The 72089-nt window shown below is 36.3% G+C and overlaps 1 protein-coding gene and 2 long non-coding RNA genes across 42 annotated transcripts; 2 read left to right on the top strand and 1 right to left on the bottom strand.

Moving 5' to 3' along the window:
* Positions 1–7856: 7856 nt before the first annotated feature.
* On the top strand, positions 7857–9050 carry LOC126600703 (uncharacterized). The gene is made up of 2 exons (XR_007615548.1): positions 7857–8457; positions 8537–9050. It is a non-coding gene; the product is annotated as an uncharacterized LOC126600703 (long non-coding RNA).
* Positions 9051–44977: 35927 nt separating this feature from the next.
* LOC126600189 (kinesin-like protein KIN-14J) lies at positions 44978–55388 on the top strand. The gene is made up of 23 exons (XM_050266755.1): positions 44978–45243; positions 45329–45366; positions 46172–46364; positions 46527–46684; positions 46852–46950; positions 47394–47628; positions 48331–48440; positions 48560–48643; positions 48779–48856; positions 48947–49039; positions 49181–49210; positions 50223–50564; positions 50650–50731; positions 50826–50921; positions 51012–51191; positions 51281–51387; positions 51478–51657; positions 51833–51996; positions 52087–52340; positions 52477–52640; positions 53497–54395; positions 54642–54739; positions 54936–55388. Exons 3-23 carry the CDS (start codon positions 46223–46225, stop codon positions 54995–54997), a joined length of 3657 nt encoding a protein of 1218 aa, XP_050122712.1. The 5' UTR covers positions 44978–45243; positions 45329–45366; positions 46172–46222; the 3' UTR covers positions 54998–55388.
* Positions 55389–56647: 1259 nt separating this feature from the next.
* Positions 56648–71813, bottom strand: LOC126599900 (uncharacterized). 40 transcript variants are annotated; one of them, XR_007615281.1, is made up of 21 exons: positions 71676–71813; positions 70794–70883; positions 70545–70689; positions 70217–70339; positions 70078–70105; positions 69525–69564; positions 68920–69025; positions 68457–68583; positions 68121–68169; positions 66421–67595; positions 65292–65378; positions 63812–64098; positions 63320–63383; positions 62524–63162; positions 62370–62414; positions 61658–61772; positions 61264–61335; positions 60058–60116; positions 59192–59272; positions 57087–58982; positions 56648–56984 (listed from the first exon to the last, which is right to left on the bottom strand). It is a non-coding gene; the product is annotated as an uncharacterized LOC126599900 (long non-coding RNA). The 40 variants fall into 40 exon arrangements; XR_007615285.1 differs by having other exon boundaries at positions 62524–62688; XR_007615278.1 differs by having other exon boundaries at positions 62524–63383; positions 63812–63922; positions 64028–64098.
* Positions 71814–72089: the final 276 nt, after the last annotated feature.

The following is a 72089-nucleotide window of genomic DNA, read 5'->3' as shown; positions in this document are numbered from 1 at the left end:
ACAACTGTTCATCCCAAGATCAAGCCCCGACAGCCCTTTGGATCAACAACATCAAATCCACCCATTACAAAGATAGAATCAGAGGCTAAATTTGTAGAAGAGATTGTAACCCCTAAATCATCAATACAAATATTATTTTGTACACGTGTTCTTGTCTCGTTCATCGCAGGAATTTCCGTGTTTACAGACATCCCTCCTCGTAGGAAAAGTTAAATATATTTATGAGAGAATAATCCTTTATTCTTATCATAAATGCATTCATAATCAGAGAAAACATCTTTCGAGTAAGTAGTCCTAATCCCATTTATTTAGGATATTTACCTAATTACTCCAAGATAGTTATTTACACAAATATCTTGGAATATTCCCACTTAAAGATAAGCCTAGGGCTGGCCACCCCCTAAACCTTAGAGGGCCGACCCATCCCCTTCATTTCTCCTATAAATACACCTTTTATCTCCAAAATTCAGTAGGCTTTAGTTACCCATAAAAAGGCTTTTTGTTACATCCCACATCGCTTAGGGGAGTGGATCTTCTAAGCCTTATATGTATATTCCCGTCTCTACCTAGCATGAGGCCTTTTAGGGACTCACTGGCTTTGGGTTCCATCAGAACTCCAAAGTTAAGCGAGTTTGTGCGAGAGCAATCCCAAGATGGGTGACCCACTGGGAAGTTCTCGTATGAGTTCCCAGAAACAAAACCATGAGAGCATGGTAGGGGCCCAAAGCCGACAATATCGTGCTACGGTGGAGTTGAGCCAGGGATGTGGTAGGGGCTCGGGCCGAGATGTGACAATTTGGTATCAGAGTCAATCCCTAGCTGAAAGTGTGCTGACGAAGACATCGAGCCCCTAAAAGGGGTGAATTGTTACATCCCACATCGCCTAAGGGAGTGGATCCTCTAAGCCTTATATGTATATTCCCATCTTTACCTAACACGAGGCCTTTTGGGGACTCATTGTCTTCGGGTTCCATCGGAACTCCGAAGTTAAGCGAGTTCGTGCGAGAGCAATCCCAGGATTGGTGACCCACCGGGAAGTTTTCATGTGAGTTCCCAAAAACAAAACCGTGAGGGTATGGTGGGGGCCCAAAGCGAACAATATCGTGCTACGGTGGAGTCGAGCCTGGGATGTGGTGGGGGTCCGGATGTGACACTTTTTGCTACCCACAAAACACTTAAACACGTTCTTTTCTCAAAATTCTAACTTTGGTATCGGAGATTCTTCAGCCAAAGCCCCCTATTCATCGTGGGCGCATGAGGCTTTTGGCCTTAATCTTAGGTGTTATTATCTTGGTTGACAAACTGAGTTTTATTAATATGTGGTTTAGATAACCCAATAATAGCATGCTTCCATGGCAAATACCCACACACACTGCCCACCATGGATACGAAGATATTACAACAAGCCAACACACACATGAGCACAATATAACAAGCCATATATGTAGAGCAAAAAATAATCCCAAAAATTATGGAGCTGACACGTGAATTATTTCTTAAGAAAGACAGGACTACCCTTATTAAATGAGCAGGGACCATAATCATTTACCACGCACAGCTGAGGTAGAGCAGTCAAAGATCAACGACTGCTCAAGGCATCCTTGCTCGTAGGAAATGTCAAAGGTATTTATAATAGAATAATCCCTTATTCTTATCATAAATACATTCCTAATCAAAGAAAACCTCTTTCAAGTAAGTAATCCTAATTCCATTTATTTATGATATTTACCTAATTATTTCAAAATATTTATTTGCACAAATATCTTGGAATCTTCCCACTTAAACACAAGCCTAGGGCCGGCCATCCCTAAACCCTAAAGGGCCGGACCATCTCCTCCATTTCTCTTAGAAATTCACCCTTTATCTCCAAAATTCGGTAGGCTTTAGCTACCCCTAAAGAGGTTTTTTGCTACCCACAAACACTCAAACACATTCTTCTCAGAATTCTAACTTTGACATTAGAGATTCTTCGGCCAAAGCCCCCCATTCATCATGGGCGCATGAGGCTTTTGGCTTTAATTTTAGGTGTTATTATTTTATAGGTGCAGATTCATCAATCAAAGGAAGGCGGAAATTTGCATCCACAATATCTAGTAATTTCTATATTTTCTTTTTCAAATTTAAAATTTCATCCATAAATTAACATTTGCCTTAAAATGTAAAAAAAACATTGGCACCAACAACAAAAAATGCAGAAGTATAATAGAGAAGAAATCGTAGGAAATAATCGACGTAATTTGTATTCAACCTAAATTATACAGTCAATTAAACAATTTAAAGACAGAAAAATACTAATGACAGAAAATTAATTTGTAGAAAAGAAAAAGGAATTGAGATACTAATGAAAGAGAGGCTGGGTAGGGGAACAGAGAGAATGAGAGAGACGGAGGAGAAAAAAGTTGTTTGATAAATTCGCACTCTACAATTCGAATGGAAATTGCGTGATTTTTTTTAAAAAGAATCGAAAGAACTCTTGCTTGATCAATTTGCTGGAGTGGGTTTCTCACTTGCTTTTGACGACGAAGGTGATCGTTGGTTTGCAGAGTGGCTGAGAAGTCGAGAAAGGGCAACCTTGTGAATATGGATAGAATTCGCCAAGGAGCTTATGTGTGAAACCAAAAAGGGAAGCAAGGTGTTTTAGGTTAGCACCCCACTAATTATATCGAGCTTTTGGGTTGTTCAAATTGTCCGATGTCAGCTGTATAAAACTTGGTGGACCCATTTAATTAAGGGGGTGCTTATTTATATGAGCAAGCACCAAATAACTACTTTGTAATATTAAATCCTATCTGGTGCTTTATTCGGTATGTCAAACAAGAGCTTAGTGTAGGTTCCACCTCAATTTTTTTTTTTCAAATCATTTTTAAATAATTTTTCACACACTTTATTTCTCCTTATGCACACTCTGTTTAAATCCACCCCTTAACTCTTCTTTGATTTAGCTAATCCAACGGCCAAAAAAAATAAGGGGGTGTTAGGAGAGAAAAATGGTGTGTTAGAATCACCTTAAATCGTTTAACCACAAGGTCCCGTCCTGCTACTAAGCAAATCATGAATATAATTGTAAGGAAGACTAGTCAAAAGGTTTGCAAAACTTTAAATCTAATAAAAAACAACCTAATAACTTTATTTAATGGTTAGAGCAAAAGAAAAAAAAGAAAAAATGAACTAAAGGCTTGTGCAAGATTGGATCCACTTTTCTCTTTCTTACATACTCCTCTCTTTTTTTTTGTCAAACTTCTTTTTGCTTATACAATTTTTGTTTAATCTTGTGAAAAGGTCTCGGGCCCTACATGTCCCTCTCTCTTACAGAGAAAGATTTTCTCCCCTTCTAATCTTTCTCCCATTTCCTTCCCTTCTATTTGAATAGTTACGATTAAGTCACGTCAACATCATATATATTGATTTTTTTATAGAGACAAAAAACAAAGTGTGAGAGAAGGAAAAGGAAGGGGATGAGAAAGGGAGAGAATCTTACTTCCTCCTTCACATGTATTTTTTTTTTTCGAATTGTTTGTCTTTTCTTACAAAAAATAAAAAATAAAAACCCACACTGCTCTCTCTCTCTCTTTACCCTCTCTTTCGGCTCTTTTTCTCTTCTACAAAAAAGTTTCTATCTTATTACAAAAAGCAAAACCTCCATAATAAACCTTGAGTCTATACTCTCTAAAACAATGATTGCAATATAATTAAATATGTCATTAATAGTTTTAAAATAGTAAACTTTTGTAAAATATTTTTCCTAAAATCTTAGTCATTAAAAAAGGCTTAATTGTTTGTTAATGTTTTTAAAATAGTACAATTTTGTACGTTAATTTTCTAAAAAAATATTGTCACTATTTGTAAAAATAGTGTTACTATCTAGAAATTGTGTCCATCGCTTATAGGAATAGTGATCATTCTAGAAATAATGTCAATATTCTTAGAAATAGTGTCACTGTCCAAAAATGGTGATCACTGTTTCTAAAGATAGTGACACTGCTTTCATAAATATTGAAACAATTTCTCAAAATAGTGCCATTGCTTTTAGAACAAGTGTCATTATCTAGATAGGGGTGACCACTGTTTCTATAAATAGCGTCACCGTTTCTATAAATAGTGTCACTGTTTCTAGAAATAATGTCTTTGTTCTTAAAAATAGTATGATTGTAACAACCCGTCCCTAATTTTACAACTTTATTAATTTTAAATGAATGAATTGACCAAAATACCCCTAGAGGAGAGGATATTGACTTTCGTTAACCAGCTTATAGTGAGACGTACGAAACATTCTTTTAGTATATCTTTGTCGTACTCGATGTCTAGAACGCGTGGGTACAAGCAGAATTGAATTCGGAACTACGACAAAGATTTTACGAAACACAGAATACCTAGGGTATTTTAGTAAATTCAAGTTACGGGAGATATTTTTTGTTTTGTCTTTTTGTGATCTTGTTTTGTGTGCTAGAGGGGCCCACACCCCATTCTCCCCCATCTCCCCCTTGTCTCCCAATCTCTCAGGATCTCTATCTAACTCTCTCACCTCTCTCTTCTCTTTAACTCTCTCTCTAACACTTTCTCCTTTCTCATTTTTCTCACCTCTCTCTCTCATTAACATTCCCTATCTGGGAAGGCATAAACAAACAAACAATGATAACAACAACGCCACCACCACTCACCTTCTCTAGTGAGCACCATCTAAACCACCCTCGTAACTCAGAACCAGAAGCATGAAGGGAAAAACCCTCAAATCGTGAAGCTTCGTCAAGGAGGAAAACTCCGACGAGTTCTCGGTTTTCCGACCAAAGGTGATCCTTGAGATCCCTCAACTTCAAATCTTTATTATTTTTGAACTCATTATAATGTGTTTAACCTTCAAAATGTGACTTTGTAGAGTTTGATGCAAAAAAACACCTCGGGGAAAATATCCCCAGATTTTTTTTAGGAAGGAAACCGTGGCCATTGAGCCACTTTCAAATCATTTTTCCAGCCAACACCGACCATAACCCGGTCACCCTTTGGTATAGATATATTCCTTGCATTTCTAACTTTATTTAGATTTTTGAATCATAGATTTTGGTTGAGAAATGAGCTCGATTGTTGCTTTGAAAGATAACTTTGCAACCTGCAAAAACACAAGCCTTCGCAAGGAAGGCGAGTACATTGGTACTTGCAGCGCTTGGACGCGTGTGGGTGGCACCCTTTCCTTGGCCCGTGCAGTGCGTGGCTGCCACCTTGTAGCGGCGCGTGCGGCGACACATGGAGGAACCCGAGGTCCCTCCTTAGGTTTCTCGATGTGCCGAACCCAAATCCATCGTCTGTTTTTCAAAATTCGAACGTTTTTAAATTAGTTCCTTTATTAGCCATACTTTATATGAAAACGTATATATACGTTAGTACGTTATGTATTTATGTGAATGGTTTCGTTTCTAGGTGAAATGCATCGCAAAGACTTTCGATGCCTGCAAGGTAGGTTGGACTCAATGACATGATTTGTGAGTGGATCTTTGCTTTTAAATATTATATATTTATTTAGTTTCCATCTATATAGTTAATAAAGAATTGTCTACGTATGCCTAGATTAGACTAACATTTATAAGAATTAGCGAAATGACAGAATTTTTGAAATTAGCCTAAATTTTACGGGATGCACATGTATGTGTACTATTATGGGATTTTATTTATGACCATGATTAATATTTTATTGAATATTATTATGTCGGCATGAATTATCGATTTACCGTTGCATGATTATATTTTACGCTATTTGCTCATCGTGTGCTACACTGGTGTTAGTACTCGCCCGGGCTAGGGCCAAGCTTCACGTGTATGTTCACATCGCACCATACGCTCACTTTGGATCCATTGTAGGTGCCAATCTAGTCCTAGATTGCTATAGGCAATTAGGACTCGTATGTGATGTGCATAATGCCAGTCTTCGAGTTAGTGTAGTACTAGAGCGTAAATCGGTATTACACCCAATCCTGTTCATGTTAGAATCCCCCTACATGAACTCATGTGTCAGCATATGTCGATGAGCACGTAATATTATATGTTCGTTTATGCGAGATATTACGATTACTTGCTATTATATGTTTTATAGGTGAAATATTGTGATTTATTGTACTTTTGAAATATTGCTGTTTTGCGGTAAGTGTTTTCATACTATACGTAGTATGTTATATTTGGAAACTATACTTGTTTTATGGCAAGGGGTTATTAGGTTTTCGAAAATGTTTTACAAAGCTTTATTTTTAGGCCCACTCACCTTTGTTTTTCGCCCCTCCAAGTTTTAGTGGTAAAGCTTTCGTGTTGACGAGTATTCTTGGCAAATCTTGGTATAGGAGATATAATTATCATTCTACTTTTACTGTACTTTACTGATGCTCTGACATCACGTGTGAAATAGGTTCATTCCCACTCAAATTCGCACTCTTGCATTAGGTAAACTCGACAGTTTCTGACATGACACGAAAATAACGGGTTTTGAGTCAACACGATAACTAATCGGGTTATTATCGGATGACCTATTAAGAACCCGTTAATAACATATTCTTAATGGATATACAAGCAGGTAACATGTGGGTAACCTATTTCGACCCGTTAAGAAAAAAATTATTTTCATAATTTTAAAGTTTAATTAGTAAAGGATTTATTATAAAATACAATAGCCATATTACTATATACAATATATTCTATATTAAATATATGGTTTTGTATTATTATTCTATATATGTTAAGAAAAAAAAAGTTTTAGTCATCATTTATTTTTATTATGAGAGTTCCTTATTATCATTACTAGGATAAATTTTACTTAACATGTTGTTGTCCAAAATTAAAATAAACTAGTATAGTATTTGTATAGGCAATAACAAAGAAGACATACATACAAGTATGAAAAATGTGAAAGAATATATAAACACTCGTGATTCCTCATTATTCCTCCACGAGTAGATAATGGTTACACTTACATTATCGTTTATATTTTTAAAATCCTCCAAACCCTCATGAATAATGTTTTTTATTTGAACGCAAAATTAATAAAATCAATAATAATTATTGTAGAAGTGTAAAAAATATAAAAAAAAATATACAATCACTCATAGTGGCAAGCTTTACAACTTTCATGAAGGCGTCAACTTCGAAATCCAACACTATAATCCATAAACCTTAAATTTATATTTAACCGTCGATTGTCATTTACGCTTTATTCTTCTTACTAAATTTCATTTTTTAAATTTTCTTTTTTGAAAACATGATCATTTGGCGGATGTAAGAAGATAAATAGTTCAGATCTTTGATATCACGTTTCAATATTTATGGTTAACTGAAATATAAGTCGATGTCATATAGTTTGTAGAAACTTTATAAACATCAAGCAATATTTTCACTAACCGTAAAACTTTTAACATAATATCAACGATCCAAACTGTTCATCTTCTTGCATCCTCTAATAGATCATATTTTCAAAAAAGAAAATCCGAAAAAACAAAATTTGATGAGAAAAATGAAACGTAAATGTAAACAACAATCAACGGTTAAATTTTGATCTATGATTTACATGATTATAGTGGTGAATTTCGAAGTTAAGTTCTTCACAAAAGTTGTAAAGCTTGTCATTACGAGCATTTATATATTTTTCTATATTTTTTTACACTTCTACATTAATTAAAAAACTATTAAAGACTTTACTTAAATAATAGCCGTAAGATAAATTAGAATAAATTTGTACCGTTGGATTCTATTTCACTTATATCATTAGAACTTTTTTGGACGAAAAAATCCCTTCTTTATTCCATTATTTTCCAATTTTACCATTTGATCAAAACAAAAGCCCTAATCCCTTTCTCTCTCCCCACTCCCGTAAGGCCGTAACCCTCTCTCCCGATCCTGTCGTCTGTTTTTCCTAGCCCTTCTCTCCCCCCGTATGTTCAGTTCTTCCGGTAGCCTTTCTTAGTCTCTCTTTTCTCCTCCCTCGTGCAATGGACGGAATCATCCCTGTCATCTCTGGTCTTCTCTACATCTCTACATCTCCATTCTCCATATTCCACTCCAGGTTCGATTTTGTCTCTACATCTCTGCATCTCCTTTCTCCATAATTGTTCCATATCTGTTCTTGATTAGATTGTTCAAGCCGATTAGAGATTGGCAACTCAAAATGGGGGTGCCTCAGGGTTGGACACGTGAACCTGCTTGCGATATTCCCATTCTCTTGAACCAGATGCTGAGCTTCCTGCATCCTATGGTATTGCTCCTCTTCCATGTTGCTCCAACTAATTTGATTCTGGTTTAGCTGTTGAGAATGTAGGTAAGGAATACAAAATTGTGCATCAAGAAAGAATTGATGTTGATGATTAGATCCCACATATTATACAGACAGCCCAAAAACTCGAATTCCTGAAACCCAACATTGCCTCCCAAATTTATTGGATCGTTTTCACATTGTCGCCGACCGCTTGCTACAAGCTTCTTTGAAAGGTTTCTCTCTCATTTCTCTCTCTCGTTGCTGTCTCCTGTAGTTTCTTAGATTTTGATTTTTGTTGATTTTTTGGTTTAGAATTTGGGTTGCAGAGAGTGGTTTTGAATTTGGGGTCGGTGAGAGAATCAATCAATTCATGGCTACTTTGCAACCGACGATGGCTCGGGCGGATTACGATTATCTCATCAAGCTTCTCCTATGCGCACTGGACTGTCTTGTAGGGGTTGAAGAGCATTCAACCTCTTTGTAATATCTGATGTTAATTATTGGATAAAGGTCAAATACGAGCTTTGGTGGGGCTCGATGTTTTGGCATCAATTGAGATTATTGCTTTGGAGGATACGTTTTGAAATTGCTTTGAGATGGATAAGAAGTTTTAGGATTTTTTTGGTTTGGATGTGGTATCTTGGATCTTGTGCATTAAAAATGGTCTAATTGTGAGGATTGCTTTGAAGACAATATATCAAGCCAAAGTTCTAATATTGTTTCTCATGGTGATTGAGGAAAATTGAAGGGTTTGATTGGAAAAAAATGTGCAAGGTTCCAATGTTCTAATGTTCCAATGTCCTTAATTTTGCAATTCTTTTGGACATTTGATATTTTGTAATGTCCTAATGTTTTTTTAATTATGCTTTTATTTTGGATATGTAAATATATACTTAAAAGAAAATTATGTTTTTATGTTTTGGATGTGACAAACTAAGGACATGTTTAAACAGAATAGTTCAAAAGAAAGCCCTTCCTCAGAATTTTGATAAGAAAAAAAATGAGACACAGAAACAGTAATATGAACGAATAGCAATAAAACCTGAACAATATAATGTATTAAAAATCCCTTAATGGCATTGTCAAATACATAAGAGATCAAATTGAAAAGCACCTAAGCATATCATTTCTGCTGAACAATATATATTTTGCCCAGTGTAGTAAATAGAGACCAACAAAAGCCTTTCAAAACGAGTATAAATGGTGGAATGACCAATCTCCGAAAAATATAGGTTTTTTCATCCACCAATCTGGATAGAACAGAAGAGCAACAGTGAGAAATCCAAGCTCCACTACAGTCATTATTATTATTTAAGTAAAACATGGCATTACGTACGTTCAATCATAATTTACAAAAGAAAACTAAACAATATAATTTGAAAGTAAAGACCTACTCACAATTACATTGTGGGGTCGTAGTTGCTTTTCTTAGCTTGTCCTCGAGGTAAGTTTCTCCTAAATGAGAAATTGTCACACTAATCATTACACTAATCAGCATTATGTAAAGAACCTAAATATTTCCCTTTGTTTGCTCATTTTGGAACTAAGGTGTTTGAAAAGTGACTCACATGCCACTAATTGCCGCCACACACTACCACGCGCCGTAATGTACCTGTACGTGCCGTCATGTGTTGTCAAGGCTCGACACGTGTACACAGGTCGAAGAAGGAATATGTCACCAGACGAAATATTACATTATTGGAAATAGAATTATTTTGTTGTCGAACATAATATTTCGTCACAGTTAACAGTAATGTTAACGTTGACGATGAGGGTTATAGTTGACATAATATATTTGATTTTGACAGATATGCTGACGTCATAAGGAAGATTCTGTCAAACTTGACAGAATATTTCGTCATCTTCTCCAATGGTATAGGTCGTTAGCATCGTCGTGCGCACCGGAATTTTGCCAAAATCTTGAAATTTCGCCCGAATTTTTGTAGAGTTATATCTCAGTCAATACTCAATCATTTTTTATGAGTAATATGTCAAAAGGAAACTAGGACTGAGAGGAAGATGTTTGTACATAGTTCGAGGCCAAGCAGTGGCCAAAGATGGTTAAATAATGGTCCAAAGGCCACGACCCTATATGGTTTCTTTGAAACAGTGACATATTCAAGTATGCAAAGCTCAAATATGGTGCCTGGGATTGTGGGGAGTTCGTTGGTGGTGCCAATCTTGTCCAAGAAAATGAGATTAAGCTAGTATCCCATCAGAAAGTCTTATAGCTTTCCGGGAAAACGAAAACGACAATGACTCGTTCGAAACTTCCAAATGTGGAGCCAAACCTCACATGCAAGGGCAGAATCTTGCATTGAACAACATTTCGAGACAATCAAGGGTGGTTTCGAGGTTTACCTTGGTCATAGTTATCGAGAACTTGGCCAAGGGAAATCAAGTCTGGACATGGCTCTTTGAATTGAAGGCTTGGGGGTTCGAAATTCACCAAACGAGAGCTTAGGTTGGTTCGATGTGGTAAGATGGTTTCTGTGATGATGGTCTCATCATCAGTGAATGAGGTTTAGGGTGGTGATTGTAAAACCATTTTGTGAATGACAATGAATTATGCCTAGAATAATTGAAGGAATATTGACTTGGCAATCAAGTTAATGAAATCTCTAGGACTCTCGGTGCCTTAAGGAAATAAACATATTGGAGTCCTAATTACATGCAATCAATTAAGGGCCTTTATTAAGTAAATTCAAGGAATAAGAGTCATGATGGGACTATAATTGATGAGATATGATTTGGGTTGATATCCTTTCCGATAATAGGGAGGAATTGATTGAAACCCTAGCTATATAACCTAAGAGCCGTCCCTGCTTCCATACTGACAGAAACTCACGAAAACTATAAGCCTATTTTGATAGTAGAGTTCATTTAGAGGTACTGGAAGTAAAAGACTATTTCTACTTTGTTCGCAAGGATCAATGGTTTCACCTTCATAACCATGTCTTCCGAATTCTACAGATAGTTCAATATAATTAATCGATCTCTATTTCATATTGATTTGATTTATTCATGACCCTAATGTCTTGTTGTTATGATTTCAGAATATGTCTTACATGTGGTATCAGAGCCACACAACAAGCTTAGGGTTCGGATTAAAGGTAAGGTGTTTGATTATAATTTCATAGATGATCAAACACGTCCGCTGCTTTATCATGCTGGGGTTTTACCTAATGAGTCTTAGTGTTGTGAAAACATATATGCGACGAAGGATACATATACACTTCTCCATTGGGTTCCTTCTTGGTTAATTTCATGATTCCTTTCAACCTTATTATGAATAAAGAGATGTAATATAATTTGCATCCATTGGTATGACTGTATTAACTACAATATCAGTACTGGTCTGGGTAGCGATGCATATTGCTACTGCCAATTAGTATTGATGAATTCTTATTTGGGACTCTCATGTAATTATCAGAGGTGGTTTGTTTTGTTTTGATGGAGAAGACGTAAATATGAGTTTTCTTAGCCATGCCGTGATATTAAGAAGCAAATCTGATTGCTTTGTTTATAGCTATACTTATTTGATGAAAGCTATATATATACAATTTTACATTGAATTTTGATCTTCGCCAGGTTAATTCGATAATTTCTTCTTAAATTGTTGTGACCTTAATTAATGTGTGTGTATATTATCAATTTCTGGAGTTTGGAGGCTTGTCACAATGTGCATCTAAATAGTTTGATTTAATTATTTTAACATGATTAATATCAAGATTGACTTGGATGGCATTGCTGTAGCTGCAGGGCAGTGTTTAGGGTTCCTTGTTTTAAAATCCTATTTACAATAATAATTACCATGTCTTCTCATCGTGTTTCAAAATTTTCTCTCACACACTAGTCACCAGCAAGCCGTTCCTCAATCACTACTCACGCTGTCAATGGTCAAGTTTAAAATTTTGGCCATTTTCGGAGTCTTTCGGCAAGAATCACTCGCCATTAGGAAACATGGGTATGATTTAATTGAATTATGCTTTTGAAGAAATTACATGATATCGATTATTTTCAAACTCTTATATATAAATCCTTCTACGGATTAATATGGAATTTTGTTATGAGTTTGTGAGGTTTGTCTTCTTGTTTTCCCTCATTTTGTGTATACATGGATCCTCTCAAATTTTCTTATCGTTATAAAATAATCCTATCGTTATGTGTTTCTGGGATTTTCATGCTTCCGCTCACTCTTATTCTATTATTTTTCATGAATCTATTACCCTTGTATTAAAGAGAAGAATTGAAGTGGTAGTGTTGAGATTTTCTGCCTATAGTAACTTATATTTTAACTACATCGGGTTATTGATTGCATGATTAAATATTGTAGTTTGGTCCAAAATTTTGGAATAATGAATTAAAAGGACTAGTGTGGCTTTTGCATTGAAATTTGATATGGTTACCAAATTTGGATATTTTGCTGATGTAGACTTTAAGCGAAGTGACTAAATCCTTTTTTATTTATGGTGAAAAGGGATGCCTTGTTTGTCGTAATCACCAAAAGAATGAATTTTTGTTACCTATTTTCATTTTTTGTAGCAAGTATATAGTGAATTGTCATTGTTCAACCAAATATTCATCAACGCATATGTATCTCATTTTATTGTGATCTGATTAGAAGATTTTGCAAATTTCATTCACCACTCCGGAACAATAATTTGATAAATTTTCCTATCTCCAATTTTGATAAAATTTTGTCATGTTATGTTATATAATGAATTCTATACATGCAAAAATTTTCATGTCTTTTGGACAAGAAATGGATTTGTGGTAAAATTTTAAGTGTGATACCATGTTGCTGGAATTTTGCAGACTTCTGCAGAATAGCGTGTTAGTAATATTATTTTGATATATTTATATAATTGATAAATTCATGAAATTTTAGTATGATATACATTGAGATATTTATTTCAAATCTGGAAATTTTGACTGAGAATTGGTTTGAAAAAAGAATTATTGGTGAATTTTTTAATCTTGGGATTGTCCTGTAGAATTTATGCGGTTTCTGCAGCAAATTCCATTTCGATTTTATTTTTAGCCCACTTTTAAAATCGACAAAATCATGGAATTTTGGGTAACAATAAATTTACATGTCTACTTTATTTCTGCAAATTTTCATACAGCACAACTTGTTTCGAATTTGTTTTTAGTATACTTGTTTCGAATTTGTTTTTAGTATACTTGTTTCAAATTTGTTTTTAGTATACCTATTTCGAATTTGTTTTTAGTATACTTGTTTCGATTTTATTTTTAGTATACTTATTTCGAATTTGTTTTTAGTATACTTGTAAAATCTTTTAAAAAAAATTATGAAATTTTGGGAAATAACAGATTTTTATGTTTACTTTATGTATGAAAATTCTGATGTATATCAGATGAACAATGAATATTTGGTGAATTTGTAATCTCAGGTATGTTGGAAGTTCAAATAAAAACATTATTTCAATGTTAGTGGGCTGCTAGCTGTTTCTTTTTACTCATACTTCCTGCACTTACCCAAATTAATGCTTCTCTTCTGTGCTAGCCGAAATGTGGTTATAAACCACTAGAATAAAGTAGTGTGTGTGTGTTCAAAAGTCTAAAACTGATGCAAGTAAAGACTTTGAACCCCTTTATTTTATTTTGCATGGATAGTTTTCCACTAGCTAAGTCTAGAAAGTCTTTGTTTGCATTTGTTTATTAAAACCACTTGTGTGGTTCTTTTGTTTTTGCAAGTATAAGAAAGCCTTCCCGTAAGGCTCTTTGTAATTCCATTCCATATTTTCAGGAATAGAGTTGAAACTCTTTTAATATATCAAGTACTTGTTTTTCAAGAAGCTTGCTACTTTTTTTTCTTTCTATCGGTCCATTTGCAAAGAGAGTACAAGAGAGAGGTGTGATAGAGTTAGAAAACCTATCACCCACATAATTGGTATTGAGTTTGTAAACTTTAAAATACCAACAATTGGTATCAGAGCCAGGATACCATTCTGACAGGTGCAACAGTTATGGCGTCCAATTTAGTGCAGCTCCAGGTTTCCACATTGAAGAAAGAAAATTATGAAAGATGGTGCATCCAGTTCAAAGCATTGTTTGGATCACAGGACCTATGGGAAGTTGTCAGTAATGGGTATGATGAACCCACTATTGAGCAAGAAGCTGCCTACACTCCAGATCAAAGGAATACTCTTAAGAACTTACGAAAGAAGGACAAGAAGGCGCTGTATCTTGTATATCAAGGATTAGAAGATTCAACGTTCGAGAAGATTGCAGAAGCAATAACCAGCAAGCAAGTTTGGGACACTTTGAGCACAATTTACCAAGGAGTAGATCGAGTAAAAAGAGTTCGGCTTCAATCATTAAGAGCAGATTTTGAGGCTGCTCATATGAAAGAAGGAGAAAACATTTCAGACTACTACTCTCGACTACTTGTAATTGTGAATCAAATGAAAATGAATGGTGAAAGGCTTGATGATGTTCGTTTCATGGAGAAAATCCTTCGGTCACTCACATCCAACTTTGAGCATGTGGTGACTGCAATTGAGGAATCCAAGAATTTGGAGACGATGAGTGCAAAGGAACTGCTAGGATCCCTCCTAGTTCATGAACAACGCATTCAGAAGAATGTAAGCCCCACAACGCTAGAGCAAGCTTTGGAGTCAAAGTTGAATATTGACAAGCCAAATGGAGGTCGTGGGCAGTGGAACTCACATCGTGGGAGTTCATCCAACCGTAGCCGAGGAAGAGGTCGAGCTTATGCACAAAATCGAGGTCAGTCTCAAGAGTGGAGATATGCTCAAGGAAAGGCGCATATCCAGTGTCACAACTGCAAGCAATATGGACATTATGCCAATGAATGTTCACATAAAAATGGTGAGCATGTCAACATGGCAAAATCAAGTGGAAATGCTGGTGAGGAACTTACAGTCTTACTAGCACACCATGATTCCAGTAGCCAACAAGATGTTTGGTATTTGGACTCTGGTGCAAGCAATCACATGTGTGAAAAAAAAAAGGAGTTTTTTGTCGAACTCAAAGATGGGCCTTATGGATCTGTGAGTCTTGGTGACTCCTCAAAGTTACCAGTTGAAGGCAAAGGAAATATCAAAATCATCCAGAATGATGGTAGAGAAGAATACATCTCCGATACCTACTACATACCAGGTATGAAGAGCAACATTTTGAGCATTGGTCAACTGCTCCAGAAAGGGTATGTTATACATATGGAGAATATGCTTCTCACTCTCAGGAATGCAAGGAGAAAGCTTATTGCACGTGTTCAAATGTCAAAGAATCGAATGTTCCCGTTGAAGTTGAACACAAAGATTGGAAGCTGCAACATTGGTGTGATGGAAGATGAGTCATGGAAATGGCATCTTCGGTTTGGCCATCTTCATTTCAATGGCCTAAAGTTATTGTCAAGTGGAGAAATGGTTCGTGGTCTACCCCAGATAGAAACCACACACCAAGTATGTGAAGGTTGTGTGTTTGGCAAACAAGCACGATTATCGTTCCCTATTGGTGATACATGGAGAGCAAAGGCACCACTGCAGTTAGTGCACACGGATATATGTGGTCCGTTGGATCCTATGTCTTATGGAGGTAATAGGTATTTTATTACCTTCATTGATGATTTTAGTAGGAAGACTTGGGTTTATTTTCTCAAGGAGAAGTCGACTGCCCTAAAAGTTTTCAAGGAGTTCAAGGCACTCACAGAGGCTGAAAGTAACCACAAGCTTGTGGCTATGAGATCGGACAGAGGTGGAGAGTACACCTCCAATGCTTTCAAGGCATATTGCAAGGAGCAAGGAATTAGGCATCAACTGACTGCTGACTATACCCCACAACAAAATGGGATAGCAAAAAGAAAGAATCGAACCATCCTTGACATGACAAGGTCTATGCTTAAAGAGAAGAATTTGCCAAAAGAATTGTGGGCAGAAGCTATAGCTTGATCAATTTATTTGTTGAATCGATGTCCAACAAAGAGTGTCAAAAGGATGACACCACAAGAAGCTTGGAGTGGATACAAGTCGAACGTTGCACACCTAAGAGTTTTTGGGTATGTTGCATATGCTCAAGTTCCAAAAGCCAAGAGAAGGAAGCTTGATGATCGAGGTGAAAAGTGTGTGTTTGTGGGCTATAGTGAAGAGTCCAAGGCATACAAGCTCTACAACCCACTAACTGGCAAATTAGTGGTTAGTAGAGATGTCATCTTCAGTGAGGAAGATGCATGGAAGTGGAAGAACAAAGAAGTCAATAAAGAAAAGATTGTTTCCACTGATCTTGAAGAACCAGAAGTTATACCACTTGTTGAGCAAAGAGTCCAAGGCATACAAGCTCTACAACCCACTAACTGGAAAATTAGTGGTTAGTAGAGAAGTCATCTTCAGTGAGGCTGTTGCCTGCTCAATCAATCACAACAACTCCATTGCACAGAATTGCAAGGAGTGGTCCTACTTCCAGTGAAGAAAGCAGCTCCTCAACTCCAGTGAGGCTAAGAAGTCTCACTGAGATATATGGATAAGAAAAAGAAGAAGAAACCAATCTTTTCTACTTGTATGCAGACCATGAGCCTCTCTCATTCAATGAAGCTATGGAAGAAGATCGTTGGAGAATAGCCATGGAGGAAGAAATCCATGCCATCGAGAAGAATGACACTTGGGAGTTGATAAAACTCCCACCAAATCAGAAGGCTATTGGTGTCAAGTGGGTGTACAAGATCAAGCACACTGCAAATGGAAATGTGGATCGGTTCAAATCAAGGCTTGTAGCAAAGGGCTACAAACAGAAGTATGGAGTGGACTATGATGAAGTCTATGCTCCAGTTGCAAGACTTAACACGGTAAGATTGCTAATCTCTCTTGCCGCTCATCATAAATGGAAAATTTATCAACTAGATGTCAAGTCAGCCTTCCTTAATGGAGTACTTGAGGAAAAAGTGTACATGGAACAACCAGAAGGCTTCCAAGTACAAGGAGAAAAAGAAAAAGTGTATCGTTTGAAGAAGGCTTTGTATGGCCTCAAGCAAGCACCACGAGCTTGGAACTCAAGGATTGATAACTACCTTCACCAAAATGGATTTCAGAAATGTCCATACGAGCATTCAGTTTACATGAAGAATGGTACAAAATGGGAGTTCTTAATTATTTGTCTCTATGTAGATGACTTGTTGTTTACAGGAAACAATGAAGCAATGTTCCGTGAGTTCAAGCAATCCATGTTCAGTGAATTTGAGATGACTGACAATGGATTAATGTCATACTTTCTTGGCATAGAGGTGAAGCAAGAAAGTGATGGTATCTACATCTCTCAACAAAAGTACATGAGAGATATATTGGAGAAGTTCAATATGGACAAGTGCAATGCTGTCAACACTCCAGTTGCAATTGGATTGAAGCTGTCCAAGGAAGGAGAAGGTGAGCTTGTAAACTCAACCGTGTACAAAAGCCTTGTTAGAAGCTTGAGGTACCTTACAATCACAAGACCGGATATAGTTTATGGTGTTGGACTCATGAGTTGGTACATGGAAACACCAAAGGAGTCTCATTGGCTGGCTGCCAAGAGAATTTTGAGGTACATAAGAGGCACTCTAAACTATGGTTTGTTTTATAATTTTGGTGAAGATGCAAAATTATTTGGTTATTCAGATAGTGATTGGGGAGGTGACCAAGATGAAAGGAAAAGCACAACTGGCTATGTGTTTTTTCTAGGATCAACAGTTTTCTCATGGACTTCAAAGAAGCAATCAATTATTGCTCTGTCATCGTGTGAAGCCGAGTACATTGCTGCAGCCTCAACCGTGTGTGAGGCAATTTGGTTAAGAAATCTGTTGAAATCTTTAGGTCATCCACAAATGGAATCTACTGTGATTCATGTGGATAACATGTCTGCAAACAAGCTTGCAAAGAATCCTGTTCAACATGGAAGGAGCAAGCACATCGATACCAGGTTCCATTTTTTTAGGGATCATGTGAAGCAAAAGACAATTGAGCTTGTCTATTGTCACACCAAGGAACAAGTGGTTGACATCTTCACAAAGCCACTGCCAATTGAATCATTCCGGCTGCTGCATGACATGCTAGGAATGAAGGCGTTTTGATTTGAGGGAGAGTGTTGGAAGTTCAAATAAAAACATTATTTTAATGTTAGTGGGCTGCTAGCTGTTTCTTTTGACTCATACTTCCTGCACTTACCCAAATTAATGCTTTTCTTCTGTGCTAGCCGAAATGTGGTTGTAAACCACTAGAATAAAGTAGTGTGTGTGTGTGTGTTCAAAAGTCTAAAACTGCTGCAAGTAAAGACTTTGAACCCCTTTATTTTATTTTGCATGGATAGTTTTCCACTAGCTAAGTCTAGAAAGTCTTTGTTTGCATTTGTTTATTAAAACCACTTGTGTGGTTCTTTTGTTTTTGCAAGTATAAGAAAGCCTTCCCGTAAGGCTCTTTGTAATTCCATTCCGTATTTTCAGCAATAGAGTTGAAACTCTTTTAATATATCAAGTACTTGTTTTTTAAAAAGCTTGCTGCTTTTTTTTCTTTCTATCGGTCCATTTGCAAAGAGAGTACAAGAGAGAGGTGTGATAGAGTTAGAAAACCTATCACCCACATAATTGGTATTGAGTTTGTAAACTTTTAAAATACCAACAAGGTATGTACTGAACATTTTCTGCTGTTTCTGCAGCAACTCTCTTTTCGAATTCATTTTTGGCTCACTTATAAGATTTTAAAAATCATGAAATTTTGCGAAATAGTAGTCATATATGTCTAATTCATACTTGAAAATTTTCATGACAATCTAAAGAGAATTGATTTTTTAGTGAATTTGCAAATTAAAGTAGTATTGCTGAATTTTGTTACTTCAAAACTAGTTTTGTTATGTGATATTGTTTCACTGAGTTTTGCACATCTATTGGTACCGATTATTATACAAGGTTATGGTTCCAATATGTCCTTATTATATGCAAATTCTTAATACTAATGAATTTTATATAGACAACACTGATTAAATTTTGATTTAAAGATGTATTGGTTTGTTTTGATTAAACCAATGTTTTGTTTGGTCATCAATTCTGATTATGATGATTGTCTTTTGAGAGAAAATTGGAAAGTGGCATCAATTTACTAATTGATCATTTTGATCCCTATCGAATAATTGAATAACCATGTTTCCTCTTTCGAGAACTCTATTGTTCAATATCCATAATGACATACTTTTGTGTCTGATTGAATCTTTTGATAATCATTGAATATCCAACAAAACGGTTATTTAATACTGTTCTAAAGGATTATTTTGAAAAATCAGAATTCTAATTTATATGGTGAATACTTTTGTCCCAATGGGAATTTCAGGAAATCACTCACCAATTATAAATTAGTATTATAGCAAATCATAAAGTACTTCTAACATATTTTCATATGGCCAAAGCTGTTGAAGCTATATGTATTTTGTGTATTTTATGTTTTGGCTAGCTATGCAGGTATTTTCTTTGCATGATTAGTTTCTGCCCAAAGGTGTAACAATCATGCAATTTGAAGTTGGTTCAATCCACCACAACTCGACTACTTCCATGATGAATCTTGCAGAATCGAGAATGAGTAGGTAAATTCGTCAATCTTTTGCCTTACTTTTCTCTAAGTTCTAAATTGGATTAAAATTGATGTTATTGAGATATCTAAGTGTTTATTTTAATCGACTTTGTTTTAGAATTAAAACATAAATTTTGAGTTTGGATTTTCTTATTAGGTTTCATTTTAATTTATGACCTAATCTCTAACAAATATGTGAGTATTCTCTCATACACTAAAATAAAATAAAATTTGTATTCATTGCATAATTTTTTATGGAACTTTTTTAATTCTAACCTACTTTAAAAAAAAAGAAAAAAAAAACATTATGTATTTGATCTTTATTAATTCAACTAGCCTGTATTTTGTTATAGGAAAACCACTTTCTCTAGTGTTTAATCTTGCAATTTTGAGTGTTTGCCCAAGTGGGAGAAATAATGTATTTTGGGCTTCACACTCATCAATTTTGCATGCTTTTAATGGTCATAGTTTTGGTAGATAAAACGTACATAATCATACTTATTTATATTTTATATATGCAACTAATCTTGCAGGAAATTCAAGAAGGGTTAATGAGTATATTCTGCTCCAAAGTGTTTTGCTTATTAATTCTTGTTTGTTGTTCAAGAAATTGGACTTGTGATTTATACGTTATTGATGGATAATTAATCTGCTCAAAAGTGTTTTTTTATTCAGTACAAATATAAATCAATGTATAGTGAAACAAGATTGCATATACTTCATCTGCTCAAAAGTGTTGAAACTATATACGTTTGTGTTGGAAGTATGCCCACAAAGCCACTCATTTGATGTAATAGCTTTTTGGAATACTTAATGTATTAAACTTTTATATGTTTAATGGAGGGCAAATCTTATTGTTAATCACTATTTATTGTATCATGTGTTTAAGCAATAAGAGAATCCAAGGACTGTATTTGTTCTAAGATATAAGTGATCTAAGTGAGTTAGATTATCGAGACCTTTCTCTTATGTTCATTCCTAAAATGTTCCTAGCCATGGGATTGCCAATTGGGCATTGACAATCCGCTAAGGTTAGTATGTGTTGTGTTGACTCAAGCGTGAGTATGACTAGTCTCAAGTCATTTGGTGTTGGACACTAAGACAAACACATAGGTGCTCGAAAGAGTAATCGAGTACACTGAACTACGATCAAAAGAGAGTTCGAACATACATGTCATGTATGAACTCTAAAGTTGCAATATGCAAAGTAGTCCTTTGACCTGAGGCATCATAGATGTCTAATGGTTAGGTCCTTGATCTTTGATCATGTCAAACGGCATTCCATCGGAATGTCCACGGCATTGTTGGGGTCAAGCTATCTAGTCATGTAGGCATATGAATGCACAACAAGGGATCTCTAACCTTCCAAGGTGGAAGAAGAATACTCTAAGATATGATTCTAAAGTCTTTGGCCAAAGCAAATGAATATGACTTAGGAAGTTTGTTCCAAATCATATTCAAGGGAATCATATAGGAAAGTATCACATTGGATAGTAGACATGAAACAAACTATCACTTAAACAATGTGATTAAGAGTATTGTATTAGAGAAGGACCGTATTGCATTGTAGTTGTAACTGGATAGGTTCTCCAACCAATTCTACTTAGCTTGGGTAACCATGATATTCTGCTAGGCGTCACTCATGGTTTGTGGAAGCCCTAATGATTAGCAAACACTAATCATCAAAGGGAGAATTGAAATGTGGTTTCAATTCACAATCGATCGTTAAGAGTAACATCGCCCACTGCCTCGCTAAATGGAACCTAATGGATCGTACACCGAGTAAGGATGTATGTGAAGAAATTAAATGAAATGGATAAGCAATTAAATGGTTTAATTGAAGAATGGTCAAGATTAATTAATTAGTTAATTAATTTTACGAAAGGTTCGTATTGGGCTTATATGTTGGTTTTGGGTTTCGGGGCCCAAAAGCGTTTTGGTCCAAAAGGCCCATTATGTTTAAGTTGTATGACAACTAAAACAAAATGAGCAACAAGCCCAACAACAATATGATGGCCGGCCATTAGGGTGGATGGTGAAAGCTTGCTTAATTGCAAGTTTGCCACTCACCAAAGAAAAGGTTATAAAAGCAACTTTATAGCTGTTTTCTCTTTAAGGGTTTTCTAGTTGAAATTTGGTGAAACATTTTCTCTCCATTTTCTTCCAAGAGGCCGGCCACTAAGGGAAGGGACATCTAGCAATCTCTTCTTCCCTAAGTCATCCATATCATCTTCACAAGATACATCCTTGGTGAAGAGACTTAGAGACATCAAACTTTTGGTGTTTTGGAGAACTTATCCTCATTTCCTCAAATCTTCAAAGGAGCACTAAAGGGAGGAAAACACAAGGAGGATTCAAGGAGCTTGGAGGTGACTTGAAGGCCCTCCACTTGGGTGAATCCCTTGTGTAAACAAGGATGAGCTTCAAGGGTAAAGAAACTCTAAATCTTTACTTCTCTTTAATGTTGTTAAAGAGTTTATTGGTTCACCATATACTAGGCTTTGAAAGTCATGGGTTTTATGAATTGTTTTTTGGATGCATGCCTACTTTAAAGTGTTAATAGCTTGCATGTGTATTCAAATGTTCATACTTGTTCTTAGCTAGGACAAAATTTTTCCTTCAAGTGGTATCAGAGCCTAGGCCTAGTGTATGGTGAATCCTTTTGGATTTTGTGATGTTCATATTTTGTGATTTAAATGTTGTAAATGTTACAAACTTTGTTCTTGCTTTTGAATATATAAATTTTGCTAGAAAATTTAGCATCTCAAATGTTGTAGATGTATTTCATTCAAGCATGAATATTGGAACTAAAATTTGGTGCCATGTGTTTTGGGAAATTCGGCCAAATCCAAAGGGTGATCTTTTGGGTTCATGTTTGTCTTGTTAAAATGGTTTTAAGGTGACTTTTGGAACCCCTAAGTACCCTAGGATATTAGCCCTCTTTTGTGTAGTGAAAATTTGATTTTTGTTGAGTGAAAACATTCATGGAGCTCTTATGAGTTTTTCATGTTTGTTCTTCATGTTCTTGATGTTCTTGCCAAGAACAAAAAGTTTTGAAGTTTTGATTTAAAGGTTTTATGTTTTTCATAAAGTTTTGGTTTATTAATTTTGTATTATAACTTAAGGGTGAAGAAAGGAAAATGTCATTAATGTTTACAAAACATTTTCTTACATTTTCTTACAAGTCTTTAAAGTTTGCAAAGACTTTCTTCACCAACCAATCCACTTGCTAAAGTGTTTTAATCAACTTGCAAAAACTTTTTCAAAAATTTCAAAATTTTCACTTGTTCACTCCCTTTGGCCGGCCACCCTAACAAGTAGGGTACTTTTGGGCCCTTTTGTGCAATTACATAAAGTTTTGATACTTTTGTGTTTTTGTATTTTGGCCCAAAAGTTTACGTTTTTACATTTAGGCCTAAAAACTCTAAAGGTCAAATTGTTTTGATCCTTTAATGATGTTTTTACATTAATAAAATTTTGGGATCTAGTTGTAATTACATGAAGTTGTGGACTATTGTGTTTTTACAAAGTGACCCCAAAAGTTTTAGTATTTGCATTATGGCCCAATTGTTGTGGTCATAGTTTCCTTTTGGCCCAAATAAAATGAGAACAAAATTGTTTTGTCTCTTTAATGAGAATTGGATTTTCATTTCATTTAGTTCCATTTAAATCAATTCTATGGATCCAAAAACCAATTGTTTAAGTTGCTTTCTTAGTTAATGTGATTAATTGAGAAAAGGGTGATTATGAACCAAAGGCCTCGATAATTGAGCTATGTGATTGGCCGCTTTACATTATGAATGTTTGGGTTTTAGTAGTATAGATTTGAATGTAATTTGATTAATTCAATTTGTTGTAAATGGACATAAGTCCATCATTTGATTTGTGTTGTAAAAGGGCATAAGCCCTTCTTATTATTTCATGTATTCCTTTTGTTTATATGTATGCAAAATGGAATAGTTGGGTCCAACGCCCAATAGGAAATAACGGTTTAATTGGATTAAACGCGTAACTAAAATCAACAACTATCTACCTTAAACCCAAGGTCCAACACAAGGCTCGTGTTGGATCAAATTCATCGGTTCATAATCATCCTAAGACCTAATATGACTATATAGTCCATATGAGGATGCAACGCATTCGTTAGTAGTTCCATATAGTCTCACTTATTTCTTCGAAATAGTGGGAGTATTATAAACTACTAATTCATATTAAACTTGGACCAATGGTTGTGATAGGCCCAAGTTCTTTTAATGTGATTAAAATGATTTTGATGTAGCCCAAAATTACTCCCTCAACAAATGAATATTAAGTTGATAAGCGAGAGATGTTTTGAACATCTCTTCCTAGGCCTTCCACCGTGGTGGGCTTCAATCGTTTGTGACTCATACACCGTATTCGTCCAGTTTTGGGGTATGCAAAGTATGTGCTTACATTCAGGAGAAGCCCATAAACATATGATGAAGTGAAAGTAGGCAACGAGTATGGCCAATATGATATTCTTCTGAGGCCATTCTTGAACCCCTACTTGAACAAGCATGGTGGGAACGACTTAACTAAGTGCAATGGTGCCAATATGATATTCTTCTGAGGCATCATTCTCTAGAGGCCAAACTAGATGGGTAATTACAAAAGGTTGTAAATGAATAATGCGTTATTCTCTCATCATTATTGTTGCTAGCCAATATGATATTCTTCTGAGGTGGGCTTGGTAATGGTGAGTCTCCCATACCCCACTAAGAGTTCAATATAACTCTCGAATTCTATTGAGGGATATGGAATTTGCCAAAAATAGTGGGTGGTACTATTTTGATTCAAAGACCCAATCAAATAGTTTTAAACAAACAATCTAATACGATTTCTGTTATGTTATGTAGTGAACGACATGCCTAAAATTATACCCACCATTATACTTGACAAAAGGGGCCTTAAGGGCCAACGTTTCCTTGCTTGGTATCGCCATATTGAGAATGTCTCAAAGGTGAAAGACATATTGTATGTGCTTAAGCAATCCCCTCCTCATGTACCTCCTACGAAACTAGCTTCAAAGGAGGAGTGTCAAAATTATGTTAGACACTATGAGGATGACTTACAAGCCAAATGCTTAATCCTCACTTCACTTAGTGAGGAGCTTATGAAGCTACATAAGCACATGAACACTTCTTGTGCCATGGTTGAAAGTTTGCATAAGATGCATGACATTGAGACTAGTAATGTACGATTCTCAAATGTTTGTAGTCTAATGAATGCCAAGATGGCAAAGGGGGCATCGGTCCATAAACATGGACAAAAGATGGAAAAGATATTTAAAGATCTTAAAAGTTTAGGAACTTCCATCGATGGGAAAATGGCCCAAGACTTTTTCCTTGCATCTCTCTCGGATGATTTCACTAAGTTTATTGTAAACTATAAAGTGAATAGATTCGATCATTCTTTGAAAGAGATGATTGACATGTGCTGTAAATTTGAAAAAGGTTTCGAAAGGGACAGTGGGAGTGAGAATGCAAACACAAGGAAAAGGTTGCATAAGAATAAGGCAAAGAAATCCAAAGGAACATGCTTTCATTGTGGAAAGGATGAACGTTGGAAGAAGAAATACAGGGTGCACATTGCGAGCCTTATGACACAAACTTTTGAATAGACTATTTCTATCATAGAGAGTGCTTTTACAGTGAGCTCCAATTCCTGGATATTTGATTTAGGCGCTAGTCAACATATTTGCAATACGTTGCAGGGACTAGCAGGGAGCAGGTCACTGCGCAATGGGGAGATGGTTGTGCGAGTTGGGAACGGCACTAAAATCTCTGCAAAAGCAATAGGCACCTACATGCTTAACCTACCCTCTGGGAAGTCCTGGAACTTAAAAATTGTTTATATTTTCCTTCATGTATAAAGAATTTGATTTCTATCTCTAAGCTTTTACGAGATGGGCACTCAGTATTGTTTGACAAAATGAGTTGCACTTTATACTTGAACGGTCGTATTATCTCTCATGGTAATATGATAGAGGGACTTTCTCACCTAGAGACGAATAGTGGGACGCACTGTATTGAAAGCGGGAATACCTCAAAACCCAAAAGGGCTAGAGAAGAAGTTAACCAAGAAAAGATGTGGCATCTTAAACTTGGACATGTGAACCTTGAAAAGATTCGCAAGATGTCGAAAGACGGATATATCCGCCCATTAGGTAATGACCAAATGGGTACTTGTGAATGTTGCTTGAAAGGGAAGATGACCAAATCTCCATTTACTGGAAAGGGAGAGCGTGCCACTGAAATTCTAAGGTTAATCCACACTGACGTATGTGGACCTATGTCTACTACGTCGAGAGGAGGCTTCTCCTACTATATCACATTCACCGACGATCACTCTCGGTTTGGCTATGTGTATCTTATGAAGTACAAGTCAGAATCCTTTGAAAGGTTCAAAGAATTCAAGAATGAAGTTGAGAAGCAAACTGGGAAACAGATAAAGACCCTAAGATCAGATCGAGGTGGTGAATATCTGAGTAACGAGTTCCTAGATTATCTCAAAGAGTGTGGAATAGTATCACAGTGGACTCCACCAGGAACTCCTCAGCATAACGGAGTTTCTGAACGGAGAAATCGAACCTTGATGAACATGGTTCGTTCTATGATGAGTTCTGCTAATCTACCAGTAACATTCTGGGGATACGCTCTATATACAGCATCTTACTTGCTTAATAGAGTACCTTCCAAATCAGTTTCACAAACGCCATATGAGATATGGCATGGCAAAAGCACAAATCTTAATCATATTAGGATTTGGGGTTGTCCGGCTTACGTTAAAAGGCTTGAAGCTGACAAGCTTGAAGCAAGATCTGTTAAGTGCTACTTTGTGGGGTATTCCAAACAGACTTTGGGATACGAATTCTATAACCCTGATGACAAGAAAGTCTTTGTCGCCAGAACTGCTATGTTCCTTGAAGACGAATTCGTTCTCAATGGAAGTAGCGAGAAAACGATAGAATTGAAGGAAATTAATGAGATTAATGATGAACCACAAACAAGCACTCAACAAGATGACAACCCTGTTCCTAAACCCCTAGCTCCACGTAGATCTGAACGGGTTAGTAAGCCACCTAAAAGGTCTGGCTTAAACAATGACTTTGATGAATTGTACCTTCTAGGTGACAATGAAACAAAGGAGGACCCTAGAGACTACACTGAAGCAATGTCCGACATTGATTCAAAGAGATGGCAAGAGGCCATGAAATCCGAGATGGATTCCATGTATCAAAATCAGGTTTGGACTCTTGTAGACCCTCTTGAAGGTATTGTACCTGTTGGAAACAAATGGGTCTTCAAGAGGAAGATAGGCGTTGATGGGAACGTGGAGACTTATAAGGCTAGACTAGTAGCCAAGGGTTACAGGCAAAGAGAAGGGATTGACTATGAAGAAACTTTCTCTCCTGTAGCCATGATTAAGTCCATTCAGATTTTGCTTGCTATAGTTGCGTACCATGATTATGAGATCTGGCAAATGGACGTGAAGACGGCCTTTCTGAACGGCTACCTAGAGGAAGAGCTCTATAGGACTCAACCCGAAGGTTTCATGTCCAAGTCTGAAAAGACTAAGGTATGCAAGCTTCAAAGGTCCATTTATGGACTTAAGCAAGCCTCCAGGAGCTGGAACATTCGTTTCGACACTGAAATCAAAACGTTTGGTTTTACTCAAAACGAAGACGACAATTGTGTTTATCAAAAGGTCGTTGGGGAAGCAGTAGTATTCCTAGTGTTATATGTAGATGACATATTACTATTCGGGAATGACACTGCAATACTTTCTTCTGTAAAAGTGTGGTTGTCCAAAACCTTCCACATGAAAGATTTAGGAGATGCATCTTATGTACTTGGGATAAAGCTCTATCGTGATAGATCCAGAAGATTAATTGGATTATCCCAATCTATGTACATTGATAAGGTGCTAAGTAGGTTCGAAATGGAACAATCTAAGAAAGGTTTTCTTCCTGTGAGATATGGAATTCACCTTTCTAAGGCCATGGAACCTAAGACTCCTGAAGAGATACGGCAAATGAGTTATATTCCTTATGTTTCTGCCATAGGAAGTCTCATGTATGCCATGATATGCACAAGGCCTGATATCGCATATGCTGTGAGCATTACTAGTCGATATCAATCTAACCCAGGATCAGAACACTGGGCAGCTGTCAAGACGGTCCTTAAGTACTTAAGAAGAACTAAGGACATGTTCCTCGTATATGGAGGAGCGGCAGAGTTGCGAGTGGAAGGCTATACAGACGCAGATTTCCAATCTGACGTCGATGATAGAAGTTCCAACTCGGGATATGTATTCACTCTGAATGGTGGGCCTGTCAGTTGGAAGAGCAAGAAACAAAGTGTAATTGCTGATTCCATAACAGAGGCTGAATATGTCGCTGCAGCTGAAGCCGGCAAAGAAGCGTTCTGGATGAAGAAGTTCATCACTGAACTTGGAGTGGTTCCAACCATTACATCACCAGTAACTTTGTACTGTGATAATAGTGGGGCGATAGCTCAAGCCAAGGAACCCAAGGCACATCAAAAGAACAAGCATTTTGACAGACGCTTTAATATCATTAGAAGATATGCTGCCGAGGGGAAATTCAACATTCTCAAAGTTGCTTCAGCCGATAATGTAGCAGATCCACTGACAAAGCCAATGTCTCAAATCCAGCTTGACCGTCATATGGATAAGATGGGTATTAGATACATGGGAGGATGGCTTTGAGTGCAAGTGGGAGATTGTTAGAAGTATGCCCACAAAGCCACTCATTTGATGTAATAGCTTTTTGGAATACTTAATGTATTAAACTTTTATATGTTTAATGGAGGGCAAATCTTATTGTTAATCACTATTTATTGTATCATGTGTTTAAGCAATAAGAGAATCCAAGGAATGTATTTGTTCTAAGAGATAAGTGATCTAAGTGAGTTAGATTATCGAGACCTTTCTCTTATGTTCATTCCTAAAACGTTCCTAGCCATGGGATTGCCATTTAGGCATTGACAATCCGCTAAGGTTAGTATGTGTTGTGTTGACTCAAGCGTGAGTATGACTAGTCTCAAGTCATTTGGTGTTGGACACTAAGACAAACACATAGGTGCTCGAAAGAGTAATCGAGTACACTGAACTACGATCAAAAGAGAGTTCGAACATACATGTCATGTATGAACTCTAAAGTTGCAATATGCAAAGTAGTCCTTTGACCTGAGGCATCATAGATGTCTAATGGTTAGGTCCTTGATCTTTGATCATGTCAAACGGCATTCCATCGGAATGTCCACGGCATTGTTGGGGTCAAGCTATCTAGTCATGTAGGCATATGAATGCACAACAAGGGATCTCTAACCTTCCAAGGTGGAAGGAGAATACTCTAAGATATGATTCTAAAGTCTTTGGCCAAAGCAAATGAATATGACTTAGGAAGTTTGTTCCAAATCATATTCAAGGGAATCATATAGGAAAGTATCACATTGGATAGTAGACATGAAACAAAATATCACTTAAACAATGTGATTAAGAGTATTGTATTAGAGAAGGACCGTATTGCATTGTAGTTGTAACTGGATAGGTTCTCCAACCAATTCTACTTAGCTTGGGTAACCATGATATTCTGCTAGGCGTCACTCATGGTTTGTGGAAGCCCTAATGATTAGCAAACACTAATCATCAAAGGGAGAATTGAAATGTGGTTTCAATTCACAATCGATCGTTAAGAGTAACATCGCCCACTGCCTCGCTAAATGGAACCTAATGGATCGTACACCGAGTAAGGATGTATGTGAAGAAATTAAATGAAACGGATAAGCAATTAAATGGTTTAATTGAAGAATGGTCAAGATTAATTAATTAGTTAATTAATTTTACGAAAGGTTCGTATTGGGCTTATATGTTGGTTTTGGGTTTCGGGGCCCAAAAGCGTTTTGGTCCAAAAGGCCCATTATGTTTAAGTTGTATGACAACTAAAACAAAATGAGCAACAAGCCCAACAACAATATGATGGCCGGCCATTAGGGTGGATGGTGAAAGCTTGCTTAATTGCAAGTTTGCCACTCACCAAAGAAAAGGTTATAAAAGCAACTTTATAGCTATTTTCTCTTTAAGGGTTTTCTAGTTGAAATTGGGTGAAACATTTTCTCTCCATTTTCTTCCAAGAGGCCGGCCACTAAGGGAAAGGACATCTAGCAATCTCTTCTTCCCTAAGTCATCCATATCATCTTCACAAGATACATCCTTGGTGAAGAGACTTAGAGACATCAAACTTTTGGTGTTTTGGAGAACTTATCCTCATTTCCTCAAATCTTCAAAGGAGCACTAAAGGGAGGAAAACACAAGGAGGATTCAAGGAGCTTGGAGGTGACTTGAAGGCCCTCCACTTGGGTGAATCCCTTGTGTAAACAAGGATGAGCTTCAAGGGTAAAGAAACTCTAAATCTTTACTTCTCTTTAATGTTGTTAAAGAGTTTATTGGTTCACCATATACTAGGCTTTGAAAGTCATGGGTTTTATGAATTGTTTTTTGGATGCATGCCTACTTTAAAGTGTTAATAGCTTGCATGTGTATTCAAATGTTCATACTTGTTCTTAGCTAGGACAAAATTTTTCCTTCAGTTTGCCCTTGCATTTTGTGTTTTAGCTATGCAAACCTAATATAATTAGTTTCTGTCCAAAGATGATTCTGGAATTATATGCTTTTGATGCAATAAGAAAACATTCAGTTAAAATTTTCTATTTCTGTCAATTGTTAGATGAACAAAACTGACCAAATAATTTTGTATAGTTTTTCAGTCACGAGAATCATTTCCCTACAGATATCTAGAATAAAGATGTTGAGCTCACAAATTTTATGTTCTAGATCCCATGACTAATGTTTTGCTAGTGGGAGTATTTGAAAGGTATCTGTTTCGTTTTGTAGACATTTATAAAGTTTTTTTTCTTTTACTCTTTTAATCAGTGGGAGTAATAATAATTTATATAATTTTGTCTCTTTTAATCAGTGGGAGTAAATATTACCTTTTGTATTGAAAATTTGAAGTCTTAGTGGCTGATACTTTAAGAGTAAATTTGGTTTAAATTTTGTTCATAAGTTTTAATAAAGGGTCCTGATTTTGTAAACCATATGTTGTATTTTACTTGTTCTCTTATTATATTCTAAATTGACAGAAAATTTGGATTTTGTTACCAATGGTGTTGAGTTCTTTTGTGAACTACTTTTGTACTGAAATATATTTTTCATATTTTCAGTTCGACTATTGTGAGCTAATGTTTTGACTATTAGCTCTTGATATCATGACTTTGTTAGTAACATAGTGCTTTGAGTTGAGTGTGCATGTAATCATGGAGTGCAAGGAACTGTCCAATGTGTGCCTTGTTTTCTTTGGTTCTGCACTTAGTCTCAAAGTGACAAGTTACTTGAAAGGTATGATTGCATACTTTAGTGGACTCAAGTGATGACCATATATATTTATCTCGTTAAGCTATTCTCATTAACATTCAAGTGGGAGAATGTAAAACCATTTTGTGAATGACAATGAATTATGCCGAGAATAATTGAGGGAATATTGATTTGGCAATCAAGTTAATGAAATCTCTAGGACTCTCGGTGCCTTAAGGAAATAAACATATTGGAGTCCTAATTACATGCAATCAATTAAGGGCCTTTATTAAGTAAATACAAGGAATAAGAGTCATGATGGGACTATAATTGATGAGATATGATTTGGGTTGATATCATTTCCAATAATAGGGAGGAATTGATTAAAACCCTAGCTATATAACCTAGGAGCCGTCCCTGCTTCCATACCGATAGAAACTCACGAAAACTATAAGCCTATGTCGATAGTAGAGTTCATTTAGAGGTACTGGAAGTAGAAGACTACTTTTACTTTGTTCGCAAGGATCAATGGCTTCACCTTCATAATCATGTCTTCCGAATTCTACAGATAAGTTCAATATAATTAGTTGATCTCTATTTCATATTGATTTGATTTATTCGTGATCCTAATGTCTTGTTATTGTGATTTCAGAATATGTCTTACAATGATGACACTCTGTGGTGGCAAACACAGAGAAAGCGAGAGATGAGGAAATCGGGGAGAGAGGTTGAATTAAAGGTTGACTAAGAGACAGAGTGAGTTGTGAGTGTGTGTTTAGGTCAAGATCAAAACAACAAATTAATTAGGCATCAGTACCACAGTTAGCAGGCTGCGATACTGATAGCCCATGATGTCTTTGTTTCTTAAATGCATTTTACATAAGCCTGGATAGGAGTACTAATACATGCTTCCAATACAAGCATAACTTTTTGGCATATTCAAAATTAATAAGTATGGATTGTAGCACCAGAATATGCAGATTCAAAATTACACACAAAATATTTGTTTTGCAAAAACCAACGAGATCCAAACCTATCTAACTCAACAACTTTACCTACAATCTCTTGTACTTACAAAAGAAGCAAAATTTTCAATTAAGCCTTTGGTGGCAGACAAAAGAAGTCCAAAATAACAATAAGTTGGCCTCTGCAATCTCTATGTATGGCATATATGCTTCTGCAATAACAATAATTTGGCTTCCTCTCTTCATCTCCAGTGGTCACCGCTTACATTTTCCATCCTAATCATCAAAATCAATCATTTTCCATCCTATCTGCAATAGAGAAAAAGATATAGGAGAGAAAAAAAAATCATCATATCAAATTTTGTAGGATGTGGGCTTTAATTAAGTAGTACTAAAAATTTTGTATACTTTAAAATTGTTCTCAATTACTCTATAAAAACAAATAATTGGACACGTTCAATCAGAAAAAGAGGACCCCCAACACGATATAAAAAAGAAAATACAAATCCTATAGCAAAAACAAGCAAAAAAAAAAAAACATAAAACACTGACATGGGAAGACCCAATGAAGATGCAGTGGTATAAAATGGCATAAGGATAGAGTTGCAAAAGTTTAGATGATCAACTTTGTTATGATTGTGACCCAGAAATCGAAATGGCGGGAGGTGAAGAGCCAGGAAGGCAGATAAGAGGGGGGTGGCAGCAGAAAAAGTCAGGAAAATTGGGTTGAAAGATGCTTTAGTGTTGTTGGTGAGGTGGCAAAATCTAGAGCATTAAATTAATTTGGCATGAAATCAATGGCTGAAAAAGTAGGAGGGGATGGAAAGTGGGAAGGGTGACAATCTTGGTCCTTTTTTTTTTTTTTCTAATCTAAGTCTTGTATAATACCATTTACATTTTCCGGCATGAGTACATAGGGTTTCATAAATCATTTATTTTCTTTAAAAAATAACATTTTCAAATGAATTAAAAAGGTAAATTGGCAAATAGGGTGTTGGGTTTCCACCCATACATCTCGAGTTTGAAACTCATCATCATATAAATTATTATAATAATTTCGAATCATCCCCTCTCCTTAATAATAAAAAATATATTTTTTAAAATAAAAATAAATTGGCAAATAGATTATGGCTTGTCGGTTGAGATTTGAAATCGGAAAACCTATTAAAATGGTAAACTCCAATACCATTGCCAATCATTTTCATTGTAAAGATGCTCTAAAACTAAATAATGCTTACATTTTAACATTGTATCACTAGCTAAATGAAAAAATTGTGAAAAGTTGCTTCATTAAACAGTCAACATATCTGTGAACACGGAAATTCCTGGTACAAAAGAGACAAGAACACGTATACAAAATAATATTTGTATTAATGTTTTACGAGTTACAATCTCTCTCAAATTTGATTCTCTGATTCAATCTCTGTAAAGTGTTGATTTGTGGATTGTGATGCTGATCCAAGGGCCTTCGAGGCTTGATCTTGGATGAACGGTTGGAAGTTTCTTCAAGGGGCCCTTTGGGCTTGATCTTGAAGGTTGATAGATGAACGGATCTTCAAGGGCTTTTGGGCTTGATCTTAAAGAACTGTTGATGAACGGATCTTCAAGGGCCTTTGGGGATTAATCTTAATGAACAGTTGATGGATGGATCTTCAAGGGCTTTTAGGCTTGATCTTGAAGAACGGTTGTATGTGTGGATTTGTTGATGTTGTTGATCCAAAAGGTCGTTGGGGCTTGATCTTAGGATGAATGGATGATGAACAATGAACACTTTCTTCAAGGGCCGTCGGGGCTTAATCCTGAATTGGTGGAAGTTCCTTCAAAGGGCCGTTGGGGCTTGATCTTGAAGGTTGAGTTGACGAAGAACGAAGAGAGCTTTTCTTGATTCTTCGAGATTTGCTTGGGAGCTTTGGAGTTTCAAAGCTTCAAGGTTTTGGTGTGAGGTGAATTGGTTATGAATTGATCTCCCAAAATGAATGCCTTGGCTTCCTATTTATAGAATTCCAAAACCTGATTTTGGATTTAAATAATCAGATGAAATAAATCATTTCTGCCAAGTGTTGACACGTGTCATGTTTGATGACTTTTCTGATGATTCTTGATTTTTCGTTGAGTCACCTGCTATGTGTAAAATTTATGTGACACGTGAACATTAAAATTTTAATTATTGATCAACATTTATTTCATCGAAATTTCGATGTCTACAAATGCCCCCACTTCAAGGCACGCCGTATACATGTGTTTGTCATGTGTAGAAGATGCGTTTTGAAGTCCCTTAATGTAGATATCGATCCAATGACCGTTAAGGCTTGATCTTGAATTGGGCTGGAGATTTCTTCAAGGGCCGTTGAGGCTTGATCTTGAATTGGGCTAGAGATTTCTTCAAGGGCTGTTGAGGCTTAATCTTGAATTAGGCTGGAGATTTCTTCAAGGGTCGTTGAGGCTTGTTCTTGAACTTTGTTTGAAATTTCTTCAAGGGCTGTTGAGGCTTGTTCTTGAACTTTGTTTGAAATTTCTTCAAGGGCCGTCAAGGCTTGATCTTGAAGGTTGAAATTGGACCACAAGGAGCTTCACGTGGTAGATGATCTTTGACTTTGATAGTGGATGAATCAGCGCGTATTTTGTTGCGCTTGTTGACTTTCCACAGCTTTGATCTTGAACTGGGTTGGAGGATTTTCTGGATTCCTCCAATTGTTTACTTTCCACAGCTTATTCTTGAACTGGGTTGGAGGATTTTCTGGTTTCCTCCAATTGTTGACTTTCCACAGCTTATTTTTGAACTGGGTTAGAGGACCTTTTGGCTTCCTCCGATTGTTGACTTTCCACAGCTTATTCTTGAACTAGATTTGATTTAAGGGTGATGGACACTTGATCTTGAATCGGACTTGTGATTTCCTCAAGGGCCATCGAGGCTTGATCTTGAATTTGGCTGGAAGTTTCTTCAAGGGCCGTTGAGGCTTGATCTTGAAGGTTGATTCGAACATATGGCAAGCAGGCACGAAGTGAAGGTGATGGCCTGTTTCTTTGTTCAATCTTTCTAATTCACACCTAAGCAGTTTGGTCAACGGTATGATCTTCAAGAGTAGTGGGCGCTTCTTCCAGTTTGTGACTTGATCTTTAAGGATTTGATCCAAGGGTGGTGAATTGGCATGTGTAGCTCACAACGCCTAGCGAGTCAACCGAAGAATTTGATGATCAAAACAAGTCCATCAAACCCAAAGTGATTGCAACCCTGATGAGATGAGATACTTTTGATTTTGAAGAAGTAGCGGATGAATCGGCACGTGCTTGTTGTGCTTGTCTCCACATACTTCAATGTATCATTTTCCCTTACCTTATCTGTTCTTCGAGTAGATGTGGTATCTTCTCTAGAAGCATAAGATGTTGAAACAATGGATACTTCGAGAGCAGTGCTAGGTAAGCAATCGGGGAAGGGTTCTAAGTAGTCGGTTCCTGACTGGGAGTTTGAGTGGAGGTTCTGACATATTGCTTTCTTTATCCTTGTCTGTGCAGGTAAGAACAAGGACAAAGAAAATGATAGGGAGATTGCATGATATGAGATACTTTTGCTTTGGTGTCATTTATTTGCAGAGGTATTCCCGGAGATGAAGAAAACTGAGTATTTCAAGAGGCTCTGCTGGGAGTGCACTCTCAGAAATGAGGAAGGGTTCGACATTTTTGCAGGTTGCCTTGCTATAGAGGATGAAGGTCATCATATATAGGAATTTCCCAACAGCCAGTAGTGGTACTGTTTCTTTACTCTTGTCGGCAACCGTTGGGTAATTGAAACAGTAAGATTCACGCGTTTTTGACTTTGTCAGAAATCTTTAACAAAGTTGCATGTGCTTTCAGCAAACTTGAGGTTGCGTGTGAAGGGTGATGACAAGTATGGAAAAGTTGATCTTTTGAAATTTGGAGATCGGCGCGTGGTTTCTGAGCAGGTCCGGCTTTTGAGAAAGGATCGCCCCTTCAATTTCTGAGCAAGCGCCCTTTCGATTTTTGAACTGGTGGCCTTGTTGCCTCTTCGATCTCTGAACAAATGGCCCGACTTTTGAAATTCGGGGAGATGTGCCTCTTTGGTTTCTGACGACCACATTGCCTCTTCGATTTCTGAACAAGCCATGTTGCCTCTTCTTTTTATAGAGGCATAAATCGTGTTCAAAAACACACTTATAGAGTTGCTACCTGTTAGGAATTTCCCTCATTTGTATTTCTAAGAATTCGACTTACACGACCTCTTCTTCTTTCATCATCTTTTTTGCAAATGGCTTGCCCATCTGATCGTCGGCTTGATTTGAATGTTGGGGAAAATGTTGATAAGTCTTCTCCAGACAACATATGGCACCCATCCTTCTTATCCGCCACCGGTCCTCTTACAGTTGGGGACTCTGTGATGAAGAACGACATAACCGCTACGGTGGTAGCTAGAAATCTTCTCACACCCAAGGACAACAAGATCTTTTCCAAGCGGTCTGATGAGCTGGCTGTTCAGGACTCTCTGGCTTTTAGTGTTCAGTGTGCAGCCTCCGTATCAAATATGGGCTAACGCCTTCTTACTTGAACTCGTCAAGTTGAGTCACTGATGGCTGAGGTGGCGAGCCTTAAGAAAGAGATTAGAAGGCTTAAGCGTGAAAGCAGAGAGTTGCACATGCTTGCCAATAGTTACTCAACGAGCATGAAGAGAAAGCTCGACCAGCTGCAGGAATCTGAAGGTCGGATTCAGAGTGACCATCAGATGTTTGTGGCTTTACTCCAGAGGCACCTATTGCCTTCGTCCTCTAAAGTTTTACCGAGTGTTGAGGCTCCAAACAGTTAACCTCCGGTGCCTTTTCTTCCTGGAACTTCGCCGAGTGGTGAGGCCTTCAAACAGTCAACCTCCGGCGCCTTTTCTTCCTAGAGCTCCGCCGAGTGGTGAGACTTCACACGTGCAACCTTCGTGAAGGCTCCCTCCTGTTTGCTTTTTTTTTTTTTTTGTCTCATGTAAAATGTACATTTATGTAAATTTTTTAGAGAAATCAATAAATGAGGCTTTTTTCATTCTCTATATATATATAATTTTTTTTTTCACATGGTGCTAATCACCATTCATATATATATATATATATATATATATATATATATATATATATATATATTCTTTTTTTTTCTTGCACATGGTGCTAGATGCACCATCATTCATTTTTTTTTCTTTGCTTTTGGTGGTGCTGATCCACCAAGATTCCACCATTTCTTTTTATATCATTTCTTCTTCTTTCCAGACTGATTTGTCCCCTTTCTTTTATATATATATATATATATATATATATATATTCCCCACATGGTGCAGGGAGGAAATGCAGAGGAGCTTGGAGCAGCAGGGGGCAAGAGACGGAGAAGGTCTTTAGGTTTAAGTTGACAAACTTTGGTTTTGTCAATCATATTCAAAGGCAGCAGTCATGGCGGAGAGCTGGAGCTTGCGTCGAGCTTCATGACCGGCTAGTCGTTTGACGACAGTCACTAAGGTTGTTGGCAGCGGCGAAGAGCTGCAGCTTGTGTCGTTGGTGCCTTTTGTTGCTGTTGTCGCTGTTTCTGAAGAGAGATATTGGAGAGGAAACACATGTGACCAGGGAGGAAAATGACTTGCTTGCTGCCTGTAACAGATCTAGATAGCCAACGGCGACTGAGTGTTTGGGCTTCCGTGGCTCGAGCTCTGTCCATAACTGCAACCACTGCGTAGAGCGTTGACTGGTTTGTTCCCACTTTCTATATATATATATATATATATATATATATATATATATATATTAAAATGGGCGTGGAGCACCCAAAACATGGTGCGTGAAGCACCCAAAACCTTTACAATTATATTTTTGTTTTATAAATGATGGCCGGCCACCATTCCTTTGCTTTTCCATTTTTTTTGTATTTTTTTTATTCTTCTTTTCAAAATGTGCCGATGGATTCCACCATATTTTTTTATATTATTTTCTTTTCAGAATGGTGCCCATGCACCTCCAGAAACTTTGGTCCTCTTTTTTTTTTTAATTAATTATTTTTTTTCTTTATATGTTGCCGAGCTGCAGGTGCTAGGCATTGGCAGAAGAAAAAAGCGAGGAGACAGAGTAAAAAGCTCCACCATTACCACGACCGAGTATAGCCACTAAACACAGCCACCGAGCACAACCGTTGCACTGCCTGCCGTCGCGAATGAATGGATCATCTGGCTGCAGCTGCCGTATCGTCGGAGAGAAAGGGTCGTTGAAAATCTCCTTAGTGATAGATGGTGGTCGGCTCGTGACCAGCAACGATTTGCATCTTTCCATGTCCACTGATTTTAAGACCGATACGTCAAAACCAGTCGGACTTATTGCTGGGTGGCTGGTGATGATGATGACGGTGAGGAATTTGGCGAGGTGCTGCTACGGGAGTGGAATTAATGATGGCATTGGGCCGGCCCGTGGCGTATGGTGAGCTGCAAGTCGAAGGCACGGATGGAGGAGGAAACGCGGATTGGGCTTTGAGAGCCAGGACTGGGCTTGAAGGGAGAAGAAGCACAGCTTCTTGCACAGCAAGCTCAAAACAATTATGTGTTTGAGAAGGGATGGGCCTGGCATTTAGGCTGCTCTTTTTGTGGATCTCAACTTCTATTTTTCTTTGATTTGGCCCGGTCTTAAGTGTAGAAATACCCCCTTTAACATGTATACAATTTTTTTTTCTTCTGTTTGTAATGAAATTGACTTTCTTTAATAAAACACTTTTTTTTATGTGACTGAACTCAAAGTTGAATGTTCGAGTTGCCTACGTACCCTTCCCAAGAAGAGATCAAGTCATAACGTAGTTCAAATACATTTTTTTTTTTGTCGTTTGCAGTTTCAGCTTGTGTAGGCAAGGAGCATCTTGGTGCCATTTGCAGTTTCAGCTCATGCAGGCAAGGAGCGTTTGGTGCCGTTTGCAGTTTCAGCTCGTGCAGGCAAGGAGTGTTGTGTCGCCTTTTAGGCTCGTGCGAACAAGGAGCATGTGAATTTGTCAAACGATCTTGGAGATGAATTCCTTGCAATCCTCATAGCAAGGAGTCTTGATCGAGTGATTGAAGAAGTCTTCGGGGAAGAAGTCGCGCATCGTGATGGCAACGAACGATCTTCGTGTCGTAATTTCATCATCTTCAACACTTTCGTGTAGCTTTGGAGGTTGACGAGAGCTGTTTTGCCCCCTTTCCGATTAGTGAACTTGTGGAGGAGACGTATGCTTCTTGTGCAGTTTATTTGAAGTAACATGAGTCCATCCCTCAATTTTACTCTACTTGACTGGCATGGTTTTGGAGCATGCCCCCAGCGATTGAGGTGAAGATTTTGAGTCAACAGAGCTAGCAGTGACAGTGGTATAATTTGACTTCACCACATCGTTAAGATCTAGCTCAATGATTCCTTTCTGAGCCAGCTTCATGATGAGATCTTTCAGTACAAAGCACTTTTCTGTTGGATGACTGATGAAATGGTGGAATTTACAGTACCTTGGACTATCAGTACGATTCATCAGGTCGATTACCTTTTTGTCAAGCAAATCTTTCAACATAGCAACCACATCAGAGTCGGGGAATGGATAAGTCTTCTCTTCAAGCTCCTTCAATGTGCGTCTACGCATCTCTTGATCACGAAAAGCTTCGGCTTGAATCGTCTTGCCTCGTGTAAAGATTTTGACGGAAGCTGTGTTGACCGTCATTGCTTCCTTGGTGGGTTTCCATGCAGCCTTATCCACCTTTGGCCCAAAAACTTTGTCGTTCTTGTAGTCGGCGATCAGTTCTTTCTTCCCATGATGGGCAATACTCAACTCCATGTCATAGGCACGGGTGGCTAACTCCTCGAAGGTTCGTGGTTTAATTCCTTGGTGGCTAACTCCTCGAATGTCATATGCGACTTAGTTAGCTTGTTTCTTGGCATTTATGTTGTTAGTTCGTAGTTATTTTAGTATTTTAAGCTATTTTCGTGTGTTTATAGGTCCGAAGGGTTAATGTGGCAAAGAAGTGCATTTTGGAGCATTTTGGAGCATTTTTTGGCATAGAATGGATGGCATATGCTTGGAGCAAAAGGAATGGACGAAATTTGAAGTTTGTGCATCATCCTCTCCCTATAAATAACCATTTTAGCACACTCATTTCACCCAACACATCCATTCACCTACCACTACATCCACTCATTTCACCCAACACATTCACCTACCACTACATCCACTCATTTTATCCAACACATCCATTCTCCAAACATCCGTCCACTACACCCATTACATCCACTCATTACCAAACACTCATCCACTATACCCATTACATCCACCCACTACACCCATTACATCCACTCATTACCAAACATCTACCCACTACACCCATTACATCCACTCATTACCACAACCCACTACACCCATTACATCCACTCATTACCAAACATTCATCCACTACACCCATTACATCCACTCCTCTCCCTAGCCTATAAATACATCCACCCTTCACTATAATTTGGATTCCATCTCCATCCAAAGACACTGCATTTTCACATCTCACTAATCCATACACTTTCATCTCTTAGCCGTGCAAATCCATTCCATCCATATATCCATACACATCCTAGACACTTGTGCTACAACAAGGTGGTGAAAACAAAGGTCCTTGGCGTTTCAAGCTTGGAACTTTGGAGCGTTTTAGGTGTACTTCGTTCTTGCTTTCAATGTCTACTTTGTTATTTTCTAATTTTGTTGCAATTATGAGTGGCTAAACCCCTATTTAGTTAGGGGGAAGTTTGAAGCCATGAACATGCTTGAGATATGAATTGATTTCTTCCAATTGTGATTTGATAAGTTGTGATTGCAATTCAATTATCTATTTTATTCATAACGGATTCTTGTATGTTTATTAAGGATGCATACTTAGTTTTCATGCATGAATTAGATGCTAGAATATAAATAAGTTTCACCTAATCGTTACAAATTTATATTCATGAGTAGTGAAGGTGGTTTATCACAATTGCGTTAATTGAATTCTTGGCAATTGTATCATGCATTCATAGTTATAATTGCCTCGTCAACACTTATGATTTTCATTGAACGTAATGATCTCTGATTGTATCTCTATTATGCATTCCTATAGGGGACTTTTAGAGAATGATTTGGGTTGTCGCATGCATTCATCCAATTCAATGAGTAAAGGAAAATCTAAGGGTTAATTTGTGCATCACTGTTAATCTGGGGTGTTGAGCATCATAGTTTATTGAAAAGCAATTGGAAATCGATTCATGTACAAGTGTGTTATGTGTGAAGAACGGACCTCTAACTAATCCATCCATCGTCGTATTCCTCAAATTTGTCTTACAATCTGCCTAGTTTTATAACTTGTTTTGTTTGTTTCAAATTCATCAAAACCAAAATCCCCATTTTACTTTCTTGTTTCAAAGTGTTAAATTTCGGTTTTGTTTGTGTAATTTGAGTGTTTTGATTCAAACCAAAACACTAAATTCGTCCAAAATTGTGTTAGAGTCAAATCTGCCCAGTTTGTGTTTTTAGGCAGTTTCGAGTCTTTAGAATCTGTTTTGAGTCCCTTGAGTCTATTCAAACGTTTTTAACTTTGTTTTTATGTTTTTGAGTAAGTTTAGAGGTTTTAGCAAGTCCTCCTAATCCCCGGTTTAGAACGATCCCTACTTGCATTTATACTACAATTTGACAACAAGAGGGTTTAATTTGAGTGCTTAACTTTCATCGCATCAGCCTTGAACACACATCTCGATCGATGAGGTTTCTGAAAGTCTATCTTTGCAGTCGAGACTTAGAGTGCACCATCGGTTGATGTAGTCAGTGACTGGCTCATCCTTCCACTGCTTCATATTTGTGAGCTTCAGCATGCTTATAGTGCGGTGGGTGCTGCAGAAGCGGTTAAGGAATTCTCTTTCCAATTGATCCCAATTGTTGATGGACTCAGGCTCTAGGTCCGTGTACCACTCAAAGGCGTTTCGTTTCAACGAGCGCACAAACTGCTTGGCGAGGTAGTCTCCCTCCTTCCCCGCGTTGTTGCAAGTTTCGACGAAATATGCAACGTGCTGCTTTGGGTTTCCTTTTCCTTCAAACTGCATGAACTTTGGTGGTTGATAACCCCTTGGCATCTTCAGGGCATCAATCTTTTTGGAGTAAGGCTTCGAGTAGAACAAGGAGGTATGTGAGCTCCCTTCGTACTGTGCCTTAATGGTGTTGGTGATCATTTTATGCAGCTGCTGGATAGAAAGAGATCCCATGAGTGCTGCTGCTTGGTCTGGCTCTGACTTCACATCGACTTTTTCTACCGGAGGCTCATCTTCTTCGTCAGCTCCTCTTTTTAGTGGATCATCCTCTAGGTCGAGGTTCTCATCATTCTGTGGCTCCAGTCGGCTGACGAGTGCAGCGATTTGAAAGTCTTTTTCTTCCACTGTCCGTGTTAGCCTTGCAATCGCTTCATTCATTTGAGTCAGTTGTTCTTCAATGGAGGTAACGCCGATGGTCATGACTTGTGCAACCAATAGACGTGACTTTCCTTTAGACATCCAGGATGCTGATGAAGAACGTCGTTGGCTACTTTGGGATGTCATCTTGTGTGTTTCAGCAACATACTTCGATGCCCCCAGCGAGGTCAGGTTGATGACGGACTCGCGCCTTTGATGCTCCCCTTGCTCCTTTAACGGCACCAATTTTGAAGCGACATGTTGAGGAGCGATTGTGGCGTCAATGGATTGTCCGTTTACAGCGAAAGTGCTTAAGATCCTTCCCTTGGTGGTTGCGAGAACAACTTGTCCCTTGCTTGATGTCATTGACTTTGAGGTGTGTTTGGATTCCTTGAACGGAGAAAGAGATGAGAGGTAGAGATGGTCCCAAGGGCGTGCCAAATTTGTGAACACGAAAATTCCTGGTACAAAAGAGACAAGAACACGTGTACAAAATAATATTTGTATTAATGATTTAGGAGTTACAATCTCTCTCAAATTTGATTCTCTGATTCGATCTCTGTAAAGTGTTGATTTGTGGATTGTGATGCTGATCCAAGGGCCTTCGAGGCTTGATCTTGGATAAACGGTTGGAAGTTTCTTCAAGGGGCCTTTTGGGCTTGATCTTGAAGGTTGATGGATGAACGGATCTTCAAGAGCTTTTGGGCTTGATCTTAAAGAATTGTTGATGAACGGATCTTCAAGGGCCTTTAGGGATTGATCTTAATGAGCAGTTGATGGATGGATCTTCAAGGGCTTTTGGGTTTGATCTTGAAGAACGGTTGTATGTGTGGATTTGTTGATGTTGTTGATCCAAAAGGCCATTGACGCTTGATCTTAGGATGAACGGATGATGAACAATGAACACTTTCTTCAAGGGCCGTCGGTGCTTGATCCTGAATTGGTGGAAGTTCCTTCAAAGGGCCATTGGAGCTTGATCTTGAAGGTTGAGTTGACGAAGAACGAAGAGAGCTTTTCTTGATCCTTCGGGATTTGCTTGGGAGCTTTGGAGTTTCAAAGCTTTAAGGTTTTGGTGTGAGGTGAATTGGTTATGAATTGGTCTCCCAAAATGAATGCCTTGGCTTCCTATTTATAAAATTCCAAAACCTGATTTTTGGATTTAAATAATCAGATGAAATAAATCATTTCTGCCAAGTGTTGACACGTGTCATGTTTGATGACTTTTCTGATGATTCTCAATTTTTCGTTGAGTCACCTACCATGTGTAAAATTTATGTGACACGTGAACATTAAAATTTTAATTATTGATCAACATTTATTTCATCGAAATTTCGATGTCTACAATAACATGCATTAGGTCACAAATGTGAGAATATCATTACTCACATTCCTTTTATAATAATAATTGGGTGGTGCCGCTCCCCACACACTTTTTTTATCTTCCGCTTCTTGTTAATTTTGTCATTTGATCATCTTCAATTCGCTTTATATGACAGTAAAAAATTAAGAGGTGTGTGGTGAAAGTAAAAAATAGTATGTGGATAGCACCACCCTTATATTTTTCAACTAAACGTTAAAGACAATTAATAACATTTTCAGCTATTTAGGCATGAGTGTTGTTTAAGATGGGTTCAAAGCTCAAATCAAAAACAAAAATGTGGGTTTAAAGCCTTTTGTCCTAAAAACTTGTCCGACCACTCCCAATGCAAATAGTTCCATATGGGCTCTACCGCGATATGATATATCTCATTGAGAAACGCTATCAAAGCCGCTGTCCCAATAGCTTCCACCGAGGGGCCGAGCGCGAGCTTCGTCCAGAGCTTGACCAGGGGATGGTTGAGTGCGCAAGAAAGAAACTATAGCAAGAAATGAAAAAAAAAATCATCGCTAAATCAATAACTAATTCAATAATTACATTTGTGCTTTTATGGTAACATATCTCCTTGAAATTTTGCAGATGTGAAATTACATTTTTTTTCCCTTAATAGAAACATTCCTTACTTATCCTGGGCAATTAATGTGTTAAATAAATTACTAAATATGGAAAAAAAATAGATAAGCTTGATGTTGTCTTCAGCTGTACTTGCACCGGGGGAAGCGCGTACACATGCACGCGCAGGCCTAAATTTAAATTAATAAATAAAAATATTAACTAATTTGTTTTTTATTAAGTTAGTTTTGGTTGTCCGAATGAAAAAGGCTTAAGTTGGAAATTTAAAATCCGAATAACAGCAACAGACAAAAATAACAAGGCGGGAACCCAATCCAAAAGTGGGAGGCCGGGGGCCAAACTGCAATTAGAAAACATTAGAGGTCCTTAATCCGAAATAAAAAAAATTAGAAGAAAATAAAAAAATTCCCAATTCCCAACCACTCTCCCTATCTTTCTTTTCACTCCCTGTTGTCCCAAAAGTTTGCTTCCTCTCTCTTCTCGGACCTCAAAAAAAATGAAATTACAAAAATTATTTATTTTTTAGTTTTAATTTCTGAATTTTTTTTTGTTTTCTGAAACAGATCGTTCCCCAGGATTCCAGCATTTGTTTTTTCGCCTTCCGGCATTTGCAATTTTCGGAGGAATTTCAATTCGAATTCCTCCGGCCGGCGGCTCCGAAGCTGGCTCTCTCTCTCTCTCTCTGGCGTTGTTGTCCAATCAGGTTCGTACCGCATTCACTGAAATATTAGGGTTTTGTTTGGCGATCTGATTGTTGGGACTTGTGTTTCTTCTGTTTCGGGTTTCAGAATTCGACAATGCAGCTGGAAATTGTCTAATTTTATAGGTGAGATTTTGAGTTGGAATGCTTTGGGATTTTATTTGTCATTTCTCTCGCGCTTTGGGTTTTTTTTTTTTTTTTGATGGTGGATGATTTGGGGTCTGTTTGGTTGCGGGGAAAATTGAGGATAGGATAAGGTACAAGGAGAGTAGTTGTTTGATATGTAATTGTTTGATATCAGCCAATTCTATATATTTGTGTATAATTATATATATATATATATTTATATATACATATATTTGTACGTGTGTTGTGTGTGTTCTAGTTGAGTGTGATTTTCTTATTATATAGAGTGTATATGAAGAAAAGGATCAATGCACTTTATAAACTTTGCTTTCTTTGTTTTTTGTCGGGTTTTTGTTGATTTTATCAATCTCGGAAAGCAACAAAGAGTTCACTTTGAGGCGTAGGTGAAGCGATTTTCAATATTTTGTAGCACAATTCTATTTACATAAATGCTATTTAAGTAAAGTTGCAACGGACAAAAATGATACTATATTGGCTACACATGGTGGAAATTAATTAATTGTTGAATTTGGTATATGAAATTTTCAATCTTTCTGAAGTTATTTGATTACGTAGTTGGAATGCCATGCATCGCGATGGCATGAAGTTATGAACTACTGACTTTCAACTGAGGCATGGTACTTTTGATGATTCGTTGATTTATGCATAATGGGACACGTGCATGACCTTGCATTAATTGTTTCTCAGGGAAATTACTTGATGGATTTTGTCTCCATTCTTAAGATTTTGTTCCTCATGTATTTTCCTTTTGGTGTATGTGTTTTGTATTATTGTTTCCTTGTAGCTGCGTGTCCTCAATTGATAACAAGAACAGGACATTCCTGGAGATTATATCATGAACACTCAGTTAGAGTCTCATAAAGATGAGAATGGGGGGTCAAAGTCACACAAAGATGAAAAGGAGGGGTGTGAAAATTTAAATGGGATTTCAACTGCAAATACTGAACCAGCGGAAAGTTTCAGCAGCACAGTTGAAGGTAGTAAACTGTTTCTCTCTCTCTCTCTCTCTCTCTCTCTCTCTCTCTCTCTCTCTCTCTCTCTCTCTCTCTCTCCCTGGACCTGGAGTTATGTAAACAAAATTGGCCCCATTAAGAGTTCCTCCTTCTCCATGATTTACCAACTCTGTTTTCTCTTTTCAGACAACCAGATATTATCTCTGGTGGAGTGGTTAAATTTTATTGTCCCTTATTTAAGATTGCCATTGGATGCTACCGAGGAGGAACTCAGAGCCTGCTTAATTGATGGCACTGTTCTATGCAGAATTTTAAATAAGCTGTGTCCTGGTTCAGTTGAAATGGTAGACTACTGTTCTGTTTTGTTTGCTTATAAACATCTTGGTATATAAATACAATTGTTAAGGATGTTCCCTTATTTTTATTTTAAATTGTATTAGTTCTGTACCGGTACATGGTTTTTTATGTTGCATTCTTGATTCTTCATTAGAATGGTTTTTCCCTGATTTAGGGAGGGAGTTCGGACCCCGGTTTCGCAAATGTCAAGAGGTTTCTGGTGGCTGTGGATGAATTAGGATTCCCCCGCTTTGACCTGATCGACCTAGAGCAGGTAGTTAAACTGATATTTCTTTGACTATTTCGGTTTTTAACCTTTTTCAAACCAGTCATGGATTATTTACGTCTGATTTCATAGAAGCTATTTTAACCTCAGCACCATCATGAAACTGAGTAACCTGGTACCTTTGGTGACATCCAATAAATTGAAACTAAGCATCGTGTGGCCAACTTGGCCTTAGCTCTGTTATCTGCAGAGTTCTGGGTTTATTATACATGGGGTGTATTTACCGAGAAAGAAAACTTTTTCACTATAAAACCATATTGTATTTTATGTGACCAGCCCAATAATAATTCCTAGATTTGTTCAGAATTATACTGGCTGGATTGTCCTGTACCAATATTTGGTGTGGGAAAATAATCCCTTTGGATCCTCACTATTTTTTTTCTAACACTTAACTTCCTTGTATCAATTGATGGTCTGGGATAAAATTGCAGGGATCTCTGGTACCAGTTTTGCAATGCCTTGGTGCACTTAAATCTTCTTTTGACTTTGGTTTTTGGGGAGAGAACAGTAAACACCTAACAAGGACAGGAAGTGATTTGTTGGAGATAGAATCTTTAAGGGGAATTGATTGTTCCCGAGGGGATATCTCAACATTTGGACAACAATGTACTCAAAATAGAGAAGAGACACAAGGAAATTCAGTTGATTCAACATCTCAAGTGACAGGTAGGAAATCATAGACTTGTATGAACCTACATGTAGGAACAAATTTTAGAAATTTAATATCTCGGTTTATTATGCTTTAGTATTTTCAAGAGTCTTTTATGGTCATCTAACTGGTGCGCATGAGTGAAATCACAAGTAATGGATCTCAACTTGGATTTTGGATTTATCTTGTTAAAACTTTAGGCAACTTTTTCTCGGCTTTGCTTGAGAACATGATCAAGAAGAGCATACATAGATTAAAGTGTTGTAAGTCATTTAGGGGTAAAGTTGTTGCGTTACCACTCTGAAGTGAATAACATTTATTTAGAAATCCTCCCTGGAAAGATACTCTTTTCTATGATTTCGTAGTCATATAATTTTGTCCATGATGCTGGTCTGTGGTAATTTTTATTCCAATTCATATGCTGCATATATGAGATATTGTATATTGTGTGCCATGCAGCATAAGTCCTTAATTGGACGAATCTAGGAGTTAGGGGGTAGGGTGTGAAGCTAGAGGTGTGAACTCTCTCTTTGGGGTACTTTTGTGGATACGTTAGTGCAACAACCTTATAAAGTTAGACTGGATGTTTGGAGTGAAAGGGTGGCGGGTTGTGCTGCTGTGCATATAATTGGATATGTTATTTTGCTTCTGTTGTTGTCTATGTGCTGACAATATTGTTAATACATTACTTTTGTTTTCCTTTTCTCCCTTGTTTTCAGATCCATCAGCTGATTTAGTACATCATATTGGACAGCAACTGAAGCAGGGGACTTTTGTTGATTTTTCTAATGCTAAGATTTTGGAATCAATCAAATCAACCAGTTTAGATGTAATCTCATGACCCTTTTTTCGTTCTTGTTACTTTCTTTTAGATGTACATATAATTATAAGTTGTTGCTGTATTTTAGTGAAACTTTAGTTCCATATTACAATTTTTCTTTGTTGCAGAATGCATCTACTCGATCACTTTTCAATGTTGGCCATAAGATTCTGGATGACAGTATTGACAGAAACAATGGTGATGTACCTCATGTATGGCAGTAAGAGGATACATGGACACCATCTAAAGCGTTCATGCATATATTAACAGTTATAAATTTATGTCCTTGTTTGTGCTGTACATTTAAATTTGTATCTCTAATTATTATCTGTAATAAAAAATTTCAGCGCGTAGCATTTCTTCTGAAAAAAGTCATGCAAGTGACTGAGCAGCGATTTGCAAATCAGGCAGTTAACTTGAGAATTGTAAATTCTTCTGCCTTTGTTTTTGTCAGAGAATATAATTTTCTTATTCTATTCATTAGTTATAGGGTTTCAATTTTTGGGTTCTTGTAGCAAAACAATATATATAAGGCCCGTGAGGAGAAGTATCTATTGAAAATAAAAGTACTTGAGACCCTCACATCTGGGACTGCCGAAGAAAATGAGGTACACTGAATAAAATAAATTTGGCTGTGCTTCCCTTTTTAAATTTATAATTAAATTTTTTTTTGAGAAAATTTAAATTATAATTTTGGATATTAATCTAATCGATCTCATTTGTTGTTCCTTCTTCCCATCTTCCTTTAGGTTGTTCTGAAACAGCTTCAGAATATCAAGGTGCAATTTCAATCTTGTATTCCTATCTTAAATTTAGCAATGGTGAAGCATTTCATATTGTGGATTCTTTTATTTCAATGACTTTTTGTGTCTTAAAACTCTTAGAAACACATGTATTTCTTCCATGTCTTCACTTTTACCTGTCTTTTGAATATCTCATCCATTCAAATTCACATGCCCTTTTTCCTTAACATAATATATCGGCATGAATTATGAACTATGAGTGTGTTTTTGTTATTGTAACATGGTTAGGGAATGGGTTTATTGTTCAATTTCCATGTTTGGTTAGTATAATTAGTTTGGGTTTTGCTTCCCATGAGCATCTAAATGCAAAAGTTTTTGCAAACACTAGGAAATAAGTAGGTTTCCTGAACCAATTAGCTTTGACTTCATAAATGATTCATAATGATGACCGTGCCCTTATATCTGTACTTGTTTAGAAGTCATTGGTATCCTGATAAAAAAAATACTTACGTTCCAATTATTTCTAGAACTTTGGAATGAAAATAGCTATTTTTCACTTATTAGGAATCCCATTTCAAGGAACAGGTTCAAAAGTCTGGAAACCTGATTCTGCAATACAAACCCAGCCAATGAGTCTATGACGTTGTGTAGATAGCTGTGTAATATGTGTAACATGTACACCAGTCTTGTATGCTTTCTTGGTTGACATTCCATGAAATATCACCTGTTGGGGAAGCTTGTATGATTTGTTTTTATTAATCTTCTTTCCATGCATTAAACAAATGAATTTCATCTCCACAAACTATATTTCTGTTTGTTATGTGTTCATACCTGATTTGATGAAGATCCCGCTACTGAACTGAAGGATAATTAACTTTTTAATATTCTCATCTAAACTAAGAAAATGTTGATTAAGTAACGAACCAAAAGACTCTCAGATACGATTTGTAAAATATGCTTTTATATGTAGAAAAGGGCAGGCGATTTCTAGTTCTTGTTTTAGGAAAATTTTATATAATTTTTATAATATGGTTATTTTTTCTTGCAGCTTGAGAAGTTTGATATAGAGGAGCAGAAAAAACTTGAGGAGGAGGATGCAATGCGATTAAAGGAAGAGAAGGATCACAGGGATTCACAGATTTCAACACTGAAACGGGAACTAGAAATGGCCACAAGTCGACATGAAAGTTACTGCCAGAAGTTAGAGGCAAATGCAAAAGAAGCTAAACTTCAACTGGAAAGGAAGTTAAAGGAACTCGAGTGTATACTAACAGATTCAAAGCAGAACCAGAAAGAACTAGAGGCATCCTTGGAAAATGAATCAGGGAGATGGAAAAATAAAGAACGCACTTATCAAAGCTTCGTAGCTTGCCAATCTGGAGCTTTGCAGGTTTGCCGTTATTGACATTAATTTAGTCTCTTAGACTCAATGTGTTGATGTTAATTCTACAACCTGATATGCTGATGCTTGACAGGAATTAAGTGCCACTTTGGAGTCCACTAGACGTGAAATCTTGAAGACAAAAAGCAGTTGTTCTGAAGAATTTAATTACTTGGGTAAGACTGATAATTAATTTCTAATTTTTCTGTTTATTTGTAATTTTTTCTTGGGAAGGGTATCTCTTCACAATTTATGCCTTTAATATTGAAGGTTTGAAGCTTAAAGAACTAACAGATGCTGCTGAAAAGTATCATGCTGTTCTCGATGAAAATCGGAAATTGTATAATGAGGTTCAGGATTTGAAAGGTATATTATCAAATACAATTGTGTTATTGTCATATTTGGATTGATTTCTTGTTATTTGATTATGATGCTTTTTTTTTTTTTCGCATGAAGGTAATATTAGAGTGTACTGTCGAATAAGACCATTTCTTCCGGGTCAAAGCCAAAAGGAAACCACCATAGAATATATTGGTGAAAATGGTGATCTAGTTATCGCAAATCCCTCTAAACAAGGAAAAGACAGCCGCAGGTTGTTTAAATTTAACAAAGTATTTGGTCCTGCAGCTACACAAGGTATTTAATATCTTATATTGTACAACATGGATGTTGGCATTGATTTTTGTCATTACTATTGGCAAACTTATATTTACCTATGTCAACAGCGGACGTATTTTTAGACACCCAACCATTGATTCGTTCTGTCCTTGATGGATACAATGTTTGTATATTTGCCTATGGTCAAACTGGTTCAGGAAAGACCTATACGATGGTAAGAGTTTAAGTATGTTTTTGTTTTCTCTTATCAACCATTTACATTATTCTTACCCATGTCTTGACATATTTTTTGTGTTGCTTCTAGTCTGGGCCTAGTGTATCCTCAACAGATGACTGGGGTATCAACTATCGAGCATTAAATGATCTTTTCCAAATATCTCAGAGCAGGAAAAGCTCCATAGCTTATGAAGTTGGTGTTCAAATGGTAGAGATATATAATGAACAAGTTCGTGATCTACTCTCAAGTGAGGGTCCTCAAAAAAGATATCCTTCATTTCGTTAATTTGTGTTACCTTTTAAAATGCCACGGTTGAGAATTAGGATGCTTGCGTTGAGTAATAGTTTGCTTCTTATTTATTTGCTATAATTCCTGATGATATTGATCCTATCTTCCTCACTTTGGTATTACAAAAGATTTTGTTTCCTTTAACTTGCACACACTTGGGATTTGGAATACTACCCAGCCAAATGGGTTAGCTGTCCCTGAAGCAAGCATGCATCCTGTTAACTCAACTGCAGATGTCCTAAAGTTAATGAATATTGGGTTGATGAACCGGGCAGTCGGTGCTACTGCCCTAAATGAACGAAGTAGCCGATCTCATAGGTTATATTCTGAATACAAAGTTTTTTAACGACATTATATTTATTGTCTTCTTCCATGAGACCTAATTTTTAATCAATTAAAATGGTGCAGTGTTTTGACTGTTCATGTTCGTGGAGTGGACTTGAAGTCTGACACTTCTCTGCGTGGTAGTCTACATCTCGTGGATCTTGCCGGAAGCGAACGAGTGGATCGATCTGAAGCTACTGGAGATAGGCTGAGGGAGGCACAGCATATAAACAAGTCACTGTCTGCTCTCGGGGATGTGATTTTTGCTCTTGCACAGAAGTCTTCACATGTACCGTATAGAAACAGCAAATTAACTCAAGTGCTTCAGAGTTCTTTAGGTACTTGTTCAATTATTTGGTTTCATTCTTGATGAGATGACAAGGTCATTGTTATAGCATGCAAGTTATGTTCTATAGCTCTTGCTATCTTCAATTTATGGATTGTTTATTTATTGATTTGCTTCTCTAACTGTAGGTGGTCAAGCAAAGACACTCATGTTTGTACAGCTGAATCCGGATGTTGAATCCTTCGCTCAGACTATAAGTACACTGAAGTTTGCAGAGAGGGTTTCTGGTGTTGAATTAGGTGCTGCCCGGAGCAACAAAGAGGGAAGATATGTAAGAGAACTTATGGAGCAGGTACAGATTCTTATTATTTTCTTTAAGTATGTCTACCTAGATATAGTGTCTTTCTGCCATTTGGATTAATTTGAGATAAATTTCCATTGCTTTTTCAAATTAGTTTACTGTCTTGTCAAATAAGTAGAGGTTATAGAAAGTTGAATAGGTCCTTTGATGCTGTTTCTTCGTTTCCAATGAAAGTAATGGGTTGTCAATTAGGAATGCTGGTCTTTTAAAAAAAGAAGATAAAAAAGCTCACTGACCCCTGATGCGGTTTAGTGAGAACTGCATGCACCAATGGAATAGATTTGCTATAATGAGCGGTTAAACTGCACAGGGAGTTTCTTTAATGCTAAGTGTTTCTGGCTTCACACTTAAAATTGGTGCTGAGAGAGCATCCTCCTGCCATGTGGGCTGGTGCCTTGTTACTCATAGAGAATAGTTCTAAAATGAACCTGCCTTTCTCTGGTTGGACGCCCTATACTGATGCTGTTTCCAGCATTGTCTCTGGGTTTTTTTTCCTGGTTGACTGATGAAAATACTTTGCATACTGATTGACTCTCTATATGATATCGGTTATGTTGTTTGAAAGCATTGGTGCCGTGGAAGCTTATAGGAGGGGTTATTTTCCACAGTTCATATTTCGACCTACCAAATTGTTGGCTTTTGAGAATAAAACCTCAACGATTGTACGAGGTTTTTCTTTTTTCCAGAATAAGGGTTGCATTCAACAGATAAAAGAAATTGACATGATCCGCTGGCAGGATGAAATATTGGGGTTGCAACAGTGCAAAGCTGACAAATACTGTATCCCCTCAGAAGTCAGTCAGGAAATGCTTTTATTCAATATCTAATTATCTGTTAAATCTTGCAGGTGGCATCCTTCAGGGACACAATTGCTAAGAAAGATGAAGAGATTGAACGATTGCTGAAGGTCAATAGTAATGGGTTACACCATGGCATGAGCTCACTAAGATTTGCGTCTTCCTCTCCAAGAAGACATTCAATTGGGTCTCCTCGACTGAGCCAAAAGAGCCCAGGTAGAAGAGGCTTGGGATATTATAGTGATAAGCGTTCTGAAGTTAGTTCCCAGCTTTCAACAGATGACTTTAGAAATCGTAGGGAAGATTTTCCTCGGTCAAAGCATGGAGGAGAGGCAAATGATTCTGAAGGTAGTTCTCAGTCAATGGATGACTTTAGACATCATAAGGAACATATGCCACAGTCAAAGCATGAAGGTGAGGCAAAGCATTCTGAAGATAGTTCGCAGCAGTCGGCAGATGACTTTAGAGATAATATGGAGCATTCGCCTCTGTCAAAGCACAGAGGTGAGACAAAGAATTCTGAAGCTGGTTCTGATAAGTCACTAGATGACTTTAGAAATCATGAGGGCCATTCAACTCAACCAAAGTATGGAGGTGGAGGAAAGCATTCTGAAGGCAGTTCTGAGCAGTCAATGGATGACTTTAGACGTCATAAGGAACACTCGACTCAACAAAAGGATGGAGATGAGTCAAGTCAGAACATCACTGAAGATTTTGAGCTCGTGGGCTTTGGTGAGGAAGATTCTGGGGAGAGATTAAGCGACATATCTGATGGTGGTCTCTCAATGGGAACAGAAACTGAGGGTTCCATGGCCAGTTTTATGGAGTTTACTCTTTTCCCTGATGTTACAAAAGCAACAGAAAGTACAAATGCTGGAAATACAGAAGTCATGAAAACTCAAATTGAGAATGCTCAGGGCGAAAAGACACCATCCCAGCGCACAGTAAGGTAAGTTTCTCATTTCCTCACATCCTCATGTGATTGATAACGTGCTATTTTGTTAGTAAGATTAAATTCCCAAATTTTTTATGCACCAGTTATTATATTTGTTACTTGGTCAAAGTTTTAAAAATTGAGTTCAAATTGAGGGTGATTAATCTGGAAATTTTAATATTTGCCCGACTGTCTAGTCATTAAACCCACTTCATTCCTATGAATCTAATGCTTCAATTGTTCTTTTTATCTGGATTCAAGGTTTGCACCATCTAAACTTCCAAAGCCATCACCTAAGTTGGCAGAAACAAAAGCTACTCGGACGTCTGTGATCAGAAGTTCTTCAAAGGTTTTGCCAAGTATGTATCTGAATCCTTCCGTCTACATATAACCGTTTTGTTGTATTCAACCTTTAGACCAGCAGTGATTCATATACTTTCACCATAGCCACCGTAATTCTCCAAACCCCCGTCCCCGTCCCTGTCCCTGTCCCCCCTTCATTTCCTCCTTTCGACGACGCCTCTTCTCTTATCTCATTCCCCTAATTCATTTCAGGTCCTTGGAAATCTACTGCCGGCAGCAGCTCATCAGTGAGGTCTTCCAAACGCTGGCATTAAAAACTCACTGTACTAATGCGAATTTAATACTGCTCCTCCTATTAGGCTATTAGTAGTTTCCATTTGTCTTTATATTGAAAAAATGGCAACTGGAGACTTCAGCATTTGACCTTGTACTGTATGTTCTAAACAATGAATAGTATAAAAACCTTCGATTTTTGAGATCTCTCCAATTTTTTTTTTTGTACAGTTTTACTATTTATTTTCCCTATTTGAACTTTACAAGTATAGTTATCGTAGTCCTTTTTTTTTTTCTAGAGTTTCAAGTTTTACACAAAACCGACCCTACTTACTAGGATATGGTTTGGTTGTTGTGAGTAATGCTAGGCCTACTAAATGACTATGGTTTGTAATTGTATCCATAAAACATTCCCAATTATTTTCTTGCCTATATTTTTGTCCAGACTTGCTTAGGCAAGCAATATTCATGCGCTTACAATATGTGTAAACGACATATTTATGCATTAAGAGAAATATTATACCCCATTGTTATAACATTGGTGGACTGAATTGATTATATCATGTGACGGTGTTTTAATACTGCAATAACTTTTCTATAATCTTGGTGCATTTCAATATTGTTTTGGTCATATTAGATACCTCTTTGTATAAAAAAAAATTAAAAAAAATAAAGTAATAATTTATACGATTCAAACATATAAAATACATATTGAATACATTGTGAGGCTAAGTCTACCATCTTCTCCTTAATGTAGATAGTATCGTTTGTTCAGAAAGGAAAAAAAAAACATAAATACGTCTAAGGAACTAAAGAAGGTAAACAACTTGACGGTTAAACTATAAGGTTCCTCTTCTCATACTTATTGCTTTGATTTTTATCACGAATACTACTCCCATCTGTAATTTTAGTGACCGCCATGAAAGGTGGAGATGGTGTACTTAAAAACTTGTGAGAGAGAGATATTGGCAAAAGGCTAAGAGATTTAGAAGTACACTTGTCTTTTTGCTGATGTGAGGGTTTGCCCCTTTAATTACCAGCATACTGCTCTCACTCGCTGTAAAATAAAGCTTTTCTTTTTCTTTTTTTCCGAAGGAGAAAGACAGAGGTGGATGATGCATGTTTTGTATTGCGAGGTAAAATAAAGCTTTTTTTTTTTTTTGTTCTTTCTGAAATTTGGAATTATACAATCCCTAAATCTACAAAGATGGAGACCTTTGGCAGGTCTTAAGGTATTCTTCATTTTCATCCTTGAACAAAATTTAACAGCTTTCCAATTACTTGCAGATATGAAATGTGTTTGGAGCTGGACATGCCATATGCTACACATAGATTATCTAGTCAAATGCATCTTTCATCATTTTACAAAACTATTTATAACAAATCCTTCAGGAGTTTGGGACTATTGTTGCAGTACATGCAAAATTAAAAAAAATTGGCATGAAAATTTAAGGGATGACATCTGCGTATCTAAGCATGGGTTTACAATATGCCCGATGTGACTTAATTGGAGGAGTTGATACTTTTGCCGCACTTCAATCATACCAGAGCTTTGGAATTGGAAAGGAAGTCTAATTTCCTATTCCACTTAGAATAGGACATGTTAACTGCACTCTATACCTATAAATAGGGTGCGGCAATTAAGGCTTAAAACAGTGAGAAAATCTGTGACAATCGAGAGAAGAGAGAGATAAGTACTATATACTCTATTATTAATTGAAGAAGTCGAGATTTCTCTACCTAGGAAAATCACAATTGGACTTGGGCAAAAGTTTTGACAAGCCAGTATAAGTCTTGTGTGTTTTCTAGTTTTCTCTATTTTGCTAAGTTTTAGTCTATTGCTGAATACACTTTTATCTCTCCACAACTAACATCCTATTCTTCTAGTATTTTGCTCAATGTGTGTTGAGGATGCCTATAACCGGATCGGTAGGCTTTGTAAAGTGCCTCATATACATCGTCATCTGCCCCTTCAAAAACTCGTAGAAACACTTGATGAACCTCCTTCGGTATCTTCTCTTCTTCAAACTGTTTAGCAAAAAAAGTAAATTCAACTAGACAGATATATTTCTCACATCAAGGCTTATTCAATTTTCATGAAATCACTGTCTAGATTTGAGATGGATTTACCTTAGCTTTTGCTATTGTCATATTCAATTCTTCCACTCTTTCCCTTGTGCAGATTGTGGGCAAAGAGCGGGATGTATAATCTAGACTACCGATCTCCGGTACACGCACGCTTTGGTTGCCCATAACTTCTTGTTGGCTTTGGCTTTTCTTGCCAATGTTCTTATTTCCTTTTTTCTTGCTCTGGCTTTTACTTCCCTGACTGTTATGCCCTAATTGGGTGCTAGGTTGTTTCCCTGGCTTTTCTTTCCCCTCCTATGTAACATGTGGCCCTTCTTGCATACTTCGTTAATGATTACACCTTCTTGAACTTTAGTTGTCCAGTCGCCGTATAGTTATCCAGTGCACTCATAAACACAAAAGGGAGATAACTTTTCCTATGTAGGGAGAGCAACCTATTAGTTTGGTCCTTACACAATCTGAACACGTTAGCATAAAACTTCAACCCGATCTCAGAATCCCAAAAAGGATGCATGATCATGAAAAGAGAGTGGTCATCTACTGACATTAAACCCCTCCCAGTTTATTTATGGAAATAAACGCATGATCTCTTTTGAGGCGTGTCAAGAGAGAAGGATCTTTGACCCTCCCAATTAATTGGAGGACAAGAGCTTCAATGTAGCTAAAGTCACTTAATCTGTTTGCATATGCAATTTTAAAGAGATAAACTTGGAGGTGAGTAGATATGCAGATATCATCCCTTAAATTTCCATGCCAAATTAAATTTTTTGACTATTACAATAGTCCCAAGCTCCTAAAGGATTTGTTATAAATAGTTTAGTAAAATGATGATAGATGCATTTCACTAGAAAATCTCTGTGTAGCATATGACATGTCCAACTCCAAACACATTTCTATATGCAAGTAATTGGAAAGCTTTCCAATAAAATTTAAGGTATGCTACATAGAGATTATCTAGTGAAATGCATCTATCATCATTTTATTTAACTATTTATAACAAATCCTTCAGGAGTTTGGGACTATTGTTGCAGTACATGCAAAGTCAAAAAATTTGGCATGGAAATTTAAGGGATGGCATATGCGTATCTACTCACCTCCAAGTTTATCTCTTTAAAATTGCATCTGCAAACAGATTAATCAACTTTAGCTACATTGAAGTTCTTGTCCTCCAATTAATTAGGAGGGTCAAAGATCCTTCTCTCTTGACATGCCTCAAAAGATATCATGCGTTTATTTCCATAACTAAACTTGGGAGGGGTTTAATGTTAGAAGAGGACCACTCTTTATTCATGATCAGACATCCTTTTTAGACATCCTTTTTGGGATTCCGAGATGGGGTTGAAGTTTTATGTTAACATGTTCAAATTGTGTAAGGACCAAACCAATGGTTTGCTATCCCTACGTAGGAAAAGCTATCTCCCTGTTGTGTTCACGAGTGCACTGGATCAATTATATGGTGACTAGACAACTAAAGTTCAACAAAGTGTAATCATGAACGAAGTATGCAAGAAAGGCCACATAGTACACAGGAGGGGAAAGATAAGCCAGGGAAACAACCCTAGCACCCAATTAGGGCATAACAGTCAAGAAAGCAAAAGCCAGAGCAAGAAAAAAGGAAAGAAGAACGTTGGCAAGAAAAGCCAAAGCCAACAAGAAGTTTTGGTCACCAATGCGTGCGTGTACCGAGGGTCGATAGTCTAGATTATACGGATTTGAAAAAATGACAACGGGTAATAAACCGTATAAGCACACATTTGTGTAGAAATGAAATCGGAGTCGTCGATTTGTGTGAGGCGGGTCCGGAGTGGATCCAATTCCGTTTTAATAATCTACTAGCTAGGCTGCCCGCGCGTTGCTGCGGTGCTGCACTGTTGTATACCTTTTTTCCGCAAAATGGGCGGAGCATCTATCTATTTTCTTCATATAATGAAAAATCTTCTGGGACAACAAAGAACATAAATAGATATTAGGTTTTTAAATTGGCTTTATTCTTCACATTCTATTTAATGCAGCAAGAAAGAAATTGTAATACATTGTAAAATTAAGAGGTTGCCGAAAACAGTAAACATTGTTCTGTAGGAATCAATACGATTGGATATATAATAGCTGAATAAATAGTGAGGAAGGCAAAAGGGCGCGATACGCACCATAGTTTGAAGTTCATCAGTTGAGAATGGGTTATAATAGTGGTCCATGCATAGATATTTTCTGGAGGTACTCGGGTCAAACTGTCAAGAAATAATCGTTTCATTAGTAAATGCGGTCTGGCTGAAGTTGGGCTCAAAATGATACGAATAGTTTGCTGATGATGATAAAAGAGAGATTGGCGTATGGGACCTTTAGTATTTCACCGAAAAGAATGTCATGAATTTATCCATAGGATAAATGTCAAGGCATTCAAGATTTTTCACTGAAAATTTGACACAGTTTAAAGGCATTACTCTAAAGACGCTTTGCAAGTAATGAAAACCTAACCAAGTTGATATCAATCACAAATCCAAATGAATGTTAAATAATGAGGCAAAACACTTAAAACGAATAGGGTTTTACAGGTTTAAAAACTATGCGCTAAACATCATGAAGGAGAAAATGCTGTGAAAAAAAAAAAAAAAAAAATAGGTAAAAACTAAGGAGAAGCGGGAAAAAAAAGAGGTGAATACTTTTGTGTTCCATGTGAGGTTTTTGGTCGATGGAATTTTTGTGTACAGAATGGGATCAATTAAATTTTGGTTCTTGTGTTTTAAGATCAATCCCACCTCAAAAAATAAGAGTAAATTTGAATTGATACCACAATGATAAAAATGGATAAGTTATATACGTGGATGGTTACAGACTTATGGGCAAACCTGGTTCATGAAGAAACATAAGATACACTTAAATATTGACAAAAAATATGAAGTTTTTTATGCTGCAAGTGACCATATCAGTAGCTATTGAATAAAGGTTTTTTAGAAATGTAAAAGGGAAAAAAGTTGAAAAAGAAATTAAAAGTTTAGAGTGATCAATGTTATACCTTGAAGACGGCGAATAGATGCAGTTCTTTTAGATTGATTCTAATTTGGCTGTAGAAAACTGAAACAGATTCAAATTGTAAACATTTTGCACCAAGGATTGAATATGGAGACACAAATACTTTTCCAATGAATAAAAATGAAGGCCAAATTGGATTATTCATCCCCGTGGTCATAGGAAACTTGCATGATGACCCCCGTGGTGAAAAAATTAGGAAATAAACCCTTGTGGTCAAGAATGTTAGCAAATTTAGTCCAAAAATAAGATTTATGTTAAATGACTGTTGAAAGTATAGGTAAAACTGTATTTTCAGTTCCAATTGACATTTAAAATAAATATTTTTTTTTATAACAATTAACAAAAAAAATAATGCTTAATTTTTTAAATAAAAAAAGCCCCAATTCAATGTCAATTAGAACTGAAAATACAATTTTACCCCAACTTTTAACAGTCCTTTAACAGAAATCTTACTTTTGGACTAAATTTGCTAACATTCTAGACCACAGGGGTTTAATTCCTAGTTTTTTCACCACGGGGGTCATCATGCAAGTGTCCTATGACCACAGGGATGAACAATCCAATTTAGCCTAAAAATGAGTGCAAATATAACCGTTTCACATATGATAAGGTAGGTAAAACAACGATCGACATATTGGGATCTGATGATCATATGTTTAGTACAATCAATAACGGTGATTAATACAAAATTGTAGCCGCTAGTGGTTGAGATTGAAACAGAGGTAAAACATACCGATGCTAAATTTGGTTTTAAAGGTTGGTAACAATCATGGAACGATGTTGGATATGATTATAGCCCATGATGAAGTTACTTTTATAATTATTTATTGGCTAACATTGCATTCATGGTATAGTTAAAGGCTCTATACGTTTTTAGCACCATTTAAGTTTGGTTCCAATGCAGATAGAACGAAAATAAAATGTTGGGGTTAACATTAAACAGTTTAAAGATTAAACTGGTTAGAACAGTTTAAAACCAAAGATGTCGCTTGGGAATAGATTGGGCGATCAAATTTATCCAACGAAAGATTACAAACTAAGGACAATGGGTTGCACAAAGGTGAACGAGAAGCAGATAAAAACGAAAAAAAATAGAAAAAAAAGGGTAGGCAACAACATAAGTAACAAAAAACTAACAACGCAAAATACTTGATACATTGAAAACTAAGTGTCCAAACGGATTATATACCTTCAATAAACACCGGTGCTGCTTGAAAGTGAAGAAGAACGATATCAGACAGTGCGATTACAGAGACAAAATCTACAGGATCAAAAAAAGAGAATTTAAACGTAGAATTTATTTGTAAATCAAAAACTCCAAAAAGAAGAACAATAAATAAAAAAATGAGGTACATCAAGAAAAGAAACCTTACCAAGCTGAAAGCCCTAATGTCTAATCTAAATTAGAGAACACTAACCAAGAAGACAAAGTACTTTACATTTCTTAGGAAATTACTTTGTGGTGGAGGCTATATATATAAGTGATAATTTCAGTAACCTGTTGCTGAACCTCTGTTTATCAAAACGACATAAAGTAAAGCACACAAAAAAGGCATTGTTAAATTTTCTTAACTATAAAGTACCTGAACAATTTTTTTTCACTCACACCAGGGACATCACAAAGTAAAGGAACTAATAGCTCAACTAATTGGTTAATGTCCTGTAAACCTTCCACTTGTTGTTTATATGAGGATATGACTGCAATAAAAATAAATATAGTTAAAATAAATTCAACCAATATGGCATGGGAACCATGGGAATTAATCATATGAACTGAGTCAATTGACCGAAAAACATAGCACAAAACACATCAAACCACCAAGAAAACAGAACCAAATTGATGTCCAAAGTCTGGGTTAAACAACACACACAGACTTAAAAATTAACAGAACAAACAGCGCTACCATTATCAAAAAAAACACCCAATGAGTTAGTGAAATGAGATACAGATTATGCAAGCATTCATAAAATAACATGAATAAATAGAGGACAAATTAACAACTCACCACATAGAAATCAATCGAACACCGTAATCTTCAACTAACAAAACAAACAGTCAAAATTCAAAAAAATAAAAACATGCAAGAATAAAAATTAAACAAAACCAAACACCAAATCAATACAAACCCCAAATTTATTTCATTTTCTTTTCCTCCAATCAGACCCCAAAATCCAAATGGATCTGGCCCCAGAGGAGCTCCAATTTCTCATCATCCCAGGTATACTCTGAGAATCCACCTCCATCATTACATAAAAATTAGAAAGAAAAAAAAAACAGAAAAAAAAAAAGTGTACCTCATGCCGCTGCTCTTGATGAACAGCCAAAAAAATTAGATCACCCTAAATACCAAGCAAATATATAAGCAATTCAATAATCACCAAAGTGAAATCCACCACGCATGAAATAAAGAAATTAAACAAAAAAAATACCGAAAAACGAATAGGGTACCTCATACTTCCAGTTCCAGTCTTGGAGAGCCATTTTTGGGATTTTTTTAAAGAAAGTGGAATTAGATAGAGTGGAATGAGAGAGACTCCTCAGTTGCCTAGATTTTCCAGCTTCTTTCCCTTCCAGATGACCAACGCGTATAGAAACCCCAAGAGAGCACCACAACTGTTAACAAAACGAAATCATTAGGGTTTCATCGAAACGAACAAAAAATCCAAAATAAAAACTGAAAGACAATCATTAGTTTCCACAAAAAAGCCCCGCAAGCACAAACCACAAAGAAAATCCCTTAAAAAACGAAAATCAAGAACTCTTTCCACGAAACAGAGAACAGAACACCAGAGAAAATCAGAGGATTCGAAAAAACAACAGCAAAACGAAAAGGGAAGACCGCAAATTAGGAAAGGCACGGAAGGAACAACAACCTAAGCGGCTAGGAAGACTCTCGAAGTCGAGGGAATAAGGATGGCCGACGCGTGGAAAACAGGGGCAAAAAGGTCTCTTCGGCGCACCAAGCAAGCGAGACAAACGGAAACAAAGCAGAGAAGCGAGGGCATTTCCGTCCCGGCACTATTAATGAACAGTGCCGTTCCCAACCCAGTTTTAGCATATATAACTAGAAATAGTGCCCGCGCGTTACTGCGGGATTACAAAACGTGTGAGCATAATATATACAGATATTTAAAGAACGATGAAGTTTGAATCAAATGTGTATAAGAGGCTGTGAAAATGATGGCATTCAAACAAAACTCTGTATGAAAGTAAAGGAATAGAAAAAGAGAAATATGACACATACCATTTGTTTGGTGTTAACCAATGTGATTCAAGAATGTCCATTAAACCGTAAATGACAATAGAAACTGAGGATCAGAAAGAATTAGACAAAATCTCATATTTAAAATCAAAGATCAAAGCTGCCTAAATACCAAACTAGTCATTAAAAAGACTTAAAAATTAAAAATTAGATGAGTACATCACTGATTTTTGTAAGATCATCTATGTTAAGAAAACGTTTAGAACTAAATTTATTAAAGTAACTGATATATTGTGATAGAGCATGAGAGAAACAACATAAATATCTTAGCAGAATGAGCGGATATCAAGGAGAATTAGATTTATTCAATTTTGATACAAAGAAAATGAATTAATGCAAGAACAACATTTGTGCACATTGAGAATGAAATTAACTAATTAACTTACTAACCCCTACTGTAAATTTCACACCTATGCTAAAAATGGATTTTGTAACCAATATCCCAAAAATGGGGCAAAAGGAAAGAAAAAAAACCTTTGTATGGTATACTGCAGCGTTATCTGTGTAACCAAACTCAACACTGCAACCTCCTTGTAAACTTGAAAATCTGTTTACAGATTTTATGGCTGCAGAAGAAAATATATCCTGCAGCACTAATATCATTAAGACTTAAGTATTTTTCCCAAGTGAATACACATGAAAAGTATCAAAGAGAGAAAGAAGAAAAAATTATCAAAATAAGAACTACACCCGTGTCCCATAATTTGGGCAGATAGATATTTTGCTACCGAGGCAAAATTCTTAATAACCCAAGCATCAGCCTATCAGATTAAGAAATATTCATAAGGCAAAAAGTAAGCTTAAACAGGATTTCATATGTATGAACTCACTTTTTGACGATTAATTATTCATCCTATTACCAAATAGTTATTGGAAATGGTTTGAGTTATAAAACCTGACTCTTATCAAATAGCTGGGATCAAATCTCAAGAAAATTCATTCCCAGAAGTCATTTCTACGCAAGAGTTGTTTCCATGCTTTTTCACTTAGGTTTTCATTTCGAGTTCAATTTTTTAAGTAAAAATTTATACCACCCGCATCTACAATGGTAAAACCTGAGAAGGTAGGCACACATCTTAATCAAAGTGAAAAATGATGTCTAAGGATTATATGTAGCATATTTCAGCTAATGATACAACAGCCTCTGAAATCCGTGTTGCAAATTTGACTATTCAAAAGCCTCTGAATTTATAGCCTAAATCAACATCACACTATTAAATCACGTTATTAAATCGGAATAGAAACATTGAAAAACATATGAACTGATGCCCAACTTTGATTAATCCAACATTAATAGCTACCTAATTCAACATTAAGAGTTGATAAGACAGTACATAAATCCCAAATCACAAACGCCCCAAATTTGAACAAAACAAAGATGCCAGATATGGAACCCAAAGAACTCATCAGGAAGCCCTGGCTTTCCTGGGTAAGAAATTCTTCAAATCAAAGCAAAAAACCTAAAGATGGTTACCTGAATTCAATAAAAATTAAAATATAATTACTCTTAAGCATGCTTTTTTTTCGGGAATCAGAAAAACTTGAAAGTATCCCAAACGGTTTCTTACACCTCATGTATTCAATAGAGCTTGAATTTCTAAAGGGACAACTTGAAATCATATATGTAAGAGTTGTGTTCCCTCCGGCAGATAAAACTGAGAAAGACAAATCTTTCCAAAATCCTAATAACTTTACATATTATCAATTTCCCAACAAAATACACTGGTTCCAACACTAACAACATAAAAACTTTTAAAATTGCAATCTAAACTAATGTTTTCTCTCTTACTCTCCCTGTCTGTATTCCCTCTGCCACATAAAAGGTAGAAACACAAAGCTTTCTAAAATTCCAACAACTCCTCTCATTTCTTCCCAAAAAATACAAATCCATTTTAATCCAACAATTATCAGTGCATCTCCAAACTGAAAAAAAGCTGAAGGACAGAAAACATACCCAAAATATAACAGCAGCATCACAGGTGCTTCAAAATAGTCACACCTAACTTTCTAACTCATTCGTATACTTGACTTTCTTTTCCTTCTACCTCAGAGCAAATTGTGTATTAGTTAAAGACCCCAAAATCAAAATACTGGAAAGCCACAATTTACAACCCAAGCATATAAGATTGAGAAAAATCAGGCAAAAAATTGCTACACAGACCAAATAAAATCCACAAAACTAAGCCAAATGTAATCTGTAAAGATTTGGCACAACACAGAGACCAATTTCCCCTAGTTTAATTTTCATAAATGCAAAATGATCACAAATAACTCACTCAAAATTAGGAAAGCAAAAAAACCTAAAAACAACAAAATCAAAACCTCAAAATCTGAACAAAAATCGCAAACCACATAAGCAAAATTATTGAAAATAAAAAATCAACATGCATTAAAGCCAACAATAATCGGCAAAAGCAAGGAAATCAATTAGGAAAAAACGTTTTCGTTTCGAAATTCACCAATTTGATCCTCTTAGCAACGACTAATTGGAATCGGCAACGTGGAAACACCGAAATTTGATAATTTAATCTCCAGGGCAGCGACCCAAGGAGCAGAACCAAGCCTCAGAAAATTGACTTCAGCCGGTTTCTATCGTTTGACGAACGCGGAAGCCAGAATCAGAGAGGCAACACAAATTGAGAGACAGCAGTGGAAAGGAAACAAAATAGAAAGAAAAGAGAAAGAAAATCAAAACTGCCAATTGAACCCATAAAAACCCATGACATGATGTAATTAAATATTTTACCCCAAAAAAGATTAAAATATAGGGAACTTTAACGAAAAGCACCCGGTACTCTTCACTTTAACGAAAAACCACATTTTTACACTAAAAAGTCAATGTTGGTACTATTCACTTTACCCTTTATTTTGTCCTTATCATTAAAACTCAAAGTTTTCAAGCCCTTTTCATTAGTTTTCCTTAAAATCTAAGCATAGAAACAAAATACCTAATATTATAAAAACAAAATTCATATACAAAAACCATCCAAAATTCATATGCAAAAAGCATCTGAACATCGAAAACCACCAAGAAAAATTTAAAACAACGATACCAAAGAAGTAAAAAAAAAAAAAAACCTCACCCAGGAACTGTAGACCTCTGACCCAAAAAATTGATTCTGATAAATCCAAAAAAGGAACAAAATTCGTAGCGATTGAGGGATTTCGAACGCAAGAAATTTGTAGCAACCAAACTTTTTTCCAGCAACCAAAAACAGGCTCACTGATTTCGCACAGATAATTTGGGAGAGATGAAAAGATGAGAGAGCAGTTTGAGTTAGGTAGAAAATTGATGAGAACGGCGAGAAAATAAACCAAATCCCTCAACAGGCGAGATAAAAAAGGCGTAGGACTTTTCAGGCAGCTGAAGACAGCCCACCTAGTGGGGGCAAAAATGACATTTAACTGTACAAAGCAATTCAGCAGCACCTAAACCCCAAACAAATCAAGGGCATTTCCGCCCTTTTACTATTTCTGAACAGTGCTAAAACTCAACTGAGTTTTAGTATATATAAAACTAAGAAGTGGTGCCCGCGCGTTGCTGCGGAATAAGAAAGTTTGTAGGTAATAACAACTAAAAAATTATTAAAAATAGATTGAGCATAATTTGTAAATTGTTCAGTTTTGACTAACGTTATATTAATTTATACAAACAAATGCATTGAGATATAAAGAGTAAGTGAAATTGGATACATACCTGGGTTGAGAATTTGGATAACGTCTTAGAAAAGATAAGTTTGTTGCAATTTAGTACAACAAAGATGGATCAGATTTATGTAAATTGGTAAACTCAGTTTTGATTATCTGGAGTAAAAATCATCATTTCCGTCTTCTCTTCAGAGGAATTAACTATTACCAATTTATATAGACATCGTACCACTAAAGATAAACCTCGTCCATATTTTCTAAATTTGTGAAAGAACATATTAGATTAAAATATGAGGAGAGGGTATATCTCTAGTACAAATGTCTACTTTTATACTTTTGGATATCCAATTTAACCCTTCAATATGCAAGCAGGTAATTTGCCATGTATTTAGATCATGTGAAAAGATAATTTGTATATATATTAGTAATAGCTAAATCCCCTAAAGAGAAAGCTTGACAAAAATTGTAATTAAATGTAAAACGTCAATAAAAAAAATTAATAAAGTATTAATTAATTTTACATAGCTTTGAATGTTCATGTCTTCATTGCTTGAAAACGTATTTGTCAACGCTGTAAGCTCCTTGCTGAATTAGCTATTTTTTTCGTTTCCTAAATTTGTAAAACAAAGTGTTAAAAAAAAACGTTTTATGGCAGTTAATAAATAATATGTAATAATTAGTTCACATGGATGGAAAAATGGAGTCATATGTAGGATGAAAGGGTAAAAACTAAATTTGAAAATAACAAATAAAAAACAATTTGTAATCCATCATCATGCGTCATTATCTATTTTATGCTAAACGTAAAAGATAAAGTCTATTACCATAAGTGAAGCTAGTGTATTTGGTATGGGTGTTCTAAACCCTAAAGAATTGAGAAACTGAGATTAAGAGTAATTCGGATGAAAGAATTGAGAATTAATAGGAATTGGATCCTATCTTTTCTTCTAGTTTATTACTATTTGGTGTGTATATAATGAAAAAGTTATCTTGTTGCCAAGTTTGAAGTTCACTAATGATAGGTTTAATGAACTTTAGACAATTGTTCCATTACAGCATGCAAATATTCTGATGGAAAAAAATCAGACTATAATTGTACAATGATTAATATCAGTGCTATCAACAGTATTAATACCTGTACGGTTAGGATGTTGTATGATAGTTTAGCACCATATCAATTTTTTCTGCAATAAGAAGACAATAGTACTGAGAATAGTATCAAGGAGTTTAGATAATGGTTACACAGCTAACCAGATAAAAACTATAATCATCAGTGATAAACAATTGGCTGACAAAAGAAAAAACACAAAAAAAATTGCTTGGTGATTACTGTTATAAAAAAACAGAATCCAAGTTCAATAAACAATAATACAAAATTAAGAAAGTTAAAGAAGCAAGATATAAGAAAAAAAAATTAGAAAAAAACATGCTGAACAGGATTTTCAAAGTAATAAGATAACTACATTCTTACCTTTTATAATAGAGTTGCACAATTATGCATCAATGCACCATGCAACCACGGAAGCAAAATTTACTTTGCAGATAAGTTTTCAGCAGAAGTATCACTTTTGACTTGTCTTATGCACGCTGAGTGGAAACTGCAAAAATGAAGAATAGTTGGGTTTAACATGTATAAGTTAAAATTAAAACTAACTTTTCAGATAAAAAGGTAGCATACACGTAATGGAAAAAAAAAACTACAATGCATAGATAACGTTGATAAAAGACATTCTATTTTTGTAATAATGCACTATCCAGTTATAAAACCATAACGTAAAAGTAGCTCTAGATTATAACTTAAGCAAAGAAATATGTGAAAATAATGATTCCATATACAATTTAAAGCCATAGTATTGACAGCAACCAGACAATTATCAAACAAAAGGAAGAAATATAATCTTTCACACAATTTTACAAAAGCAAAAAGCACTTACAAACACACTCAATTGCTAGTAACCTTGACAGCTGAAAGCTACTTCAGCAGCTAAAATTACTGTAGGAACCGAGATGCAGCAGAGATTTTTTCAAATTGAAATTAATCTGCAAACGATTGCAAACACAAAAATAATTCATTTTCAAATAAAGATAAAACAAACTTAAAATATTTCCAGGGTACTTTCAAAAACAGGAGAATAAAAACGAAGCTTTTATCAACATGACTCTCAATTTTATACAGATTAGCATAATTCAATTTAAGCACAAAACTGAAAGTCTAATGATGACAGAATACAGTGTAAATGTTACTAAAATAACTTGTCATACAGGATAAGCAAGACTTTTAAACTACAATATTAATCGAGCAAATTTATATATCATTATAAATGTTATCAAAATCAGCTAGAATACAAAGCAGTAAAGATTTATATCCGAGGATAATATTTTAGACATTAAACTATAAAACTACTTAGCCGCTCCTGATAAGAATACAAAAAGTTTCTTTTAACCACCATTTTAAAAAACAGAACAACCAATACATACACAATCACAAAGCTTGATCAAATAAAAAAGATGTAACCACAGTGGAGCAAACAAATATAACCTTTTGAATATGGTTTTTTTTTTTTTTTTCACATCATTCCCTGCAAAAAAAAAGCAAAAAACTGCGAGAGTGTCAAATGGATTATAACAACACTGTGAACGGATGTCCACGTGAAGCTGCGGATGCCAGCCTGATGTTACGGATGCCTGTGTGATTGAGAATAACTTGCACTAAATTCTATATAAAAAAGGGACAGATTAACATATTTAAGCTAAGTATTAAGATGCAAACATTCTTAAGATAAGAAATCATATAATTAAGCAGAAAATTGATAATGTATTCAATAAAAGTACAAAAGGAAAAGGGGTTATAGAAAATTACACTTTAAATATTTCCAATTAGTGATTAATCACTTTGATTATTGGCAATCTACAAACAATGACCGATTAATGTCAAATGAAATTGACATAAAATTCAAAGATTCAAGAATTTAATTAAAAATTATACCTATACTATCCGGACCTTATTGTATATAAATAAAAATTTAAATAATAAAAAAATTCAAGGTTCCATGATGGATAGTTTTAAAAATCAGAAGCTGAGATGATGATACCTCCAGCATTTCTCAAACTCTCAACATCCTGAAACAATAAAGCAAATCAACAATGCAACAAACATAAATCACATAAAGATAATAACATATTGTAAAAAAGATGCAAATTTTTTCCCAAAGTTGAGCAGAAAACACACACCTTAAACTTCTCAATCTATTCTTTAGGAGTGCATTAAGGACCCAACTGCATTTTACTGCTTTCTTCTTCAATCTTCCTCTCACTTGTACACTCATCTGCCTTCCAATCCTCACCATTCCTTCACTATCAGTATAAATAAAAATTGAAAAAGATATAACACTCTTAAATCAAACCCCAAAATAATTGGGTAAAAGCATTTTAGATTAAAACCAAAACCTAAACAGCTAAAAGGACCAGCACATAAAATTAATAAATGAATTAAAAGAACAGTAAACATATATTAGTCCCAAGAAAAAGATATCTATTGGACGTAATGTATGTTTCCCACCTTAATCATTTTTATATTGTTATTGTTATCTTGTAAGTACTGTTATCATGTTGGCTAGCACCCAGCGTAGTGCTGTAGTGGCGTACAACTTTTCCTTTCTTTATTGTACCAATAGCTCTCTTGCACCCTCATGTTGAGCTCTTCTCTGCATATATACCTCTTGTAAGTAATCTTAATCAGTCAGTTATCATGAATATACAACTTCTACAATATCCAACACACAAACATAACAGAAGAAGAAACTTTTACTTAAGCAGCGCAAAAGGATATCCTCTGCATTTCATTCCAAAATCCATCACTCTTATGTCTTTGCCTGCACAGTTTTTGCTCCAACATAGCCTGCCATGATGATAGCACTATCAATAATTAAGACATAAAGAAAGGCGATCCTAGCTAGCCATTATCGTTGGAGTAAACCAATAGCATCGTAAGTAAAGTAGCAGACCAAGTTTTTTTAGAATTGATGTGTTAACATGTTTAAGTAGCAAAAAGATTACAACACATTGGATGTGTTAACACATCCATAAGCTGATGATTCCCTCTCCGGTTTATCACATCATTCTTAATATATTCAACAATGTAGCAACAATGAACTCACATAGACTACGTTTTTTAACTCTCTCTCTCTCTCTTTCTGATCATCCACATGTGTGTTCTGAGAAATGTTTAGCCATTTAACTAAAACACAAAAAAAAAAAAAAAAATCCTCACCCACATCAAAAAACCGAAACATGCAGAGCAAAACCCAAAAATTAAGGATGACCATCCCTCTCTTTTTTTTTTTTTAAGTTTTAGGGAAGGATCGATGCACAGACAATCGATGTACAGGAAAACCCTAACCTAAAAGACCAAAATTTCCCAAGATGAAAAATGCATAAAACATTCCAAATAAAAAACCCACACACCTTAATCGAAAAGGGTTTCCAAGATTGCACAGAGAAACCCTAAAATTGATAGAGCAGTATTTCTTGAAAGAAAAAATGCAATCAGATTAAACAACGATGCTAAAAACACGAAAAAATTAGGAAAGAACTGATAAAAAAACGCAAAGATTTTAATTTTACACCAATCGATCTACAATTTTTCTTCCTAAACAAAGAAAAGAGAAAAAGAATAAAATAGACAAACCACCTGAAACACCGCAATCAGCCAGAAAAACCACCTTTTCAGACGGCAGACGATGAACACAAACAGAGAAGCAAGGAAACACGAAGATCGAACAGGGAGAAAAGCAGAAAAACAGAGAGCAGGCGAAAGGAAAAAGCAACGGAAGAAAATGAGAGAAGGTTCGAGCACCTTTCCGTATGTAGGCTCATTGTACAGACGCGTGGATGCAATGGGCAAAAGCGGCATTTCGGTGCCCCAAAAACCAAAGAGAGGAACCACCGGAGGAAAAAGCCAGGGACAAAATCGTCCCACCACTGGTCATCCACAGTACCACCCCGATTGGGTTTTAGTATATAAAGATTTGAGGGATTTGGTAAAATCAATTGATAACTACTTTATCGTAAAATAGTCTCTTTTTATTGGAAAAGAAGAAATGAC

Source organism: Malus sylvestris, chromosome 14 (genome assembly GCF_916048215.2).
Source record: "Malus sylvestris chromosome 14, drMalSylv7.2, whole genome shotgun sequence".
In the NCBI taxonomy this organism is placed as follows: domain Eukaryota; kingdom Viridiplantae; phylum Streptophyta; class Magnoliopsida; order Rosales; family Rosaceae; genus Malus; species Malus sylvestris.
Note: the sequence above shows the minus strand (reverse complement) of the source record. Positions and strands in the feature narration are given on the sequence as shown.

Bases quoted from the DNA above. Each gene is read 5' to 3' on its own strand.
- LOC126600189 (XM_050266755.1), top strand. From the start codon at position 46,223: ATGAACACTCAGTTAGAGTCTCATAAAGATGAGAATGGGGGGTCAAAG. The intron at 50,732-50,825 runs GTAAGACTGATA...TTAATATTGAAG, and splicing joins TGAAGAATTTAATTACTTGG to GTTTGAAGCTTAAAGAACTA. The intron at 51,388-51,477 runs GTAAGAGTTTAA...TGTTGCTTCTAG, and splicing joins CAGGAAAGACCTATACGATG to TCTGGGCCTAGTGTATCCTC.